At 35.9% G+C, this 72,089-nt stretch overlaps 1 protein-coding gene and 2 pseudogenes across 1 annotated transcript; all 3 read left to right on the top strand.

Moving 5' to 3' along the window:
• Positions 1-27,130: 27,130 nt before the first annotated feature.
• On the top strand, positions 27,131-35,017 carry LOC143562277 (cytochrome P450 86B1-like; annotated as a pseudogene).
• A 6,229-nt stretch (positions 35,018-41,246) lies between these two features.
• Positions 41,247-46,060, top strand: LOC143562266 (putative disease resistance RPP13-like protein 1). The gene is made up of 2 exons (XM_077050121.1): positions 41,247-45,189; positions 46,019-46,060. The coding sequence occupies exon 1, from the start codon at positions 41,247-41,249 to the stop codon at positions 45,174-45,176; it is 3,930 nt and encodes a 1,309-aa protein (XP_076906236.1). The 3' UTR covers positions 45,177-45,189; positions 46,019-46,060.
• Positions 46,061-48,852: 2,792 nt separating this feature from the next.
• On the top strand, positions 48,853-50,237 carry LOC143562276 (hydroxyproline O-galactosyltransferase HPGT3-like; annotated as a pseudogene).
• The last annotated feature ends 21,852 nt before the right edge of the window (positions 50,238-72,089 follow it).

Genomic DNA, 72,089 nt, shown 5'->3' with positions numbered 1-72,089 from the left:
ACACAATCAGCAACGATTCCATTGCAGCAACAATCAGGATACTGGAGATCTTTTCCTTCGGTATCCTCGGAGTTATCCGAACCAACGAGGCCAGGTTCCATCAACATGCAGCCTCGCTCAACCGTGCCTGCCGGCATATTCTTATCGGGATCCCCTATGACATCCTCAGAAGTGCATGTTGGAGATGACATCCCTATGCAGGCACCACCTTATCCTGGGGATACCATCAATGGAGGAATTAACCACCAAAGCTCAGGATACCAAAGACCTAACCAAGATCCTGGTAACAGTTTACTTAATTCTAATTTATACACTAACCATGGATCTGTGCAGGATAAGGGGATATCCCCCGATATAGCCAGGAAATTATAGAAAATGACAGACATGATCTCCAGTATCCCGGGGACAATCTGTCCCATAGCTGAAGTTCCGGTAGGCAGTCACAACTTTCCAGTTTCACTTGGCCCATATGCGACGTGGAGATCCCCAGGAAATTCCAAACGCCCAACATCAAACTTTATGATGGCACTACGGATCCTAAGGAGCATGTAGCTCAATACAGAGAAAGGATGGAGGTCAACCCTATCCCCGCAGAAATCAAAGAAGCCTGTCTATGTAAAGGGTTTGGTTCAACACCAACAGGGCCGGCCCTCAAATGGTTATTAAGTATTCCTTTCAATACTATCACTTCCTTTTCTCATTTAATTAACTTGTTTAATAATCAATTTTCTTGTAGTAGATCTTTTGAGAAAATGATAGGTGATTTATATATAATTGTTCAGCATAACAATGAATCCCTAAGGGATTACATAATTCGATTTAGCAGGGAAGCTTTGGAAATCCCCAACCTTGATATGGCAGCTACTGTTGAAGCCTTCAAGATGGGACTTAGGAAGGATTCTCCTTTCTACGACGACCTCGTCATGACCCCATGCAGAAATCTAGATGAACTCAGAAACAGGGCGTTGAGATACATTCGGCTGGAAGATGATAAGAAGGCTCATGGAGATTTGGTTATCCCAAAGTACGAGTCAACCAATAGGAAATCAGACTCTCCCCAAAAGTTCTTTAAGCCAAAGCCTTATTCCAAGCAGGATAATCCCAAGATCAACGTTGTGGAAGAAGACGAAGATGACAAAGAATATCCTAAAATATCCAAATATTGCTTTAAACTTGATATTGGTGGTGCAATTTGTGCCATGCAGGATTTAGGTGACAAGGCCAGATGGCCTAAGAAGAATGAGAAGCCCGGATCAAACAAAGACAAGTCAAAATGGCGTGCGTTCCATGAAGACTTTGGCCGTCGAGCAGACGATTGTATAGCACTCCGGAAGGAGATAGGGTACCTTCTTTGTAAGGGACACCTAAAGGAACTATTTGGAAGAAATAAGAACAAGAGTCAGGATCCTGTCAAGATACCTGAAAGGGCACCTTCCCCACCACCCGAAGCTAAGGTGGTATCCTTTATCTCTGGAGGATCTGACATCTGCGGGACCTCGTATTCAGCAGCCAAGAAACATTTCAGAGATAACGAAGATGGACAACGGAGAAAGACCTCTCCGTACTTCCACATTGACAACTCAAAGAATCATATCATTCGATGAGGAGGATAAATGTGACCTTGCGGATCCCAACCACGACGGTTTGGTAATCACTTTATGTATAGCTAACTGTTTTGTGCGCAGAATACTCGTTGATGGAGGAAGCTCTGTAAACATTATCCAGATGGACGCATTGAAGAAAATGGATATCTCAGAAACAGAGATTATCCCAAAATCCCCAGTTCTTGTCGGATTCAGTGGCAAAACCAAGAACACCTTGGGAGAAATCAAACTTCCAATATATATCAAGGGAACTAACTCCCTACAAAAGTTTTGCGTTATTGACTCTTTATCTTGTTGTAATGTGATTTTAGGCTGGCCCTGGGTCCACAGCATGAAGGCAGTACCCTCGACCTACCATTAGTGTGTGAAACTCCCAAGTCCTTAGGGAGTCATCAAAATTGAGAGTGATCAACAAGATGCCAAGGAATTTTATGCTTCATCAATGAAGTGGACTACAAAGCCTAATCAAGCATAGCAATTACAGCAACAACCAGGGAAGGTCCTGCAAGCAAGAGAGTAGGATGTAAAGGAAGTATCTTTGGATCCTCAGGATACTGAAGTCAAAGTATTGTTAGGATCAAGTATTCCTAAGGATATTGAGATGGAATTGATATCCTTTCTAAATAAAAGAGCTTCTACCTTCGCTTGGAAACATGAAGATATGACAGGTATATCTAAATCTATAATCACTCATAAACTTGGTATAGACAAATCTTTCAGGCCAGTACATCAAAAGCAAAGGAAGTTTGCTCCTGAGAGAAACGCTATCATACAAGAAGAGGTGTAGAAGCTGCTCAAAACTAAGATGATAAGAGAAGTCCAATATCCTAGATGTTTGGCCAATCTAGTTGTTGTCCAGAAGAAAAATGGGAAATGGAGTGTGTGTGTGGATTTCACAGACCTGAATAAGGCCTGCCCAAAATATCCATTTCCACTCCCACACATCGACTCAATGGTGGATGCAACCGCTGGCCATGAACTGCAACCTTCATGGACTCATCCTCAGGATTTCAGCAAATTCAAATGGAACTTTCGGATCAAGAAGACACAACCTTCATGACTCCTACAGGTATATACTGTTATACTGCAATGCCTTTTGGACTTAAAAATGTAGGTGCAACATACCAAAGGCTCGTTAACATGATGTTCAAAGACTAACTGGGGGACACGATGGAAGTCTACATAGATGACATGGTGGTGAAGTCAAAAAAGGCTGAGGCTCATCTCAAAGACTTGGCAACAGCATTTGATATCCTGGATGTATACAACATGAAATTGAATCCAGCCAAATGTCACTTTGGGGTCAAAGCAGGAAAATTCCTGGGATACATGGTCACCAATAGAGGAATAGAAGCAAGCCCAGAGTAGATCAAGGCTATCCTGGATATCAAATCACCAAGAAATGTCAAAGATGTCCAAAGGTTGATAGGAAGAATAGCTGCTCTCAACAGATTCATCTCAAGATCTTCAGAGAAGTGTAAGGACTTCTATGATATCCTGAGGAAGAATCAAAAGTTCGAATGGGGAGAAAAGAAAGAAAGGGCATTGGTATCCCTGAAGGAATACTTATCCTCAGCACCACTTCTAATGAAGCCAGTTCATAGTGAGCCTCTATCCCTGTACTTAGCCGTTTCTGGGAGTGCAATCAGTGCCGTCTTGGTCAAGGATCATGAAGGTCAACAACATCCAATATATTATGTAAGTAAAAGTCTACTAGATGCTGAATCCAGGTATTCTTATCTTGAAAAGTTAATTTTAGCACTTATAATGGCTTCCACTAAACTAAGGAATTACTTTGAAACTCATGCTATACATGTAAAGACTAACTATCCTATTAAAGTTGTTTTGAGGAAACCAGAAATGTCAGGTAGGATGGCAAAATGGGCTGTAAAACTTAGTGCATTCGATAACATGTATGAGCCAAGAACAGCCATCAAATCTCAAGCACTTGCCGATTTTGTGGCTGATTTTAGCCAGGATATACTTGAAGAAATTGAAAAGGAAGTTCAACAATTGAACGTCAAGGAATGTTGGACTTTGCATACTGATGATGCCTCCAACATAAGAGGAACAGGTCTAGGTATCCTGCTAAAATCGCCACAGGGGGACATAATACCTCTATCTATATCTTGTGAATTTCAGGCTACTAATAATGAGGCTGAATATGAGGCCTTAATAGCTGGTTTGCAATTAGCTTAAGATATGAAGGTCAGGTATCTTCAAGTTTACGTTGATTCTTTGTTATTAGCTAACCATTTCAATGGCTCTTATGCAGCAAATGCAAAAAACTTAGCGAAATATTTAGAAATAGTTAAGCAATTAGCTATGTGTTTCGAAACATTTGACATAGTGCAGGTACCAAGGGAAGAGAACACTGAAGCAGATGCCTTAGCAAACTTGGCATCAGCTCTCAAGGTACCAGGAGATGTCAAGACACCTATCGTGCATATCTTGACTCCAGCAACAAAGGAGAACCTCGAGATCTTAGAAACTTCAAATTCTAAGGATAATCCAGCATCTTGGACCAATCCCATAATACGGTATCTTCAGGATAACGAGATCCCAGAAGGAGAAAATCCCAGAGCATTCCGAATGAAGGTAACCCAGTTTATTATCCTAAATAATGTATTATATAGAAAATCACTTGCAGTTCCATACTTGAGATGCTTAGAATATCAAGAAGCACAAGAAGTTCTCAAAGACATAAATGAAGGCGATTGTGGAAACCACACTGGGGGCAGAGCCTTAGCATCCAAGATACTGAGGACAGGTTACTTCTGGCCAACAATGAAGAGAGATGCAATGGATTTCTCCAAAAAAATGTGATGCTTGCCAAAGACATAGCAACATATTGCATCAACCAGCTGAACTATTATATCCTATCATATCCCCATGGCCATTTATGAAATGGGGAATGGATATTGTGGGAAAGCTACCCAAGGCTCCTGGTGGGAAAGTCTTTATGCTGGCCATGACAGATTACTTCTCCAAGTGGATCGAAGCAGAGGCATTTGTTCAAGTTAAAGAAAAGGATGTGATCTCATTCATCAAACGCAATATCCTGACAAGATTTGGTATCCCGGCGGAGATTGTTTGTGACAATGACTCACAGTTCATCAGTAGCAGAACAACCAACTTTTGTGAAAGTTGGGGAATCAGGATGGTGACTTCAACTCCGGTACACCCTCAAGCTAACGGTCAAGTAAAATCTAGTAACTAGATCATCATCAACAATCTGAAGAAGAAATTGGGATCCAAGAAAGGAAAATGGGCTGAAGAACTACCATTTGTACTTTAGGCTGATAAAACCACTTCAAAAAATGCAACGGGACAAACACCTTTCTCCTTAGTGTTTGGGGCCGAAGTTGTTATCCCTACAGAGATGGTGATCCCCACAGCAAGAACCAGCATCCAAGATATTGAGTCCAACAACCAAAGCCTTGCTGAAGACTTGGATACCATTGATGAACTCAGAGATCTCGCCAGGATCAGAATGGCAGCATACCAACAAAGAATAGCCAAGTCCTACAACAAGAATATCAGGATTCGAAGATTCCAAATAGGAGACATTGTGCTAAGAAAAGCATTTCAGAATACCACTAACCCAGCAGATGGAAAGCTGGCTCCAAAGTGGGAAGGTCCTTACCTGATAAATTCGGAGGCAGGAAAAGGGGCCTACAGGTTAATCACTATGGAATGTGTTCTTATACCAAGAGCTTGGAATGCTATCCACCTCAAGGCGTATTTTTGTTAGTATACTTAACTAGTATATTAGTATCCTCAAGATGAAGGTATGTTTCCTTATCTATTCTTACATTTTTTAACTCTATTATCTTTAAATCAAATTTACTGACTTAAGCATCGGAGGGGTGTTAGCCAGGCTAACACCCACCCCTCATCAAGAGCTTAGTGTTTTGCAGTTATCCTAAGGATACGTTATATTGAAAACAGTCAGAGGCTGATCACCTCCCACATGAATATGATATCCCTGATATCCCACAAGGTTTAAAGGTCTTCACCTTTCCAACGAACGCCAGGGGCGCACGAAAATTATATCCCAAATATCTCAAAAGGTTTAAAGGTCTTCACCTTTCTAACGACGCCTGGAGCGCACGATGATTCGGGTATAGTTCAAGGCAGGCTGACCAGACCAGCTGACAATCCGTCTGTTGTTGGCTATATACCGAATCCTTAAGACAAGTGACAGACGTGTCACGCATATGGTTTATAATATTTTCATGTTATATAAGGTTTGTAACACATTGGTGTTATCTAAAGTCTTGGCATAATCATGCCTATGCGTTTGGGACCTTCCCCAGTTTTATCTCAAGTTTAGACATTTTTATGTCTCTAAAGTTAAGGCCTAGTCGCCAGTAAAAAGGCTTTATCGCCAGTTAATGGGCTTTGTCGCCAGAGTTATCTAACTTTGTTTCGACAGATCGCTAATTCTAAAAAGGTTACTAAGTTATTTTTAACTTAGCAAAATCCCAGGAGCTTGATACTTAGAAGGATCAACGGTTGGGGACATCACACGTAAGCCCATTAGATTTATAAATGATCTCCACGAAGGTACTCTTTACACTTAGTTTTTTTACTCGATTTATATTTCAAAGTATGATCTTTTGGTTTGATTGTGATAACTCACACAAGGCATAATGATTTATTGTCTTTAAGATATTTTCAAATCCTAATAAGTCTTTTGATTATGTTTGCTGAAAACATAAAAGTATTTCATGTTCAGGATATATGATCCTCAAGATATCTTGACAAAGTGTCTTAGAGATATATTTTCTAAAACTATAAATATTCAATAAAATGTTTTCAAGATATATTATCATCAACATAACTTATTTCAGAAAATTAAAGACATGTAATATTCCAACTAAAACTTATAAGTTACTAGACACGATACTTAAAGTCAAAAGATCATATCATTACTAATCATAAGTGTAGGAAATTAGAAAGGCAACACCCAGGTTTCGTCTTGAAAAGCCAAGATCCCTCCACCCGAATATTGCCAGATGTTCAAAAGTCAAGATAACATGGGCTTCGCCTTGGAAAGTCAAGATCCCTCCACCCATGTATCCTAATATCCTAAGCATACTATTGTTTAAAACAGAAGAAGTAAATTATTCAACAACCATTACAACCCAACATCAAACCACAAATAAACACATAAAAAATTGGGCTCAAGCCTTTTCTTTACCACTATCATCGCCCAATTGCACCTCGCCACCAACCGCCTTCGCCGCTCCCTTGATCGCCACATCCACAACCCTCTCCATGCCACTAGGACCAGCATCCTCCGTATCCTCGCCATTAAGCTCAGACAAAACTTTCTCTCAACCAGCCACATCCCAAAAGGAGGTGTCAACACCGGCATCTTTGGCCTCCCTGGCCATCTTAAGCCGAGACTGGAAGATGGAAATAACCGCAGACCTCTTCGCACCCTCAGTAACCTCTTGGATCTGAGCCAGACGATCCGCTTCTTGGTGAACAAGTTCCTTTTTGGCCATCGAGAGTTCCTGCTTCAACTCCTCAATTTCCTTGGTCTTCTTGTCAAGAAGGTTGGTTTTAATAGTTGCAATCTTCAGCATCTCAGCTATGCGTGTGTTGGAATCAAGAAGCTCATAATGCAGATCGTTAAAGCAGGAGGATAGTTGTTCCAAACCCTATCCAAAATGAACTTTCCTCAACATATATTATTTCAAAAATATGAGGATACTGGCAGGAGGTATACCTTGTTAAACTCTAGATTGCAGGTCAGAGAAGAATCAGATGCTTCCTGGGTTTTCCTCTTTTTGGATCCCTTGGCGTGACAGCTCTCAGGTTTTGGTAAGGAGGCAAGGGCAGCTTCTTTTTTCTTGGTACTACCAGTAGAGACCATGCTATCAATGTCATCCAAAGCAAAGGCTGAAGCAAATTTACCTACAAGTGTATAGGTCAGTATCTCTAATCTTTAAAATATTTATACTAACATTTCAATGTCTCTTACCAGACATAACGGAGCTCTCGGACGAAGATGATTCTTGGAGACCAGACTGAAAAAGAAACGTTCTCTCTTCCTCGTCTATGAGGTAGAAAGAATTTAGCTTGTTCTCAGTTTCTTTGCCATGAGGAGCGATTTCGAAGAACTTCAAGGCTGCGATAAGACAAGATAAAAGCATGTCAGTCACAAGAATAACAACATACAGTTTCAAGACAACGTATCCTACTTTTGGTCACCCAAAGGTACGGAAGGTTTTTGGGGTTCGGAAGCGAGTCTCTCCTAACAAAGAAGAGTTTCTTCTTCCATTGGTCATTTTTCTGGGTGTTTTTCAAAACTAGTGGATTCCGACCAGATCTGGTTTTGAGAAGGTATCTTGAGGAACCGTGGCTACGAAGGTCATAGACGGAGGCAAGCTCAGAAAGAGTAAGATCTAGAGCATAATCGCCAATTAGTCTCTCCAGGACAAACAATGTCCTCCAAACCATCGGCATGGTTTGGACAAAACTAAGCCCAGTTCCGATGAAAAAATCCGTGGTAAATGCTGGAAAGGGGTAAGTAAAGCCGATCTTGAATGGCAAAAAAGGAAAACAAATCCAGGTCTTAGAGACAAGATCAGATAAGACAACTGGATCGAAGGGACGGAAAACGGTTCCCAAAGGGAAGCAGCCTCGGGATTGTAAGCTCGCAATATCATTATTATTGAACGTGCATATCTCGTTCACGGGGTTGGCAAGAAGATTTTGGGAAACGAAATCCTCAATACCAGAATCATGGAGCTTCGGACTCATGATTTCCAGAATATAAAGAAGAAGAAGAAAGAGTTTACCTGGATAGAAGGAAAGACGGATAGAAATGTTATTTATCCGGGTAATTATAAGGACGGCTTAGGGTTTGGCGAGTAATCAAAACGGCTGACACGTGCATTAAAAATCCACCACGCAAGATTTGAAATTCAAAATTTAAAATTTGAAAATTTTACAGCTGTAATCTATATCGACAGCTATTAAATTTGGGGACAATTGTTAGGGCACGAATTTTCATTATCCTCAGCAAACATTATATTCAGAGCAAATCTAGGATGCGGTATCCTCCAAGGTAACAGGTATCCTAATTATGTTATACAACTAACACATTGTCTACTACTTTCTACGTTTACCAGGTCAAAGATTATTGTTGTGATCTCCTGAATACTCGCACCTGCCGTTATTAGATCGTGGTAGCAAAGGAAACGTGTTGGTTAACGGGATTAACGGCTGATTGATTTAGTCTAAGACTTTCCTTAAATATAGGGCATATTGTTAGCTATATTTTTGTATAAATAGAGCTCTATACGAATCATAACACACACTCTAGCACTCGAGAACTTACTAGTACTCGCATTCTTTGTAATCATGATCAAGTTTGAGCTCCACCATTGTAATCCCCTTTATTATTAATAAACCGGTGGTGATAGTTTTCACCGCCCGGGGTTTTTTGCTTGTTATCCTAAGGATAACGGGTTTTTTCCTCGCAACAAATCCTTGTGTTCAAGTACTTTTACGTTCATTTCATACAAGCACCTAGTCCCGATTACTAATTTGGTTATGCAATCATTGTTATTAATTTTTGACCAAAACATGTCATATTTGTAAAGATGTTGGACACTTTTCATATGAATGCCCGACAAAAATTGCAAACAGTTCCATGTTCTCATCAACTAACGAATACATGGTTATTGGAACCGATTTTCAAACATGGGACAAAGTTTGGTTTGTAAACACATGCTTAAATAATCATATGACAAGAAACAGATTATTCTTTACGAGCTTTAGGAAATCATTTGGGGTGGAAACTAAAGTGGATGAACATATTTGTATGTTCATATATGGGGGTGGCATTGTTAAAATCAATATCCATGGGAAAGAGGAATTTATTCCTAATGTTTATTATGTGCCCAGCATGGATAAAAATTTATTAAGTTTGGATCAACTTAGAGAACAAGGGTATGAGGTTACCCTAGTTGGAAGTAAATGCCAAATTAAAAAATTGAATGAAGAAAGGGCCGGTGATATGCACCTTGAAGAAACAGCAAGTAATGAAATACTTGCAGACCCAGACGGGTCAGGCTCAATTGAAGGAACAAACTTAAAACAAAGAGAAGCTGTTTTAGAGAATTATTTTGAGGCACTAGACTTGATGGCATACCAAGATAGTGAAGAAGAAGAAGTGTTTTATCCTCAAAATATATCATCGAATGATGATTGTATGAAGTTCCTAGACATGTCGCAGATTCATTCATTGATCGAGAGATTCAAAGATAGTTTTAGAGAAAACTTCTATAACTTATTAATCTGGTATCATAATATTGATTCGGTATCACATTTCAACCGACCCATTCCCCCTTATTTAAGCAATGGGAAGGAATTCGACCTCTTCGACTTATTTATGTTTATACAACTACAAGGAGTATATAAAAAAGTTACCATTAGAAATGCATGGAAACAAGTGACTGTCAATATGGGTTTTGACAATGACATGGAGGTAGAAATCAAGACATTATATCAACTCTATTTGGAGACCTTAGATTGGAGCTATGATGTGATACAAGGAAGGAAGATCCATGTTGAAGAAAACGAAGGCAAGAACGGGCCAGCTAATGTCCGGGTAAAAAGAGGAAGACTCTAAGTATAAAGAAAATAAGACCCGGCCCGCTTTTATAATTAAGGGGGGAGTGTTGAAATTAATTATAAAAGAGTTTGTTATGTAATTATGTATTTTTTGTATTATTAGTTAAGTCAAAAGAACAAGGGTCAAATATGTTAAGTTGTATATATGTGACGGTGTCAAGTTAGGGTTACAGTTATTTAACTGTCTGATCAGACGTCATGACGTTTAGAATTATTGTGTATAAATATGATTGAACAACTTTGGAATAAATCAGTTCGTTGTGTTAAAAATCTGTTGTATGTGTATATGCAATCTGCATATTTTATTTATTGTTAATCACTATTCAATAATACTTTCATCTTCAGTAATCTTTCATTCCCACTCTTAAGTAAACCTATGTTCTAAGGCTTCTTGATATCCAACAATTGGAATCAGAGCCCTTGGTTCTGTTTATACGGTCCTCTCTCAAGAAGCAAAGCAGTAAATTAAAATTGAAAAAGGAAGAAGATGGCAATGCAAAGCAATTTGAAGAAAATAAGAATTGGTTATTTTGAAATCCCTATTTCTTGCCAAGAAGAAAGCCAGAGTGATGGCAGATCAGTTTTATACTCGGACCAGAAGAAGGAACATACCTTCAAACCCAGCCTTATCTCCACAATCAAACAGGGAATGATCAATGATTTAAGAAGCATCAAGCCAGAACAAAGTAACAATCCCACTTTCTTCAAAGAGGCGAAAATTTCATATTGTAGCGGACCAGACAAGATTTGAAGAAAATTCTTGTATTGATGGACAAGGGACAGTCCATAGTTCCAACCGAGGAATGGTTGAAGATGGAAAAGATGAAGGTCATGGAAAAGGTCATGGAATTCATGATGATGGCATGACAATCGCAACACGGAAAAATGATGCAGACTCATATGTTAACTTGGAGATAACAAAAGTTAATAAAAGGCTAACCATAGGAGATGATATGTTGTTGTATAAAGATGGTAGAAGACTAACAAAGCAACAAGCAAAGAGGGCAAGAAGAAAATTCAAGGTATCCATGAAGAAACAAAAGGAGAAGGTTAAAGACGAACAAGAATTTTCAAAAGAAAAGTTTTTCATTATATGTCATATTTGTAAAGATGTTGGACACTTTTCATATGAATGCCTAACAAAAATTGCAACAGTTCCATGTTCTCGTCAACTAACGAATACATGGTTATTGGAACCTATTTTCAAACATGGGACAAAGTTTGGTTTGTAAACACATGCTTAAATAATCATATGACAGAAAATAGATTATTCTTTACGAGCTTTAAGAAATCATTTGGGGTGGAAACTAAAGTGGATGAACATATTTGTATGTTCATTTATGGAGGTGGCATTGTTAAAATCGATATCCATTGGAAAGAGGAATTTATTCCTAATGTTTAATATGTTCCCAGCATGGATAAAAATTTATTAAGTTTGGATCAACTTAAAGAACAAGGGTATGAGGTTACCCTAGTTGGAAGTAAATGCCACATTAAAAAATTGAATGAGAAAAGGGCCGGTGATATGCACCTTGAAGAAATAGCAACTAATGAAATACTTGCAGACCCAGACGGTTCAGGCATACTTGCAGACCCAGACGGGTCAGTCTTAATTGAAGGAACACACTTAAAACAAAAGGAAGTTGTTTTAGAGAATTATTTTGAGGCACTAGACTTGATGGCATACCAAGATAGTGAAGAAGAAGAAGTGTTTTATCCTCAAAATATATCATCGTATGATGATTGTATGAAGTTCCTGGACATTTTGTAGATTCATTCATTGATCGAGAGATTCTAAGATAGTTTTAGAGAAAACTTCTATGACTTATTAATCTGGTATCATAATATTGATTCGGTATCACATTTCAACTGACCCATTCCCTCTTATTTATGCAATTGAAAGGAAGTCGACCTCTTCGACGTATTTATGTTTATACAACTACAAGGAGTATATAAAAAAATTACCATTAGAAATGTCTCTAAACAAGTGATTGTCAATATGGGACAAAGTTTGGTTTGTAAACACATGCTTAAATAATCATATGACAGGAAACAGATTATTCTTTACGAGCTTTAAGAAATCATTTGGGGTGGAATCTAAAGTGGATGAACATATTTGTATGTTCATTTATGGAGGTGGCATTGTTAAAATTGATATCCATGGGAAAGAGGAATTCGTTCCTAATGTTTATTATGAGCTCAGCATGGATAGAAAATTATAAGTTTGGATCAACTTAAAGAACAAGGGTATGAGGTTACCCTAGTTGGAAGTAAGTGCCACATTAAAAAATTGAATGAAGAAAGGGCCGGTGATATGCACCTTGAAGAAACAGCAAGTAATGAAATACTTGAAGACCCAGACGGGTCAGGCTCAATTGAAGGAACAAACTTAAAACAAAGGGAAGCTGTGTTAGAGAATTATTTTGAGGCACTAGACTTGATGGCATACCAAGATAGTGAAGAAGAAGAAGTGTTTTATCCTCTAAATATATTATCGTATGACGATTGTATGAAGTTCCGGGACATGTTGCAGATTCATTCATTGATCGAGAGATTCAAAGATAGTTTTAGAGAAAACTTCTATGACTTATTAATCCGGTATCATAATATTTATTTGGTATCACATTTCAACCAACCCATTCTCATTTATTTAAGAATGGAAAGAAAGTCGACCTCTTCGACTTATTTATGTTTATACAACTACAAGGAGTATATAAAAAAGTTGCAATTAGAAATGCATGGAAACAAGTGACTGTCAATATGGGTTTTGACATTGACATGGAGGTAGAAATCAAGACATTATATCAACTCTATTTGGAGACCTTAGATTGGAGCTATGATGTGATACAAGGAAGGAAGATCCATGTTGAAGAAAATGCAGGCAAGAACGGGCCAACTGCTGTCCGGGTAAAAAGAGGAAGACTCTAAGCATAAAGAAAAGAAGACCCAGCCTGCTTTTATAATTTAGGAGGGAGTGTTGAAATTAATTATAAAAGGGTCTGTTATGTAATTATGTATTTGTTGTATTATTAGTTAAGTCAAAAGAACAGGGGTCAATTATGCTAAGTTGTATATATGTAACGGTGTCAAATTGGGGTTACAGTTATTTAACCGTCTGATCAGACGTCATGACGTTTAGAATTATTATGTATAAATATGATTTGATGTTTTGAATTGTCTCAACCCCCGCTTGTTCCTGTGTAGCGGGATTCGGGGACGAATCCCATTCTTAGGGGAGTAGACTTGTCGCGTCCGTTAATTTCCGATAAAATGTTTAATCTTCTAGTGTTGTGTACACCTTTCGGGCTTGACCCGGCATTCTCCCGAGAGTTTCTTGCCACCCTCGTAAGCTTATCATACATAAATTTTCTTACAAGTTCAACCATTAGTAAAGTGGAGGGGCCAGAATGTATATTGTTAATATATTATTTATAAAAAAAATATAACCTAAACCCTACACCCAAATCCCGATCGGCGCCCTAGAGCCCCCCCCCCCCTCTCGTTTTTCGTGCAATCAGACACCGTCCAGCCATCCAACGTTCAATTCCAGGTCGGTATTGTTGGACTCGATCTCCCCAAGACACATATCATTATTGATGTGGCTAGTACATTATGATTCAAGTCGGGTCATACCCAATAACAAGCTAGACAAACACCAATAATATTTGTTTATATATGATAAGATCATAACAAACAAATATTAACACTTGAGTTATTTGGAAAGGGGTTTCTAAATACATTGTACTTGTGAAATAAATAAATCATATGGATGATTTATACTTTGAAAGAGAGCATTCCATAGTGTTATTAAAGATGGTTAAATAACAATATGTGAATAATTGTTACCAAGCATGTTACCTATATTGTGTTATATTTATTTTGGGAAATATCACAATGTGAGTTTTATGATATAAAACTTATTTAAAGACAAAAATATATATAAAATTTGAAATGGGTGAGAGGGTGGCCGCCCCCCCCCCCCCCCTTTTTACTCTCTTACACCTTTTATTTTATATTATTATGTTTTCTTTAGTGGAGACATGCATTGGATGTGAGTGGGTGCCATGGGTGGTGCTTCCATTAACTACCTAACTCTCTTTCATTCATTCATACAATTTTTTGCAAGTAACAAAACATTCCTCTCTTCCTTTTCTCTCCCATTTTCGGCCACAAGGAAGAACATCAAGGAGGAGTTGGTTTTTCAAGTGAATCCAAGCTAAACAAAGGTGTATTGTCGGAGGCTTGGGGTATGCTAGCTTGAGGAGCTTCCATATTCAAGTTCTTGCCTTTCAATCACTCTTTCTTCACCCGGTTTTTGGTTTACTTGAAAGGTAGTTTAACATGCATGAACTTATAGTGACATGCATGTGTTTGATAGTATGTATTTCGTATATGGATCCGGGTTTGGGTTTTGCATGTATAAAATTGGTTTTATACACTATAAACAACAAGATTTAAAACATTTATCCGCTACGTTTTTGGTAAAAGTAAGGTTTTATCACTTTGATAATCTTGTTAAAACCCAACAATGGCATCAAGAGCCGCTTATACGGATGCATGCTTCATTAAACCCAAAAATTTTCGGGTTTATGGTGGGGTTTTACCATTTGGCGAAATTTTAGGGGTTTTGGTTACCCCATGGTTTTTCAAGGTTATGCTTTACATGCATGTGGTAATCTTGAAAAACTAAGTCATTTGGATGATTGATTGTGTTGTTTGGACAAAAACCCGAAACTTTCGGTTTGGTTGTTTTTTGGGCCGAAAGTTTGAGGGAAAAAGGGGAACCATATTGGTCTTGTATTATTGCACATTTGGATGTGTATTGGATGTTCATAACCTAGCCATGGCCTTGTGTTTGGTTGAATGATTGTGTCGATGTGTTTGTTTATTCAAGTGGTTGTTTGTTCATTCGATATGGTTGTAATATTTATTTGGGTTTGTAATCTATTTATTCATTCATTTGGTTTGTAATAATAAGTAGATTAGATGCATTTTTTTTTACTAGAAAAATGTATTAGGACATATTTTGTAAAAGAAGATCAAGGATAGAAGCCCAAATAAAGTTGAGACCACAATACGGGGGTGAACACTTGGAACATTTGGATGCGGGATTAAGTGGGAGTTCACCGACACAAGATTATGTCCTTTCGGGTCCCTTAAGAAAGACCTTTTTGACACACTTTTCTTCGGTCAACAAGTGTAGTCAACATTAGGAGGCTATGGTTATGAACTTGTGGTTGTATGTTTTATGCTTGCATGGTGGATTTTCTTTTGTTTGTGTTATTGTAATATGGTTTGCTAACTACTTAAAACCAACAACTGGCATAAAATTGGTTCCTTAGAAATCGTTAGATAATAAAAATTGGTTTTATTAAAGTATGATGATTTCATAATAAAATGGGTTTTATTAATAGGAATTTTGAAAATGGGTTTTTCAACTTAATACCATACATTTGAATGCATGCAAATGAAAGATACATAAAAGCTTTTCCAATCTAGAATTTAGAAAACTAAAATCCCTTTTATAAAATAAGTCGAACACCATCCTTTTATACAACACTCTAATCACTTGGGAACTCGATATGGGATAAAGGTCACCTAACCATGTTGGAGAAAACTTGGGTGTTTGAGGTGGGTTTACCATATAAGTGGGATAAAGATCACCTAACCACTTGTATATGTAAACTTACACGTGTGTATAAGTAGGACGACTTAAATTGGAAACCATGTGAATAGGGTCACCGAAGCATGGTATACAATGGTGTTGATGGGATTAAACATGCCAACTAAACATAAGATGCTTAACCGATCCCATAAAACTAGAAGTTGCAAAGGGTTGCAATTGTCAAACATTGACTACCTTGTACCTTGTTAATTTAAAGAATAGGATAAAGGTCACCTAACTACTATTTGAATGTAACGTTGGGTTCTAGATTTTAATCATTAATTGTCTAGGAGACATAAAGGGTATTAACGATTAAAATTAATTATTGATATCGAAAATACTAAAATTGAGCTTTGTTATATTTGTAGATGGCTGCAATCAACAATCCACCTAACGTTATTATTCCACCCGTTAACAACCTATCACTAAGATCTATTCTCGATAAGGATCGTCTAAACTATACCAACTTTATGGATTGGTATCGAAACTTGAGAATCGTTCTCAAGCAAGAAAAGAAATATTACGTGATAGACGAGCCTATTCCCGAAGAACCTAGCATTGACGATGCCGATAACCATAACAATTGGGTAAAGCACAATGAGGATTCCGTGCAAGTTTCTTGCCTCATGTTGGGAACTATGATTCCCGAAATTCAAAAGGATTTTGAACTTCATGGGGCATACGACATGATCACCCAACTTAAGGAAATGTTCCTTACACAAGCTAGGGTGGAACGCTTCAAAACGGTTCGAGCGCTTCATGCATGTCGTATGGAAGAAACCCAATCCGTTTCCTACTATGTGCTTAAGATGAAAAGCCACATTGATCGTCTCGAGCGCCTTAATTGCCGCGTCTCAAACGAGTTAGCCACGGATTTGATCCTAAATGGGCTAACCAAGAAATTTGAGACTTTTGTTTTGAATTATAACATGAATGGGTGGGACAAGAGCATTGGTGAGCTTCATGCAATGCTCAAGACGGCCGAGACGGGAATGGGTAAAAAGGTTTTACCCGTTCTCACGATCAATAAGGGAAGCAATAGGAAGAGGCATCACCCGGAACCTAAGGCAAAGGTTGCCAAAGGTAAGGGACAAGTCATGGCTAAGTTCAAGGGAAAGGCGAAAGCGGGACCACCCAAACCAAAAGAAAAGAAGCCAAAGGTTTGCGCGGAGGATCCGTGTTTTGGATGTGGGGAGATAGGGCATTGGATGAGGAATTGTCCAACCTATCTAAAAGAGTTGAAAGCTAAGAGGGATGAGGGGCAAACCTCGGGTACAACTTTCATGATTCATGTTGATCTTAATATTATTTCCTCTAACACATGGGTATTGGATACCGGATGTGGAACTCATATTTGCAATTTGTTGCAGGGGTTCAAAGGAAATGAAGGATTCAAGAAGGGAGATATTAGTCTCTTCATAGGCAACGGAGCAAAGGTTGTTGTCGAAGCCCGAGGGGACTACATTTTGAAGCTTCCAAATGGTTTGGGAAGTTATTTTAAATAATGTTTTGTATGCTCCTAGTTTGACTAGGAATATTATCTCCGTTTCCTTGTTAAGACAATATGGTTATGATTTTAAGTTTATGGATGATTGTATTTATGTTTTCATAAATGATGTATTTTATTTTAAAGCAATACCATCTAATGGCATTTATGAATTAGTTCATGATAACACATCTTATGATAACATGTTGTACCAATCAAGCACCAAAAGACTCAAAATGGATTTGAGTAAGACTTATCTTTGGCATTGTCGTCTTGGCCACATAAACAAAGATCGCATACATACACTTCAAAAGAATGGTCTTTTGGAAACAAGCGATGATTCATTCGATAAATGCGAGTCTTGTATGTTAGGAAAGATGACCGAGGACCCCTTTAGTGTAACAAACCAAAGGGCAAAAGACTTATTAGGTATCATACATTCGGATGTATGTGGTCCTTTTAAGGCAATGACAAGTAATGGTGAAAGATACTTCATTACCTTTATTGACGACTATAGTCATTATGGGTATGTGTACTTGTTAAGACACAAAGATGAAGCTTTTGAAATGTTCAAAATCTTCCAAAATGAAGTACAAAATCAACTCGATAAAACCATCAAAGTACTTCGTTCAGATAGAGGAGGTGAATACCTAAGTGATGCTTTCCAAGATCATCTTAGAAGTTGTGGGATCATCTCACAACTTACTCCACCGGGAACACCACAACATAATGGTGTGTCCGAGAGGAGAAATCGAACTCTATTAGATATGGTTCGATCTATGATGGCTAGAAGCACATTGCCTCTATCATTTTGGGGTTTCGCTTTTGCTCTCCGCGGCCCGTATTCTAAATATAACCCCAACCAAGAAAGTGGACAAGACACCTTTTAAAATATGGAATGGAAGGGCTCCATCATTAACATATTTAAAGGTATGGGGTTGTGAGGCTTATGTCAAGAACAACACCCAAAACAAACTTGAAAGTCGGTCCACTAAGTGTATCTTTGTAGGATATCCCAAGGACTCCATGGGATATTATTTCTACAACCCAACCGAGCAAAAAGTGTTCGTTGCTCGAAAGGCCGAGTTCTTGGAAACTAAGTTCCTTATGGAAGGTACTAGTAGAACAGTGGAACTCGAGGAGGGTCGAGAACCACAAGCCGATACACGTTTGGTTGACACTAGCAATCAACAAGAGGTTGTTGAGAATGATGAAATGGTTGATCAAAACACACTAAACGTTCGCAAATCCGGTAGAATTAGACATCCACCCGAAAGATATGGATTTTTCATGGATGGATGCTATGTGGTAGATTCGGATGAACCCACCACATACCGTGATACTATGTCACAATCCGATTGTGACAAATGGCTTGAAGCCATGAACGTAGAGATGCAATCCATGCATGACAACCAAGTATGGGATTTGGTTGTACCACCTCTTAATTCCAAACCGGTTGGAAGTAAGTGGGTTTTCAAGAAGAAAACCGATATGCATGGAAACTTGGATACTTATAAAGCAAGACTTGTAGCAAAAGGTTTCACTCAAACTCAAGGGGTTGACTATGATGAAACTTTTTCTCCCGTAGCAATGCTAAAGTCGATTAGGATATTGTTTGCCATAACTGCACATTATGACTATGAAATATGGCAAATGGATGTCAAAACCGCTTTTCTAAATGGGAATCTTGAGGAAGATGTCTATATGGTTCAACCCGAAGGTTTTGTCGATCCACAACATCCTAACAAAGTATGCAAGTTAAAGAAATCAATCTATGGATTGAAACAAGCATCTAGAAGTTGGAATCACCGTTTTGATGAAGAAGTTAAGAAATTTGGATTCATCAAAAATGGTGATGAAGCTTGTGTGTATAAGAAAGCTAGTGGGAGCATCATTACCTTCTTAGTATTGTATGTTGATGACATACTACTATTTGGGAATGACATTCCAACCATGGAAGGTGTAAAAGCATGGCTTGGAAGTTGTTTTTCCATCAAAGATCTTGGTGAAGCCGCCTATATTTTGGGAATAAAGATCTATAGGGATAGATCAAGGCGGTTGATAAGTTTAAACTAAAGTGCATACATTGACAAAATCCTGAAAAGGTTCAAGATGGAGAACTCTAAGAGAGGTTTGGTACCTATTCAAAGAGGAACGATATTAAGTGCGTCTCAATGTCCAAGCTCAAAGGAAGAGCAAGATAAAATAAATGGGATCCCATACGCATCGGCTATTGGATCCATCATGTATGCAATGGTATGCACTAGACCGGATGTGTCATGCGCTTTAAGCATGACAAGTAGATTCCAACATAATCCGGGAAGTAACCATTGGATGACGGTCAAGAGTATATTGAAATACCTTAGAAGGACTAAGGATATGTTTCTAATATACGGTTCGGGTGAGGAGGAACTCGTCGTAAAGGGTTACACGGATGCGAGTTTCCAAACCGATCGAGATGATTCTCGATCACAATCGGTGTGACATTTGAGCCAAAACAAGGTACACCTCAGTACGTATTTACCGATTAAGCAAATAAACGCCTTTTGCGTAACAAACAAACGATTAACCGGACGGGTCGGGTTATGACCCAGATATCTCGGGGGGCCATCTATAAGTGATATACGATCTATACAAGCTAAAACATTAGAAATATGGCCTTAGTTTGATAGCAAACAAGTTAAACGAAAATATGCTTGTTTAACTACCCGCTATAGATTTAAACGCGAAAGATAGTTACAAACCAAGCATTGTATCATCCGTTAAGCCGAAAAAGACTTACCAAACACTTATTTGAAATGTTTTAAGCGATCCGTGAAAATATTTTTGATTTTTACAAACATATAGTATGTTTTTATAATTTTACACAAAACTAGCCGAAAAACACTTGTTTTCGCGTTGTTTAACGCACCCGATAAGTTTTTCGCGCCAAAAACCAAACCCGAACTAAATTTGGACCGGGCTTTTCGTATTTGGGCTTGAGAAACCAGATTAATGGGCCAAATTAGGCCCAATGGAGCCCAATCTTTCTTCCGATCGGCCAGCTACATCCCACCCCCCATTTTTTTTATAAAACTTATTTCACAAGCTTGTTTATTCATTTTGGTTTATAAAAACTGATGTACAAGCAGCTGCAAGCTGAAATTCCAGAAAACCTTCAAACCCTAAGGTAAAGAGCTTAAATAAGTAGCTTTTGAACTTGTTTAACTTGTTTAATACCATAAAAACATGTCTTGGTTACTAAAATTCATTCCTAACCGTGTAAAAATCCTAAAAATGGTACATAAACATGTTTTGATCATACACATGGTAAGGAACCTGTTTTGATAGTTTTTTTGGCCATAAACACGGATTAAAGGGTTGAAACGGCATTTTTACGGTTCAAAAGTTCGTTTTTGTGCACTAGCCGAAACCCTAAGTTAAGGGTTGTTATGTTGATAAAATATTACTTGGTTTGTGATATAGGACTTGTAGCTAGCTTTCTTAGAAGCACAAGAACCTGAAAGCTTGATTAAAAAGTCGGAAACGAGCCAAACTCGCTAAGATAATGCCAAAACACTCGCTTACGGGCTATTTAGATTAAGGTTGGGATGTGCATATTGTTAGACCTTGAAATTTTTCAAGAACATCAGGGATCATGTCAATGAGTCCCTGTTCAAATTTGGTAATTTTTAGACCATTCGAGAATATTTGGCGAATTTATTACCGAATTGGGACGTTTATTTGGGAAAAATAGCTAAAATACTTCAAAAATTATGAAATTTTTCTGGGAACTCATATTTGATGTATTTTGATCACATATGAATTTTGGGATCATTTGGAGAAGTTTAAAGGTATTTTGGTTATTTGCGTTCGTGTGAATTTTTATAGCCGAATTTAGGCCGAAAAGAATAACGCACGAGCTTTTTACATTCTGAAATTGATACAGGTTGATTTGGGACATGACTTGAGCATTCAAGAATTTTTGTGGAATTTTTGGAAATTTTTTGGGGTAAACGGACGATTTTTAGGCGAAATATAGCTGATAAAATGAATTTTTATAAATTAATAAATCATTAAATAAATTCCAGAAATATTTTTATAAAAATCTACATATTTTAATTGATAAGTGACTAAATTTTCATAATTTAATGATTAACGGTTAATTAATTATGCTAATTTGAATATTAAATAAATCCAGTTTTTATAAAATCTGGCAAGTTCGCGACTAACGAATCTGCGGGAATATCAAAACACCAAGAATGATCAAAAATCATATTTTTGGACTAATTATGTGAAAACGAACTTTTCTATGAAAAACCTGGACAATCCGGATGGATTGTGCGCGTTTCTTCTTAAATCAAACTGAATAAACGGAAACGGGCCCCGTGGCTAATCCAGGACCCCAGTATGTGATCCTTCTTTATAACTTAATCATTTTATTAACCAATATATTTACCCAAGCTTATTTTCCCATAACTGTTTTCTGAACGCGTAAACGAACAACTTGGCCCAGCTGAGAAAACGGGAATCTGAGCCAAGTTCGGTTTTAAGTATTAGACATTGAACAACATCACAACCTAAGCCTATGGCCACTTTCTGGGCATTCCAACTATACCCAGATTAGTTATACAGCCCAGTTTAGTATTGAGATTATAATAATATTAAAATATTAATATTATTATAATATTGATTATAGGAACTACTGATAGCAGACCGAACAAGCCACGAGCTGATACAGTACTGAATATCTACTAAACCGTGAGTTTCATGACCCCACTTTTAAACTGTTTTACGAACTTTTGGGGTGAAAAGCATGTTTGATTACAAATACATACCTGAAACATGTACTGATGTGAATTATCTAAGTGCTAACACACGAAAGTCCCCACGATCACAGTGATTAACTTCGAGCCGGTGGCTTGTGAATAGTACTATTGGTTTGACAAACCCAAACGGAATCGGCCTGGTTGTCATGTCACATAGCGCCGTTTGCACATGACCATATTTATACAAACAGGCTATGTAGTGTTAGACATAGCTACCGGGGCATGTTGTGGGCGGAAAGGGGCCACAGTGGTTGATGAAGCGTGGGAAATGGAGGCACGCAGCACGAACAGTCCAGGCTTCACTGTAGTTTAGCATAATTACATCACATACATCATTTACATAGATACATACTTATGTCATGATTACAAGTGTTGACTTGTGAATACTCATTACTGATTTCTTGAAACTCGTGAAACTCACCAACTCTAGTAGTTGCCCCGTTTTAAACTGCTTTTCAGGCGTACCTAAATCGGAGTAATTTGGTGATCTGTTACTTACCTGAAGTGTGTGGTTGATGCTATGTGAATAAAGGCAAGGATGTTAGTAGTAAGAATGTATAGTTAATGAACTAGTTTTGTTTGTATCACCTAGACTGTAAAACAATGATAGAACAAAGAAATGTAATATATTGTAAATTAGTTTGTAATGTTTCTTTATAAACAATGTGTTGATATCAGAGGTGTCTGTTACATTCCCGTTTTACGCTTCCGCATTGTGCTAGGGCGGGGTGTGACAATCGGGATATGTTTTCGTTATGAATGGTGGAGCAGTCTCTTGGAAGAGCTCGAAACAAGATGTGGTAGCTTTGTCCACCACAGAATCGGAATACATCGCCGCCTCATTGGCAGCTCAAGAAGCTACGTGGATTAGGAAATCCATTGCTGACCTAGGGGTGGTCCGTACCATTCAGGACCCTCTAGAAATCTTTTGTGACAACGAGGGTGCGATTGCTCAAATCAAGGAACCTCGTGCTCATCAAAAGATGAGGCACATTGAGCAGAGGTTCAACTACATAAGGGATGAAGTTGAGAAAAGAAAGATATGTATTCGCAAAGTTCACACCGATCAAAACATTGCGGATCCACTCACGAAGCTCCTTGAAAGGCCAAAGCATGAAGGTCACACTTGTGCCTTAGGACTTCGATATTCTAGTGATTGGATATGATCTAATTTTGTATTTGGATATCGGAACAATTGTTATTTTCACTCATTCATATGATTATGGTTTATCATTATGACATTTTGAGTTACGTTCCATTTTAGTATGTTTAAATCCATGAATAAGTTAATTATTCTAAATGTCCGTAGTCGCTCATAATTGTGGGAACAAGTATGAAGGTAAGACTATTATGAACTTGGATTGGTAGATATTCATAAGGTATGAATATAGAGCAAAAGGTTGCTGCCAAGGTTTATAGGTATTTATGGGATATAAATATTGGACTGACCCGCTCTCAAATGTTACTACATGGAATCTTTCTGATTGATCATAAGTAAATTTGAGTAAAAGGCGAATATCATAGTATCCTCCGTCCTGAGATACATATTGGGTCTTGATATTCACCAACTATTATACTTTGACTTAGTTCTTCGCTGCTCTGAAACAAGACAGTACATAAGTCTAAGATCAGGTATAGTACAAGGTGATTGTGAGAGACGTTTGTAGTCAAGAAGGGATTTGTCCCTCTTATTCGTTGAGAGTAAGATGTCTAAGGCCTGCTAAGTTAAATCAACAGAGAATGATCACTCTATGTCTCTGGATTTGACATGACATCCGTGGCAAAAGGATAAATGATAGATTCACCTAAATCATTTCAAGTAAGTGACTTGAAGGGGATGATGTTATTGAATGGCACTTCGTCATGCGTATTAGGGGTAGTAAACCGTAGTTAGGCGGTATTTGCTACTTGCATCAATCTTCAATGTATCTTGTGCAAGTGGGAGATTGTTGGACTCGGTCTGCCCAAGACACATATCATTATTGATGTGGCTAGTACGTTATGATCCAAGTCGGGTCATACCCAATAACAAGCTAGACAAACACCAATAATATTTGATTATATATGATATGATCATAACAAACAAATATTAACACTTGAGTTATTTGGAAAGGGGTTTCTAAATACATTGTACTTGTGAAATAAATAAATCATATGGATGATTTATACTTCGAAAGAGAGCATTCCATAGTGTTATTTAAGATGGTTAAATAACAATATGTGAATAATTGTTACCAAGCATGTTACCTATATTGTGTTATATTTATTTTGGGAAATAACACAATGTGAGCTTTATGATATAAAACTTATTTAAAGACAAAAATATATATAAAATTTGAAATGGGTGAGAGGGTTCCCCCCCCCCCCTTTTACTCTCTTACACCTTTTATTTTATATTATTATGTTTTCTTTAGTGGAGACATGCATTGGATGTGAGTGGGTGCCATGGGTGGTGCTTCCATTAACATCCTAAGTCTCTTTTATTCATTCATACAATTTTTTGCAAGTAACAAAACATTCATCTCTTCCTTTCTCTCCCATTTTCGGCCACAAGGAAGAACATCAAGGAGGAGTTGGTTTTTCAAGTGAATCCTAGCTAAACAAAGGTGTATTGTCGGAGGCTTGGGGTATGCTAGCTTGAGGAGCTTCCATATTCAAGTTCTTGCCTTTCAATCACTCTTTCTTCACCCGGTTTTTGGTTTACTTGAAAAGTAGTTTAACATGCATGAACTTATAGTGACATGCATGTGTTTGATAGTATGTATTTCGTATATGAATCCGGGTTCGGGTTTTGCATGTATAAAATTGGTTTTATACACTATTTACTAACAAGATTTAAAACATTTATCCGCTGCGTTTTGGGTAAAAGTAAGGTTTTATCACTTTGATAATCTTGTTAAAACCCAACAGGTATTAGATGTCTACAACTCTTTTTCACCTTAATTCATCCTTATGGCTCGTTTATTCGTCGTTAAACGCTTGTTTTAGGTTTACCGAGTGGCTGTCCAATTGAGCAGTTCCGGGACTGTTTTGGTTGAGGTTTTTGCACCAAAATCTTCCTAGGTATGTCTAGTATAACATACTTGAAAACCATGTTCATTGGTGGTCGTTAGATTAGTCAACTAGTTGTAGTTTGATTGTTAGTGTTCGGTTGACTAGAATTGTAGTTTGATACGTTTAACGCGAGGGTTGAAGTGATTAACGACCAATTCAGCTCGAGGGAACTTGGTTTGATGTACGGGCTGTTGAAAAATCATTTTTATAAGTTATGGGGCTGAATTGGTTGTCAGTTACTCAAACGAGTCGGTACAACGCGCAATTGCGTTTATTGGATAGTTGGTGTGTTGTACTTGCGAGTTACCGACCCATTGGACTCGTGTAGCGTCGTGTGGACATGTTGGCTGTGAAATTATCATATTGGGTCCACACAGGGCTGACTTGGATGTTAATTGCCTAAACGACCCTTAAACGCGCGTGTTAGTGTCACCTAGTGCTTCCGAGGGTAAATTGGGAATTCTTTATTCCCGGGAGTATCTAAGGGTCGTTTTGGTGAATGTAAGGCCTCGGGGGCGGTTGTGATTGAGTTCGATAAGGTCGAGGCTTTAGGTAACTCGAACCATGTTAAAACGTCTCGTAGGATAAATGAGTCATCTCGATGTCATTAGTATTGATTGTATGTAAACCGACAGGAGTTTGAGTTGTGGGGCTACGTAGGGATCCTCTAGCTTGTGGTGAAATCATACCTTGTGTCAGGTGAGTTCATGATGCCCCTTTTTAACTCTTTTTACGTTTTGGGCTGGCATACACACTTAATTACAGTTTTACCCGATTTTACTCGTTAAAACAATTTAAAGATCATTGTATTGTTTTGCTAATGTTTGTGCAATTATGAAAACCCAGTGTGAGTTACATTATGTGCCTCAGGATATTTTAGACTAGTTTGGTCATAAACTCCTTAAGGTTATATACCTGGTTATGGTCTAGATTCGAGGATGTTAATAGGCTGGGTAGTAATTGAAATACGAGTAGACCTTTTTACTTAGTTCATGTATTGAACTGATTATTATATATTACCTTATGGCCCATAAGCTTACTTGTAATATGGTATATTTTGGGATGATATATATATATATATATATATATATATATATATATATATATATATATATATATATATGAATGTATGTTATCTTATATTTTGGGATCATATATATTCATTTATTTTATTATTATCCTCTCCGCTGTTTACAGCTATAACTTTGAAATAAAGTATGAATTATTGTTTATGAAAACTTGAACTCACTCAGCTCTAGCTGACTTTGTGTGTATGTTAGATCGACTTGCGGGTTAAGGAGTGGATGTTACCGCTTGGACGTGCTGGATGCTACTCGGAGTTGAAGGCATTTCTAGACGAAGACTTTAAAATAAAACAAACACTTCACTTTATATTCAGTTTTGGGATTTTATATACTTAACTTTTTCCCACTGTTTTCATTTGGTATTTTTCCGGTTTTGGGAATATTTGATGCTTATGAATTTCCGCTGTTAAATTACTCTGAACTGGTTTTAAATAAAATGAAACGTTTGGTTTTAAATTTTTGGTGAAATTGTGGATGTGATTACCAACTGTAGGATTCCCGGGATTAGGGGTCTTACATAATAAGTCTGGAATAAATCAGTTCGTTGTGTTGAAAATCTTCTGTGTATTCATATGCAATCTGCATATTTTGTTTATTGTTAATCACTATTTAATCATACTTTCATCTTCAGTAATCTTTCATTCCAACTATTAATTAAACCTATGTTCTAAGGCTTCTTGATATCCAACAATTGGTATCAGAGCCCTTGGTTCTGTTTATACGTTCCTCTATCAAGAAGCAAAGCAGTCAATTAAAATTGAAAAAGGAAGAAGATGGCGATGCAAAACAATCTGAAGAAAATAAGAATTGGTGATTTTGAAATCCCTATTTCTTGCCAAGAAGAAAGCCAGAGTGATGGAAGATCAGTTTTATACTCGGACCATAAGAAGGAACATACCTTCAAACCCAGCCTTATCTCCACATTCGAACAGGGAATGATCAATGATTTAAGAAGCATCAAGCCAGAACAAAGTAACAATCCCACTTTCATTCGAAGAGGCGAAAACTTTAATAGTGTAGCGGACCAGACAAGATTTGAAGAAAATTCTTGTATTGATGGACAAGGGACAGTCCATAGTTCCAACCGAGTAATGGTTGAAGATGGCAAAGATGAAGGACATGGAATTCGTGATGATGGCATGACAATCGCAACACGGAAAAAAGATGCAGACTCATATGCTAACTTGGATATTACAAAAGTTAATAAAAGGCTAACCATAGGAGATGATATGTTGTTGTATAAAGATGGTAGAAGACTAACAAAGCAACAAGCAAAGAGGGCAAGAAGAAAATTCAGGGTATCCATGAAGAAACAAAAGGAGAAGGTTAAAGACGAACAAGAATTTTCAAAAGATAAGTTTTCCATTATATGTCATATTTGTAAAGATGTTGGACACTTTTCATATGAATGCCCGAAAAAAATTGCAAACAGTTCCATGTTCTCATCAACTAACGAATACATGGTTATTGGAACCGATTTTCAAACATGGGACAAAGTTTGGTTTGTAAACACATGCTTAAATAATCATATGACAAGAAACAGATTATTCTTTACGAGCTTTAAGAAATCATTTGGGGTGGAAACTAAAGTGGATGAACATATTTGTATGTTCATATATGGGGGTGGCATTGTTAAAATCGATATCCATGGGAAAGAGGAATTTATTCCTAATGTTTATTATGTGCCCAGCATGGATACTAATTTATTAAGTTTGGATCAACTTAAAGAACAAGGATATGAGGTTACCCTAGTTGGAAGTAAATGCCACATTAAAAAATTGAATGAAGAAAGGGCCGGTGATATGCACCTTGAAGAAACAGCAAGTAATGAAATACTTGCAGACCCAGACGGGTCAGGCTCAATTGAAGGAACAGACTTAAAACAAAGGGAAGCTGTGTTAGAGAATTATTTTGAGGCACTAGACTTGATGGCATACCAAGATAGTGAAGAAGAAGAAGTGTTTTATCCTCAAAATATATCTTCGTATGATTATTGTATCAAGTTCTTGGACATGTTGCAGATTCATTCATTGATCGAGAGATTCAAAGATAGTTTTAGAGAAAACTTCTATGACTTATTAATCCGGTATCATAATATTTATTTGGTATCACATTTCAACCAACCCATTCTCATTTATTTAAGAATGGAAAGGAAGTCGACCTCTTCGACTTATTTATGTTTATACAACTACAAGGAGTATATAAAAAAGTTGCAATTAGAAATGCATGGAAACAAGTGACTGTCAATATGGGTTTTGACATTGACATGGAGGTAGAAATCAAGACATTATATCAACTCTATTTAGAGACCTTAGATTGGAGCTATGATGTGCCAGATGGAAGGAAGATCCACATTGAAGAAATCGAAGGCAAGAACGGGCCAGCTGCTATCCGGGTAAAAAGAGGAAGACTCTAAGCATAAAGAAAAGAAGACCCGGCCCACTTTCATAATTAAGGGGGGAGTGTTGAAATTAATTATAAAAGGGTCTGTTATGTAATTATGTATTTGTTGTATTATTAGTTAAGTCAAAAGAACATGGGTCAATTATGTTATGTTGTTTTATGTAACGGTGTCAAATTAGGGTTACAGTTATTTAACCGTCTGATCAGACGTCACGACGTTTAGAATTATTGTGTATAAATATGATTGAACAAGTCTGGAATAAATCAGTTCGTTGTGTTGAAAATCTTCTGTATGTTCATATGCAATCTCCATATTTTGTTTATTGTTAATCATTATTCAATCATACTTTCATCTTCAGTAATCTTTCATTCTCACTCTCAATTAAATTTAAGGCCCCCGAGCCTGGGTGCCCTACCTTCTCGCTGGTTGGATTTAATCATTCACATAATTCGAAAAATCAGAGTTCGCGGAATAAAAATCGTTCATACATAACATAAACATCTTGTCTTAAAATAACGTAACATAAGTTTTAAACATAAAACATAAACGGTCTTCTTCGTAGCGATGCCAGACTTCCTCTTTATGCCATGTTTCCCCATCAAGCAACTTGTCTCATTCTACTTGCCTGCGTGCATACTAAAAGTCAGCTACGCTGAGTGAGTTCTAGTTAATTAACATACATTACATTCACTCACTTCCTAATACGCGTCCGAAGATACGTATTAATACTTACCTGTCCCTCTATTATTCAAACATATATTCATACATTTATACTTCTTACTGACCACATACCGATGTTATAAAGATCTTGTCTTCACATACCTTGGATATTATAAGGTTCTAGACCCTACATACCTCGGAACTAATAAGGATCCGGTTTCCTACATACCTTGGATATCCTCAGAGTCCAGTCCCTACTTACCTTGGATATTATTAGGGTCTAGTGCCCTACATACCTCGGTTATTATTAGGGCCGCGGTGCCCTCTAACATACCATACAACTCTACCTTCGTTACATTTTCTTCCTACTTCTTCCTATCATAACTAATATAACAACTACGTGCATACTAGTTAAACAATCCATATCATTCACATTCATACGCAAACATATATCTAATATACACTTACCATTTAAGTTAAGGGTATGAATCTAAACACATCATAGTATGCACACAGCCTCGAAAACATAACAAATAAAAGGGGCTAGAACTCACCTGGATCTGGTTACGTTCATTGTTAATAGTAATTCTCTTCCTGAGTTGTGCGTGGCTAACTGTTTAATAAGTACATGTATTAATCCTCTATAAGTTAATGGGGTTAACTCTTTAGTTAAATGAGCCGACATGTATCCTTCTTATATTGCTCATATTAATTTAATATTCTTAATCCTTCTTTATTATCTTTGTTCTTATATATCTTATTCTGATTTCATTATTAGTTCATATTCTTCACGTGTTTATAAGTTAAAGTCTTTAAACGGGTTCGGGTTCGTTGGACGAGTCGGGTCTCGGGTTTGGGTCCGTTCAAGTCTCTCATCACAACCTTTATTAATACTCTAATATATATATATATAGGTTTTATTATTATTATTATTATTATTATTATATATAAGTCTTCACCCCAAACACCCCAACCCATAACCCCCCCACCCCGTCTCTTCCTTCCTCCGTCGCCGGTCGCCGCCGATCACCCAACCCACCATCATCGCTCATTCTCCAGCCACCATCGCTTTCCTACCTCCGCCTCTTCTGCTCCTTCCCTTTCTCACTCCCGCACTGCCACACCCAGCGCCGCCGCCATCCCGACATCTTCAACAAAAGACATGGAAGATCGGGTTCGCATGGCTGGAGTTCGCTTCGCACGGCCATTTCGCATCGCGTCAGGAGGGGTTCGCATAGGGGGTTCGATTGGAAGTTCACATAGGATGCGACTCAAGGTTTCGCACGGCGTGCGAATTAATGTTTTCGCATCAGTGTTTCGCATCGTCGGTTTTCACACACGGAATTCACATCGGGAATGGGTCTTCGCATAAAGGGGTTACTCAGATCTGGTTCTGGTTTAACTCCGTCGCACCGGCTTGGTAGGTTTGGGTTTGGTTCTAGGTCCGTGGGTTACCGAGCCAACCGTAGGGTTCAGGTACAAGACCCACCAAGTCCGCCGTGGTTTGGATCTGGGTTTTAACCATGGCCGAACAGTTGGCTTCGGGTTTCGTCGCCACTCAGATCCACGGACCAGTATGCGGTCCGTCTCCGGTCCTGGTTCAAGTTTCTGGCCACGGGGCTTCGGGTTTGGTTGAACCCCGTTCACACCAATTCCTTATTGTTTGTATTTTGCAATCTAATACTATTATTTGTATCATTTGTCAAGTCTCTTGTTATTGTTATTATTACTAGGTTTGATTGAAGCTCGTTTATATCGGTTCGTTATGTCGGTTAGACTCGGTTTATTTGTTAATAATCTTAACTAGAAAATGTATTGAAATGAATAGAATGTTTACCTTTTTTGGTGTGATTGAATGGATCTTGGATGAATGAACTAGATTTGGAATGTTTGGTACAGGAGGTTTGTGTGTGTATGGGTGTGATAAGGATTGGATGATGATGGTGAAATGATGATGAAAATGATAGATCTAGGGTTTTAGGGTTTAATAGGCAAACCCAAAGGCTTTTAGGCTCATAATCACCCTTAGTCCAATAACCTCTATTAGTATTATCTATACTCTTCCTATTATTTAATTAACTTAAATGCTGTCTCTCGACACGATCACTAAAATAAACTTGAAACACATTATTTATTTGTTTAGCGAAACAAGGACGTTACATTAGACCTATGTTCTAAGGTTTCTTGATATCCAACAAGCATACCTACCATTAATCCCACATCTGCAACCATGGATCTTCTTTCTAACACAGTAATCACAGCCACATTTGTTATTATTGTTCATGTCCTATACAAATACAATCAACAACAGGGAAAGAAGCATCATCCAATTCCAGGGACCATGTTTAATCAGCTTATTAACTTCAACAGGCTACATGAATACCCGCCTTGCTTGCGGTCCACACATACAAGGAATATATGTGTGAACCCCCGGATTGGCAAAAGTGAAATTGAACTAATTTTGACGTTATTTTACTAATCTCATGAAAATAATGCTAAAAGTGGAGGAAGGTTAGTCAGGAATCATATGGTGGTGTTGATAGTCGAAAGACAAAGGTACATGCACCAATCAGTCGGTGTCCCGATGGTCGAGTGTTATGTGCCTTAGTCCAAGGCTTGATGCAAAACTACTATCGAGCTGGGGATCTCACCGGAAGCAGCCTCTCTATTCCTACGGGGTAGAGGTAAGGCTGCCTACATCTTACCCTTCTCAGACTCTACCATAGCTTTGCTATTGATGGGATATACTGAGTAATATGATGATGATGATGATGATGATGATGAGTTGCATGATGACATGACTGTTCTTGCTACCAAATACAAAACTTACAGATTAATCACTCCGTTCCGCAACGAGGTTTATATATCTGATCCAGCTAATGTTGAGTACTTCCTCAAGACCAATTTTGAAAATTATGTCAAGATTTGTTTTATAGTTTATTTACTGTTTTATTTGGTTTTTCTACTTTCAGATTTACTCTGATTTAACAAATAATATAGTTGACTTTGCAAAATGCATTTGCACTTTTTTAAGTTCTGATTCAGCAAATAGGATAACAAGAAAATGATTAATTTGTCTTTATCCGACTTCTAGTATTTAAATAACTAAAACTCAATTAATCAGGTATCTTCAAGTTGAAGGGTCTAGTATGCCAATAGACAAACTTAATTAGATTTTATTTCTATTTTATTGCGTTGACACTTGACTGCTGACACCTTTGAAAATATCTTTCATTTAAGTTTTTAATTTTTATTTGAATGGCTTTATACAACTGGTTGTCTAGTACACTGAAAGGCTTACCACCTGCTCACAACACACCTTACCTAAGCTCGAAACCTAGAATAATGGTTTCTTCCTTGCTGTTATCGAATAGGGACTCCCAGGATTTAAGTTTTAATTGTTAATTTTAAGGTTTTTACTTATATTATAATTTTAGCTTTATGTGTTAGAATGTTTTGGTTTTCTTTATATTTTGGTGTAATTAGTTAACTAACCATATTCAATAATTTTTTATTAATTAAATACGGATTGGTTTCTTATCAGTGTTATTTTGAAGTTTAGAAAAACTATACACATCACAACGACATATTTGAATTTTTATTAAGCATGATATATTAAAAGTTGTAAAAGAAAAATGAAATTATAACTTAAGTAAGACCCAATAGTTTCTTAAAAACTTATGGAAATGGAAAGTTTAAAGATGTCCACATATTAACCCTATCTTATGCTTTAATGAAAACTAACTTAAACATTAAAACTAATTTTGCAGGGAGCTTATAACCATGAGATGCTACAAGATCTTCTGGGCGATGGAATATTTACAGTTGATGGGGACAAGTGGAGAGAGCAGAGGAAGGTCTCAAGTTATGAGTTTTCAACAAAAGTCTTGAGGAATTTTAGCAGTGTAATCTTCAAAAAATCAATGCAGTAAAACTCGCCCGTATATTGTCTGAATCATCTAATAAAAATCAAAGTGTTGATATAAATGTAAGTTCCTTTCAGTTAAAAACATTTGATGATTCCACAATATAACAACCTGGTTTTTTCTTTAGGACTTGTTCATGAAAGCAACATTGGATTCAATATTCAAAGTTGCTTTTGGAACTGATCTTGACAGCATGTGTGGTTCAAGTGAAGAAGGTGTTGGATTTAGTAATGCTTTTGATGATGCAAGCGCATTAACACTCAAACGCTATGTTGACATAACATGGAAAATCAAGAGATTTTTTAATATAGGATCAGAAGCTAAGTTGAAGGAAAATGTCAAAGTGGTTGATGAGTTTGTTTATAAGCTGATTCAGACCAAGACTCAACAAATGCGCAAGGGACAAGATGAGTTTCCGGTACGAGTCAAAAATACCCTTTTACTCTCTTTTCATAATAATAATGACTGAAGTATAGTTTAACTCTTGATGTCATAAAAGCTAAATGTAACTTCAAAATTGATAACTATTCTTGCATATTTTGGGAACAATTTCATAACTAGGATAAACTGGCTAATAAAATCCACATCATCTTTTATAAAATAGTTGGAATTAATATGCAACATTTTTTTGTTAATTTGAGCATGCAATTCATTGAGTTTGACCACAAATGCCAAAATGTGTTATTTGACCCTTGAACTATCAAAAGTGCAGTTGAAGAAATAAGACATTCTATCAAGATTTCTGCAAACCAACAGCACAGATCCTAAATACTTACGAGATATAATACCAAACTTCATAATTGCTGGAAAAGACACTATGACTACCGCCATGACTTGGTTCATTTACATGCTTTGCAAGCATCCCGAGATTCAAGATAAGGTTGTAGAAGAAATAAGAAAAGCAACAAACATGGGAAATGATGTCCAAAATGTTGAAGAGTTTGCAAATAGTGTGAGTGAAAGGGGCCTTAGAAAAGATGCAGTATCTTCATACAGCTTTGACAGAGTCTCTCAGACTCTTTCCTACTGTTCTGGTGGTATGCAATCTTAAACATTTATCATTTTTTCATAATTTGATTAGACCAAGCCTAACTAACTAACTATTATATGAGAAATAACAAAGGATGCAAAGATATGTTTGCGGATGATATTCTACCTGATGGTTATAATGTGAAGAAAAGGGATATTGTAGCATACCAACCATACGCAATGGGGCGAATGAAGTTCATATGGGGTGATGATGCACATGACTTCAAACCGGAAAGATGGCTTGATCAATATGGTTACTTCCAGCCACAAAGCACCTTCAAATTCACAGCTTTTCAGGTTGGTACACTACATGAAATATTTTCATTCGAATGAAACTTGAAGGGTATATTTGTCATTTTACAAAGTATATAGATTATAACTAAAGCATAATGTAATGTGTATTTTGTCCAGGTATGGTTTTGACATAATTTATTTGTTTGGTATTGAAACTACAGGCGGGACAAAGAATTTGCTTGGGTCAAGAATTCGCGTATAGGCAGATGAAGATATTTGCTTCCATTTTGTTAGGCTACTTCATATTCAAACCAAGTGATGAATGCAAAACTGCAAAGTACAAAACAATGCTTAATCTTCACATTGATGGTGGACCGAATATACATGTTACTAATAGATTCCAGTAATATTATTATTACCCTTCAACCTATGAATACCATGTACATTTTATGCTTAAGAAAGCATAACATATATTTGTAGCAGAGGCAACTATATTGCATAAAGTTATTATCCATTATGCATTCATTATTGATGTCAATTTCCTTTTTTTGTCACATATAGTATGCATCACCAATCACCATGATGTATAACGTCAACTGAGATTCACAAATGGGCCAAAGCCCCATGACCGGTCCATGGCCCAGCCCAAGAGTATAAGTCATGATTAGATCTCTGGGGTTGTTAGTTGCTATTGGGCCCAATCTTTTAATCATAAAATGTCTTCATAGATACCAGATATTCGTTGCAATCTAAAAAAGATCTTCTCCTCTGGATTTTACATAGGTTTCAGTTGATCTTCTACTGTGGATTTTAAGTAGGTTTCAAAGCAAGGGACATTCAATTTGGTGAAAACTACACTTGCATTGTTTATACTATTAGTATATAAACTAAACTTATTAATATTTATATTAGGTATAGGGGTCTTATTGTATTTAGTAGGGTTAATATGTAATTATATACTCTATAAATAGGGATGATGTCATGTTAAAGTAATCAATATAATCGAACGTGGTATTGTTATTCAAGAATTTGTGTATATCATCACTTGTTCTTATTCTATTCAATTGAATTGTCAATTGGGATTTGTTCTGTGATTGATTACCAACAGTCAGAGCCAAGGTTTTAGTCGATTTGGGAATTTTGTTTGTGGGCATTCCAGGTTTTAATCAATAAGTTGGGAATCAGTTTGTGAACAAAAGGCGAAATCTGATTGAGGCTGCGTTGATTAATTGATCAAAACAGAAGGCAAAATCCGTTGAATCAAAATTCAAAATTGAAATATGGCTGGCATTATTCGTTGTTGGTTCAGGAACGAAGGATTGTTCCTTTTAATTGATCCAACAAAAAGATTAAAGAAATCAATTAATTGTTCGTCAATTATCAAGTGACTGCAATTTGATTGGATATGCTATTTAATTAAGAACCAAATTTGTGTTCTGGTTCCCTGTTATATTGTGTGTTTTTTTCTTGATTTTTAAGAAATCATAATTGAAAATTGAAAACCCACTACATTATTGATTTGGGATATCAATTACAAAAAAGTTTTCATTGTATTCGGACATAATACGAATTGATATTTAAAGGAAACTGGTAATACACCCGGCGCTTTGCGCCGGGCTAATAGTGTAGTCTGTAAAAAAAAATAATTTCATCAACGACCAACAAATTAAAATAAATAAAACCCGCGCATTGTGGTAGCAAACTGACGTGCATTCGGTCAGTGTCGACAACAAAAACCGTGCATCATGGTCACGAACCAACTCGAATTCAGGTCCAAATACAACACATTATCCATGACGAACTCCAAAAAAACAATACTGCAATCCACGTGTTCAGGCCGCGAACTGTCGGTGTAGACGATGTCAACTTGTCAACCAATCTTGGATAAAATAATTTCCAAAAGGAAAAACAAAGTCATGTATGTGATCCACAAAAGTATGTTGGCCCTTGGATAAAATAATTTCCAAAAGGAAAAACAAAGTCATGTATTTGATCCACAAAAGCACAAAACTAATAAACAAATGCATTTAATAGATGAGCATACCAGGGACTCGAACCTGGGCAAAAGCTGCAAAGGATAACCTATCAACACATTAAAGAACCAACTTGATGCATCACAATGTTAGTTCTTTATGTCAAAAATAAATTCTAAATAGTAAAATCGAAAAATCTAAAATACCATCTGTGACACCAAAATTTGATTTTTATCTTATGTTGTTTAGAGCATTCTCATCCAACCCCTCATATTATGTGAGATGTGTTTTTATAATTTAGAGAGTGATTCAGGGTGTTGTGAGTGAATAGTTTTTATATTTTAGAAAAAATAGTGATTTTTCTCTATATTTGAAAAGTTACTGTTCATCCCCTATAAATTTTTAATATATTTTGAAAGTGGTTGTGAGTGAAGGAAAGAGAAAAGGTAATGTTAAAAGGTATAAAAAGTATTATTTAATTGAAATGGAGTGAGAAAATAAAATAAGTTTTAGTATAGAAAAAAATTCTATTTGTATACATGTGGTTTGCTGCTTCCATCCATTTGTATACAAATTTGAAACCTTTAACACTTTGAATACATATTAATTCCAATTGTATCCATTTGTATACAAGTTCCAAACGGAGTTAACCAATACCGTTAAAACCTCCCCACATGAAGGGTATTTTCGTCTATTCAAATAAAAAATAAATCCAAATTTCATATCAGACCAATTCAAAATTTTAAGCCAACTACAAAAATACATTGTTTAGTTTTTTTATTATTATTCCCAAACAACAACATTTAAACCTTATGACCTAATTTTGATTTTTAAAGATATTAGGGAAAGAGGATACATTGTATGATGAAAATGATAATGTATTTATGCTACTGTTAGTGAAAGTCCATTGTGATTACAGGTACCTAATGGTATACTATTAGTGAAAGTTCAATGTGTAAGCTTGCTCCATTTTTTCAGGTTAGTCTACTATGTAGTGTATAAAAAAACTGACATTATGCATGAAAATCTGACAATATATCCTACAATATATGATCTGCTGCAATATACATCGCAATCTGCTGCAATATATTGGTCACATTTATGTTGAAGTCAAAAATCTGAACTTAAAATTTAGGTAGATGCTTGAATGGGTAATTAGATCAATAATTCAATAGTTTGACCAAAAGGTCAAATGTTGATCATGAACATGTGAACCTCAATTATACCACATTTATGTGTTTTCAAATTGTGTTTAAATTATATCAGAATCGTCTCCTTTTTATACAAATAAATTATGTTCCATTTAAATCTTGTAAACATAGTTTGACTATTGTCAAAGTATTATAGAAAGCCAAAACTGCTATTTTCTTTGAGTTAGCCTAATTACAACATTATATGTAGGCATGTAAACGAACCGAACGAAAATGAGCATGCTCGTAGGTGTGTATTTACTTTTAGTGAAAACGAGCACTTAATCGAACAAATTTTTGTGTTCATGTACGTTCGTTTTAAAATTAAACATGTTCTTGTTCGTTTAAAAAAATGAACATATTCATGTTGTTTATGTTCTTTTAAAAATGTACGGTTTAAAGCATAAACGGTTTTATTGGAATAGACGAAAATATCCCTCATGTGGGGCAGATTTTAACGGTTTGGTTAACTTAGTTTGGAACTTGTATAAAAATGGATACAATTGGAATTAAAATGTATTCAACATGCTAAAGGTTTCGAATTTGTATACAAATGGATGGAAGCAACAAACCACAGGTATACAAACAGAATTTTTTTCTTTAGTATAATTTTTGGTTTGGAGATAGGGAGTGGAATGAGAATGCTAGAGGTTCTTGAATTTTTTCTCAAGAAGGGTTGGTCTTGTTTTAGAAAAGCAAAACAAGGAAAGGTTTTAAAGAATAGTTGGTTTGATTTGTTTGGCAACCGAAAAACCCGCGTATTGTTATCGGTGGAGACGAACAATTGGTTTTGATTTTCTTTGCAACCGAAAACCCGGATACTATTCTTGGTCGAAACGGTTGGTTTTGATTCACTTGGTGACCGATAAACCCGAACACCTATGTTTTTTTAGAGTAGTTGGTTTGAGTTGTTTAGGCAACTGAAAAACCCGTGTATTGTTGTCGGTTGAGACGAACAATTGGTTTTGATTTGCCTTAGGAAACCCGTGTACTACTCTCGGTATAAAACAGTTGGTTTTGATTCATTTTGTGACTAAAAAACCCGTAAACCGTTGTTGTTGAAACAGTTGGTTTTTAATAACCCGTGTACTACTGTAGAATTAACAATTGGTTTTGATTTGTCTTAAGTTGTAAGGCAACTGAAAAACCAGTGAACTGTTATTGTTAAAGGTTGATATCGATTTGATCCGATACTAGTAAAGTTGAATCAAAGTCGATCCGAAACTAGTAATAGTCAATTTGTCAAAATTGGGAAAGAAAACTCAGAAAATGGTTGGGTCCAAGGATAAAGAAGTTGTACGTAACTTCAAAGGAAGGAGGGACACCCATGAGTTTTCAATGTCCTATGTTAAACTCCACAAATTACACCATTTCTTCAATGTCCATGGAATTTGGGAAGCCGTCGAACCAAAAGAGGGCACCGAAGTTGATGAGAAGAAGAATAATACCGCAATTGCATTACTATACCAATCGATTCCGGAAAATATGGTATTGCAAATTGCTAATTTTACTTCGGCCAAAGAAATTTAGGACGCGTTAAAGGTTCGATATGTTGGAGTTGACAGAGTTAAAGAAGCACGTTTAGAAACACTCGAGTCAGATTTTGAGTCTCTAAAATGGGTGTTCACGAGTTGCTTGATGTTTTTGCCGGAAAAATTAGTGAGATTGCATCACAAGCGAGCAATCTTGGGCAAACTATGAATGACAAGAAACTGGTCCGAAAACTACTCAGTTCGGTGCCAGAGAAGTTCATTCAGATTGTTGCTGCGATCGAGCAGTTTGTTGATCTTGGTGCAATGCCATTCCAAGAAGCCGTTGGAAGATTGAAGGCTTTCGAGGAACGCACTAAGAAGAAAATCAAGGAGGAAGACATGCATGACAAGCTCTTGTTCTTCAAAGAAGACGAAAAGAAAAAAGCCAATGACCATAAATGTGAACGTTGTGGTCAAGAAAGTTCAAAGCATGAAAATAACGAACATGGTCAAGGCAAAAATGGGAGGTCATGGAAAAATAAAGGTGAGAAGCATGGTAATCAAAACAAAGATCACATAAGATGCTTCAATTGTAATGAACTTGGACATTTCAAACATGAATGTCCAAAAAGGGAGAAAAGAGTGGAAGCAAACCTGATTCGGGCGGAAGATGACGAATCAACGATTCTGTGATGGCAACCGGATCTTGAAGAAACGAAGACCTCACTTAAACGAAGTTTAGTTTAAGGGGGAGTATTAGTATATAAACTAAACTTATTAATATTTATATTAGGTATAGGGGTCTTATTGTAATTATTGTATTTAGTAGGGTTAATATGTAATTATATACTCTATAAATAGGGATGATGTCAGATAAATTTGTTAATGTAATCAATATAATTGAACGCAGTATTGTTATTCAAGAATTTGTGTATATCATCATCTTGTTCTTATTCTATTCAATTGAATTGTCAATTGGGATTTGTTCTATGATTGATTTCTAACATATACCACCTCCCAACAATCAAAAGTGACCTTTAAAAAAATTTATAGCTAATAAACATTCTTAGTTTCTAAGGTGACTGGTCCGGTTTTATTTTCAACCTATTGTAAACTGTAAAGCAATATGAATTTGCATTGGAATTTAAAAACCTAACGATAAGAAATGGAAATTTCATTGATTCAAAATTTCTCTAATAAAAATAAAAAAAAATGGAAATTTTATATTGGAAACAATTAATGACAAATACAACAATCATTCGCGGGGTACAAAATCTGGGTCGAACACTCGAACACAATGGGAAAATGAAAACTTGGCTTGGTCAAAAATGGGTTAGTCGTGAAGGGAAACGGATATAGTCTGCATTTTCTTTCAATTGTTGCATTCAGCCAACTTCAAATTTCTTTTTTCACAAATAAATTAACATAAGCCTACAATTATACATAAGCAAGCACAAAAGCTTCAAAGTAATAATTACGGGTAATAAGCGTCGTGGATTCGTTTATGAAATAGTTGATCACTTTTATAAATGATACACGATGAAAAAGGGGTACGCATGTGGGAGTAGATATTAATGATGAGTATGGCTAGCCCGTGATTTCGTTCTTATATGGCTATAGGGTGTATCATATATAAAAAGTAGAGATCAATGGCAAAATCTCTTTTTCTAGATGGCGTGGGGCCTTGCACTAAACACTTTCAATAAAATCTAGTAACTAGTACCATTGACAACTTCATATTATATATCTTTAATCTATAAAACGGTGAAAACAACATATACAAAAAGTTAAAAGTATTAACCTAACTCCTTATCATGTTGTTGTCAGCGATACCTACTTTTTAATTACTCCTTGAAATATGATATTAAAAATGTTGACCAGGACCATTATTGAAATCAATCATGTAAGCATACAGATATATGCTGAAATTCCTCCTATGTTGCATTCTGTCTTATCTACAACTCTATCATTCTAACAAAAATATCTTATCTACACATACCAATGGCTGAAATTGTGGCTTCAGCCCTCCTGGATGCTGTTTTTGAGAAGCTGACCTCCCTAACTTTGAATAAATTTGCTAGCTCACAGGGAACTCATTCCGAGCTGAATAAATTGGGGAGGAAATTGTCCCAGATCCGAGCTCTGCTTTATGATGCTTCTCGTAAGGAAATAAGTGATGAAGCTGTTAAACAATGGCTTAATAGTCTCCAGAATTTGGCTTACGATATCGATGATGTTCTCGACGAATTGGCAACTGAAGCTATACATCTTGAGCTAACCCAAGAATCAGGAGCAATCATTAGCAAAGTAAGGAAGCTTATCTCAACTTGTTTCACAAAGTTTTCACTAAGCCATAGATTGCATCACAAGTTAGATGATATTACCACAAAATTACAAGATCTAGAGAAGGAAAATCTTGCTCTAGGTTTGACTGTGAAAGATGAAAAACCCAAAAGTAGGAGTAGAAGTATTTGTAGAAAAACCGAGACGTCTTTGCCAGATGCATCTATTATTGTGGGTCGAGACGCTGACAAAGAGAAAATGCTAAAGAAGTTGTTTGAGAATGAACCATGTAATAAAAAAATTGGCGTCGTGCCCATAGTTGGGATGGGTGGGGTAGGCAAAACCACCCTAGCTAGACTTTTATATAACGAAACACGGGTGAAGGATCACTTCGAACTCAGGGCATGGGTTTGTGTTTCGGATGAGTTTGATATCATAAAGATAAGTGAAACCATCTATGAATCTGTGACAAGAGAAAACAAGGAGTTCAAAGATTTAAATCAGCTTCAAATGTCTCTCGTAGAGAAACTTAAGGAGAAGCGGTTTCTGCTAGTACTTGATGACGTATGGAGTGAAAACTATGATGATTGGGAAAACCTAGTTAGACCATTTTATTCTGGGGCTCGTGGAAGTAAAATTATCATGACAACTCGCAAGGAGAAATTGCTTAAAAATCTAGAATTTGACCACCTAGAGCATCTGAATAGTTTGTCGCATGATGATGCACTGTCTTTATTTTCTCAACATGCATTGTGTGTAGATAACTTTGCTTCACATCCAACCCTTAGACCACAAGGTGAAGGCATTGTCAAAAAGTGTGGCGGTTTGCCTTTGGCTTTAAAAGCACTTGGAAGGTTATTGAGGACGAAGACAGATGAAGAAGATTGGGATGATGTGTTGAATAGTGAGATATGGGATGCAGACAATGGTGATGACATTGTTCCGGCCCTTAGGCTAAGCTACCATGATCTTCCTGCATGTTTGAAGCAATTGTTTGCATATTGTTCCATGTTCCCTAAGGGCTTTGTGTTTGACAAGGAGGAGTTGGTTCTACTATGGATGGCGGAAGGGTTTTTGAGCCATTCGGCAACCAGAAAGTCAGCTGAACGCTTGGGCTATAAATATTTTGAAGAATTATTGTCAAGGTCGTTTTTCCAACCAATACCCAATGAGAAACCATTGTTTATGATGCATGACCTTTTGAATGACTTAGCCACATTTGTAGCTAAAGATTATTTTATGAGGTATGACAATCATATGGAGATGGGAAAGGAAGCTTTGGAAAAGTACCGCCATATGTCATTTATTCGTGAGAAATATGTAGCTTACCAGAAGTTTGAGGTATTCAAAAGAGCTAAAAATCTGAGAACCTTTATAGCAGTGTCTGTTGAGGCGAAAGAAAGTGTGTACTTATCTAGTAAGATTTTGGTTAACTTACTTCCTGAGTTACCATTGCTAAGGGTACTTTGTTTAAGCTATTTCTATATAACCGAAGTACCAGAGTTCATTGGTAGTTTGAAACACTTACGCTATCTTAATTTTTCTCATACTCAAATCAAAGAGTTGCCAGAAAATGTTGGTAATCTTTATAATTTACAAACATTGATTGTTTGTTGGTGTCTAAGATTAACTAAGTTGCCCAACACTTTCTTAAAGCTAAAAGGCTTAAGGCATTTTGACATGAGGAGTACTCCTCTTTTGAAAAGGATGCCCTTTGGGATTGGTGATTTGAAAAACCTACAAAGTCTCACAAACATCATAATTGGAGGAGATGGTTGCTTTTCATTAGCAGAGCTTAAAGAACTAAAGAATCTGCGTGGAAAAATGTCCATTAAGGGATTGGATAAAGTGCAAAACGCAATGCTTGCACGGGAGGCGAACTTATCGCAAAAGAGGCTTGCCGAGTTAAAGCTCGAATGGGATACTGTGTTTGATGGTTTTAGAAACACAACACTTGATTTTGAAGTTCTAAATGAGCTAAAGCCTCCTAGTGATAAGTTGAAAAGGCTTCAGATTGAGTGTTATGGGGGAATAAAGTTTCCAAATTGGTTTGGGGATCCCTTGTTTCTTCAATTGGTTCATGTGTCGCTAATTGGCTGTGGAAAGTGTTCATCTCTACCGCCACTAGGGCAGCTACCTTCACTCAAAGAGTTGTTTATTCAACAAATGGATAATGTGACATTTGTAGGTTTGGAGTTACTTGGGACTACTGGTGTTGCGTTCCCATCACTTGAAGTTCTATATATTGAAGATATGCAGAGGTGGGAGGCTTGGTCAACCAGTCATGAGGTTGTTGATGTAGTGTTTCCATGCCTTAGAGGGCTTGTTATAATCAATTGCCCTGCTTTAGGTGAAGTCTCACTTGAGGCGCTGCCTTCACTCTCGATGCTAGAAATCGTTGACTGTGATAATGGTCTGTTGAGAAGTTTGGTCCAGGCAGCTTCGCTAATCACCAAGTTACATATAGTATCAATTTCAGGTCTTACTGATGAGCTATGGAGAGGTGTAACAAAGCTTCTAAGGGCAGTTGAAGAAGTAAGAATTGACAGATGTCATGAAATAAGATATTTGCTCGAATCAAAACCAGAGGCAACTAAGGTTCTTGTGAATTTAAGGAAGTTTCAAGTATGGAATTGTGAAAGTTTTGTGAGTTTAAGTGAGAAAGAGGATAATTTTGGGAGCAACCTCCCAATATCTCTTAGAAATTTATCAATAGGTTGTTGTGAAAGTATGGAGCATTGCAGTTGTCCAAATAGCATTGAGGAATTAAGCATATATTCTTGTAGTTCAATTGCATGCATTTCCTTCCCAATAGCAGGAGGCGGGTTCAATCTCAAGTCACTCTTCATTAATAATTGTAACAAACTAATGGAAAAGATCAACATCACAAGCATGCCAATGCTCGAATTTGTAAACATAAGATGTTGGCCGAATTTGAAGTCAGTTCCTGATTTGAATAGTCTCGTTCACCTAGCCCAACTAAGGATTCACGGTTGTCCAAGTATTGAGTCATTTCATGACATCCAACTTCCTAATCTCACTCATATGGTAATAGAAAGTTGTGAAAGTATGGAGTCATTTCCCGCCCTCCATTTTCCAAAACTCACCCATTTGACGATAGAAGATTGTCAAAGCATGGAGTCATTTCCTGACATCCAACTACCGAATCTCACCTCATTAAAATATATGAAAATAAAAAATTGTCCAAATATGGATGCTTCTTTTCCTCGTGGGCGTTGGCCTCCCAAATTGTGTACACTTCATATAGGAATGTTGAAGAAGCCAATACTAGAGTGGGGGCCTCAGAATTTTCCATCTTCCCTTCACGATTTAGAGTTATTTGGTGAACATGCGCGTAATATTAGTGAACTGTCCGACCTTCTTCCTTCATCTCTTACTTCGCTCGGCATAAATGACTTTGAGAAATTGGAATCACTTTCAATGGGACTCCAACACCTCACATCCCTTCAACATCTCTCTTTCTGGAACTGTCCAAACATGATGCATCTACCAGAAATGTTGTTACCTTCACTTTTGAGTCTGAATATCAATTTGTGCCCGAATTTGGAAAAACGGACTAGGAGAACCTACTACTGGCCCCTGATCTCTCATATCCCCTGCGTCAACATAAACTACCAGCTCTTATGAAATTAATATAAAGGTACACCTCTATCTGTGTGTGCCTCTGATTTCTTTTTATCTTTGATATAGTAACGTGTATTAAAAATGATTGGCTTTTCTTTCATTCAAACAGAAAGAACCAAGCATTATCTCAGCATAAGTATGCATATACTTTGCGTCTGGATTTCTGGTTTTTAATGTGGACTACATGCTTATTAATTGCTACGATGTTGTTGGATTTGTTATACAATTTTATTATTTGTTTAACTTAAGAATGAAGAATAATATATAAAACAAGATATATAAGTATGTTGAAATCATGAATCACTTAATTACATAGGGATATGCTCTGTTTAAAAACAATTGCTGCATATGGTCTTACCGAGGCCTCCTAATATCTTGCAAAATGTGGAATTGGTATTATTATCTATATATGATCTGTTTGTTATATATATATACGTGTGTGTGTAATAGTTGCTGATAGAAATCTTAGTGATCTCTTTTTCACTAGTGAACTTAGCCATGTAATTAACATGATTTTCTAGTTTTGTTGATAAACGTAGCAGTCGAGATTCCGGTGGCTGTTTTATGTGTGATAGTTTCAAATCCTCAGTAATGGATGAGAGTTTGAAAGTGATATATTTTAATCTAAATTCTTGCATTACTCTATAGACCAAAATCATGTATAAGCTATTGGCTTTAACCTTGTGCATGGCAGGCTGTTCATTTTTTTTGTTACTGCCATCAAGATATTTACAGGCATGATGCTTGAAGTATCATTATTAGTTTTTAAAACGCTATGATACACTAGCATTAATCGGTTTAACTGATGTCATTTTTCTATTTTTTTGCTAAATTGTTGGCAACAGATGGATACAACATTTGCAACGGAATCCAGGAGCGGCCATCTATAATTTTTGAATTTCTGCTGATACATTACTATTTTAACTTTCTTTAGAGAGTCCTCTTGATATGTGTTTCACTTCTATGGTTTATTCAAATTTCATTTGGTGAATTGGTAAAGTTTGTGCTCATTAATTTTGACAGTATAAAGTTATTCAATAAATTTTTTTTTTTTTGAACGATCAACTTTTGTGGAGTTATTTTTGTAGGCAATGGTGACCCCCAGCCCCTACCAAGTTTTGTCCCCTTACAAACTGATGAATTATTAGCCGGATGGATGCAATGAACATGGAAATAGAAGATCGAAGGTCCATGATTCACAGTCGCATGGCCCGTAACATTGACGTTTCAAATTTGTATATTTCTAAAATGTTAAGATGCAAGAGTTGGCAGGTTTGTATTTGTATAGCAGTTGGAGAAGGACGCAACTTAAACTGAGCATAACTTTTGACCCGTCAAAACCTTTTATAACTTATTTAATTCACACTAAATTCATATTACAATATCTTACCAATGATTTCGTTTCAAGTTAAAAAACTTAAAGCTAAATAAAAGATGATGATAAAAGATTAAATAGTTTACCTCTTTATTTAATAGCCAAGAATGTTAAAGCTAAATGGACTTTAGGGGTAAATATTACTTTAGCTTTCTATGTGGTTTTTTCTTAATCTTTAAGGACACCTTTCTTAGAGAGGAGTGAGTATCAAGTAATGTAGAAATTGACATGTTAAAAGGAAAATTGTTAATATAGTGTTATTTTTATGGTAACAAATATATATATATATATATATATATATATATATATATATATATATAGAAAATGGTTCAAATAAGAATAAGGAGTATTCTAGGAATGATAAAAACCAATAGATTTTTGACATGTGACATTATAACCAATGGTGAAAGAATAATTCTAGAAAACTATGTCGGTTATAATAGTGAAAGAGTAATTCTAGAAAACTATGTCGGTTTTTGGAAATTTTAAATCTCAACCATTGATTAACATGATCCAATGGCTATGGTTTATGCCTAGTCTTCCTAGAAAACTACTTGTTTTTAGTATAGTATAACCCTCCCTTATATATATATATATGTATATATATATGTATGTATATATATATATATAGGGTAAGGATCCTAAGATAACCATTGGCAAATTGAGAACCATTTTGGACCACTAAAAAAAACCCTCTAAAAAATATTAAAAAAATTATAAAACAAACAAAACTGAAAATTTTAAAAAAGTAAAAAAACCAAAATTCTTATATTTCATTCCAGTTTCATTAAAAAATAAGAAAAAATTAAAAAAAAAACCTAAATTTTTTTTTCTTTTTAATTCGTATTATACATATACACATATGTATACTTTCATTTAATCTCTAGTTACGTAATATACATATATGTACATTATTATTTACTTTAAATTATACATATGTGTATAGGAAAAAACATGTGTGTATATATTATACATATATGTATAATAAAAAAAACCGATTTTTTTTCTTTTTAATTCATATTATACCTATACACATATGTATACTTTCATTTAATCTTTAGTTATGTAATGTACGCATATGTACATTATTATTTACCTTAAATTATACATATGTGTATAGGAAAAAAACATGTGTGTACATATATGTACATATTATACATATATGTATATGTATAATTTAGCTAAACCGAGAATTTTTTTTTATGTTTTTTTAGAAACCGGGATGATAAATAAAAACTTTGGTTTTTTTACTTTTTTATTTTTATGTTTTTTTTTGTTTTATAATTTTTTTTATTTTTAAGTTTTTTTTATCCAAAATAGTTCTCATACTAATCCTATATATTAATGTATAATACAGATAGACACCTTTTCACCTACGCAGTAAGATTAATTATTACCTGCCTGCCGATGGCCTTCAGACGCATACCTGGCCGGAGCATCCCAATCGCCCTTGTTCAATCCGTTCAATTGAATGGCTTTGAATTAATGATCGGTTTCAGTTTCATCATCAATAGCTATTCAATTGAGGTTCTCCATTCATCCTATATTACTAGGTTGCCGACTTCCAACAATTTGTTTTTGCTTAGTTTTTTTTTTTCATTCAATTTAGGTCTCATCTGTGTTCTGTTCTATTGAATTGCATCGGGACAGGTTAGTATCCATAAACCATTTATAATTATCATTTATGTTTTGTTCTTTCTTGTGATTGGAGCCCTAAAACAGGTCATTATCATGGTTATATGAGTTCGCATGGTTGTTAATTACTCCCTTGTAATCTATCTCTATGATTTTCTTTGCTGCTTCAGAACAAAAATCAAGTTTCTGGAAATTGAGACTCAGAAACTTAAACTTGTTTCTAGGAGTGCTAAATATGAGTAAAGGAGTGCGAAATTAATCTATTGGCTTGTTTAAGGTACCGCACGGTGCACATGAGCTCGAGCCAAGCTTTGGCTCGATTAAGTTTCCCCAGAGTATTTAATAATAATATTAACTGTATATAAATTAATTAATTAATAATAAACGAGCCGAGCCTGATCCGAGCTCAAGATTGAAAAAGCAACTCATGAGCCGAACTCGAGCTCTCATAAGTCAAAGCAAGCTGAGCCTCGTTTGCACCCTAGGGGTATTACCAGTTTCCTCTAAATGCTTGAAAGTTCAATTTTCAACGAAATTGAATTTCCCTTTTCCTTATGATATTAATAACTCATATTTTTCCTACCTTTATGGGTTGCTGATAAATTTTGTAACCACGGATTAACTGCATCAATTATGTGAAATGAGGATTTGTGCCTGGAGGAGTTTTTTTAGGGTAATTATGGGCTTAAGTTATCACATACTTTATTGAAAGTTTTCATGCTATTATGAGCCTAAATGACTTGATAATATTTTATGCTTACTAGATTATGGCAAGATGCTGAGAACCGAACGTTGCTGGCTAATTTGCTAATGTAGAATTCCGCAGAGGTTTGCTTTAAATCTATAATTGTCAAATCATCTTAGATGTAATACAAACAACAACCAAGTAGTTATGTATTTTTAACTTAAAAACCTCTTTTTTTTGTGTTTTATGGCGGAGACCAAAGGTTCTTACAGTTGAAGACAAACTCGTGGTCTTAGGATGCAAGTAATTTCTGTTTTTTTTTTACATTTTTAGAGTTACCTGCCGATATTCTAATTCTGTTTTTGTTTAATTGCTTGTTATTCAGAGATTTAGAGAGAAAAAATGTTGAAGCAGAAATGGAAATAACACTAGTAAAAAGTCAAGGCTTTCTTAAGGATAGGTTAAAACAACCTGGTATTTCTTCCAATAAGAAACTGCTTGCAGTAACTGGTGTTTATACTAGATTTGGTAGTCGGTTGAATAGAAATGTTTTCAGGGGATCTTGGATGCCAAAAGGTTAGTTGATGATTAAAAAATGTTTTAATCTTTACTTAATATTAATTTAGACTGAAGAGTATAATGATAAATGCTAATTTATTTCAGTTTTTTACAGGTGATTCTTTGAAAAAGCTTCAAAAAATAGGCATTGGTATACGCTTTATTTATTTTTATCCTTATATATACACTTATTTATACTTGCTAAAATCACATGTATGATTCTTAGGATGGTCATGAAGAAGCTGATGAAGAATTACCTAAGAAAGCAAAGTTCTTTTTTAGCACTACAGTTCAAAATTGGGATGCAGAGTTTTATGTGAAAGTGGATAACAATATTGCCCTTGAACTTGGTAAGAATATTATCATTTGTTTTTGTATTTAACATTAGATTTTGTTTTATTTATTAATCTTGTTCATCTTTTTAGAGGGGTTTATTGAACTTTTTGAAAGACGTCATGGTCAAGATTGTGTTTATATTGGATGCATGAAATCAAGTGAAGTAGTTTATGAAGAGTAAGTAGCCTTTTTACCAACCTTAAAAACTTTTCATTTCATTTATATGCGTGTGTGTGTCTTGCACACGTTTAAAGATTTGTATCCTAAGTTTTCATTGTGTCGATTGCCATGGGAAAGCCATGGTATGAACCAGATTGGTGGAAGTTCGATGATGAGAAATCGTAAGTATTTGACCTTTTGGGTTGACTTTTACCTGTATAAAAGTGAAGATGGGACCACAAACTATAAGATGTTGACTTTGTGCAAGTATTTTCAACATGCAACTGGATCATGCTTGTTACCTTTCTCCTTTTAGTATCAATAGGTCAGAAATTTGAAATGTAGTCTCCGTTGACGGTGGTTCAGTCGAAGGTTTTAAAAATACACCCGAGTCATTGGATCCATCGGTTCTTGATGAAGAAGAGGTTTACCACTTTACCGTCACCCCCCTTTAGACGATCTATCGTCTTGGAACCCTCATTCAATGTCATTGGAATTATCAGAGGTATGCAAAACTCACGGTTTTTTTTTAAATTATGTATTATAACATTATATATCATTTGTCAACAGTCCAATTTTGTTAGCTTATTGTTTGCTACTTAGTTTTCTATTGAATTCCCGTTTTGGGTGTTGCTTTTAGATATTAAAAAAAACTGAGAACCCTTAAAACGGAAGTCACTTTAGAACCAAAAGATAACCAAATGGAAAACCACAAAAGCCCTTAAACACGCCGACCGTGGTGGCGTGGTCCCAAAACTAGTCGTGGTCAAACCATGTATACCACCAGTTGTTGGCTCAACACCAAGGAGACATGAATCTTAATGCGCAACATAAATTGCAAAATATGGAAAATCCGATTCCTTCTAAGAGGCATGTGACTCCCTAGCAACGTGGAAGTTACAGTATTGCTTAAAATGTGACTCCCTAGCAACGTGGAAGTTACAGCATTGCTTAAAAAACTGATTGTTTATTATAGTATTCTTGTTAAACTAACTCTTTCTTCCATTTTTCCTTTTTTTTTTTTTTATAAAAAGCCGACTGATTCGCTCAAGATCCTTCATTAAGTTTCTATTTTTATTATCCTGTTATCTTATGTTTTTTCTTTAATCCAAAAATATGCAGGCAAACACATGATTAGTGGCTACATCTCATAATAGAAATGAGTTGGTGAAAATAAGACATGATTTTTCATCTCCGTTCTTCACTACCAAATTAATAAATAAAACTGAGAACCCTTATAACGGAAGTCGCAACTTTAGAGCCAAAAGATAACCAAATAGAAAACCACAAAAGCCCTTAAACAAGCCGACCGTGGTGGCGTGGTCCCAAAACCAGTAGTGGTCAAACCATGTATATCACCAGTTGTTGGCTCAACACCAAGGAGACGTATGAATCTGAACGCGCAACATAAATTGCAAAATATGGAAAATTCGATTCCTTCTAAGAGGCATGTGACTCCCTAGCAACGTGGAAGTTACTGTATTGCTTAAAAAACTGACTGTTTATTATAGTATTGTTGTTAAACTAACTCTTTCTTCCTTTTTTCCTTTTTTTTTTATAAAAAGCTGACTGATTCGCTCAAGATCCTTCATTAAGTTTCTATTTTTATTATCCTGTTATCCTATGTTTTTTGTTTAATCCAAAAATATGCAGGCAAACACATGATTAGTGGCTACATATCATAATAGAAATGAGTTAGTGAAAATAAGACATGATTTTTCATCTCCGTTCTTAACTACCAAATTAATAAATAAAGCTAAGAACCCTTATAACGGAAGTCGCAACTTTAAAGCCAAAAGATAACCAAATGGAAAACCACAAAAGCCCTTAAACATGCCGACCGTGGTGGCGTGGTCCCAAAACCAGTCATGGTCAAACCATGTATACCACCGGTTGTTGGCTCAACACCAAGGAGACATATGAATCTTAATGCTCAACATAAATTGCAAAATATGGAAAATCCGATTCCTTCTAAGTGGCATGTGACTCCCTAGCAACGTGGAAGTTACAGTATTGCTTAAAATGTGACTCCCTAGTAACGTGGAAGTTACAGTATTGCTTAAAAAACTGATTGTTTATTATAGTATTCTTGTTAAACTAACTCTTTCTTTCTTTTTTCCTTTTTTTTTATAAAAAGCTGACTGATTCGCTCAAGATCCTTCATTAAGTTTCTATTTTTATTATCCTGTTATCCTATGTTTTTTCTTTAATCCAAAAATATGCAGGCAAACACATGATTAGTGGCTACATCTCACAATAGAAATGAGTTGGTGAAAATAAGACATGATTTTTCATCTCCGTTCTTCACTACCAAATTAATAAATAAAACTGAGAACCCTTATAACGGAAGTCGCAACTTTAGAGCCAAAAGATAACCAAATGGAAAACCACAAAAGCCCTTAAACACGCCGACCGTGGTGGCGTGGTCCCAAAACCAGTCATGGTCAAACCATGTATACCACCAGTTGTTGGCTCAACACCAAGGAGACATATGAATCTTAATGCGCAACATAAATTGCAAAATATGGAAAATCCGATTCCTTCTAAGAGGCATGTGACTCCCTAGCAACGTGGAAGTTACAGTATTGCTTAAAAAACTGATTGTTTATTATAGTATTCTTGTTAAACTAACTCTTTCTTCATTTTTTTCCTTTTTTTTTATAAAAAGCTGACTGATTCGCTCAAGATCCTTCATTAAGTTTCTATTTTTATTATCCTGTTATCCTATGTTTTTTCTTTAATCCAAAAATATGCAGGCAAACACATGATTAGTGGCTACATCTCATAATAGAAATGAGTTGGTGAAAATAAGACATGATTTTTCATCTCCGTTCTTCACTACCAAATTAATAAATAAAACTGAGAACCCTTATAACGGAAGTCGCAACTTTAGAGCCAAAAGATAACCAAATGGAAAACCACAAAAGCCCTTAAACACGCCGACCGTGGTGGCGTGGTCCCAAAACCAGTCGTGGTCACACCATGTATACCACCAGTTGTTGGCTCAACACCAAGGAGACGTATGAATCTGAACGCGCAACATAAATTGCAAAATATGGAAAATTCGATTCCTTCTAAGAGGCATGTGACTCCCTAGCAACGTGGAAGTTACTGTATTGCTTAAAAAACTGACTGTTTACTATAGTATTGTTGTTAAACTAACTCTTTCTTCCTTTTTTCCTTTTTTTTGTTTTATAAAAAAGCCGACTGATTCGCTCAAGATCCTTCATTAAGTTTCTATTTTTATTATCCTGTTATCCTATGTTTTTTCTTTAATCCAAAAATATGCAGGCAAACATATGATTAGTGGCTACATCTCATAATAGAAATGAGTTAGTGAAAATAAGACATGATTTTTCATCTCTGTTCTTCACTACCAAATTAATAAATAAAACTGAGAACTCTTATAACGGAAGTCGCACCTTTAGAGCCAAAAGATAACCAAATGGAAAACCACAAAAGCCCTTAAACACGCCGACCGTGGTGGCGTGGTCCCAAAACCAGTCCTGGTCAAACCATGTATACCACCAGTTGTTGGCTCAACACGTTGAGACGTATGAATCTGAATGTGCAACATAAATTGCAAAATATGGAAAATCCGATTCCTTCTAAGAGGTATGTGACTCCCTAGCAACGTGGAAGTTACTGTATTGCTTAAAAAACTGACTGTTTATTATAGTATTCTTGTTAAACTAACTCTTTCTTCCTTTTTTCCTTTTTTTTTATAAAAAGCTGACTGATTCGCTCAAGATCCTTCATTAAGTTTCTATTTTTATTATCCTGTTATCCTATGTTTTTTCTTTAATCCAAAAATATGCAGGCAAACACATGATTAGTGTTGATACATGTTTTGTACATCTCGATCTTTATCAGGACTTTAGTGTAATAGGTTAAAAATATAGGGGTTATAATGTAAATATGGTAAAACATGCAATTCGCTCTAATGTAAGTTACATTCGTTACCCTTTAACGAATGTAACACATTCGTATTAAATGTAAGCTCATTCGTTAACCTAGATTAACGAATGAGATAACAAATGAGGGCTTTTCGTTATCATTAAAGTATTAACGAATAAGTTTGTTTATTCGTTAAAGTAATTGTAACGAATAGAGTCACCGTCTATATATACCCTGTAATCTATTTTAAAGTAACAGTTCTGGTTATCCTTGATTCTCTCTCGTTATTCTGTCCATTTGTCCTCTCAACACACATACTACACACACTAAAGTAATCCTAGCCTAATCGTATTCATACTTAACAAGATCATCATTGTAATCACAAGATCTAGATCCGATTATGCTCTCTTAAGTGGTATCAGAGACTTGGATCTGATCTTCGATGATTCTCATGGTATTAGTTGTATAATTGATCATGTATTGGATTCATATCATGACGAATTGATTCAAATTGAAGTTTAATGGATTCATAGTGAAACAGAGAATCATATTTCATGGAATATTGAACTGTTCTAAGTGTAGTGATTCGTTATTAAGGTATTAAGGAATGAGAATTGGAGGTTTGAGCTTAATCTGAGTTTGAATTGAGGTTTGATAAGTCGATTGATGTTTGAATTGTGTTCGGATTGGTATGAATCTGGATTGAGTAATTGACAAGTTTGATGAGTTGTGAGTTCGGACAAGATTAGTGAGGTTCGGATTTGGTTTATGAACAGATTGATAAAAGTTTAGGGTGAATACGTAAGATTTGGACGGATTTTGAAGTTTGGATTGAGTTTCAGACCTGATGAAGATTTGCATACTCATTCGTTACGATGAAGACTGATTCGTTAAGACATAACGGCTCATTTGTTAAGTCTAACTGCCCATTAGTTAAACCTAACGGTTCATTCGTTAGCCATTCGCTAGTCAAATCACTCGCTAAATCTGATTCCTTATTCGTTTCAACCTAATTCGTTATTCACATTCGTCATTCCTAATTCGTCTATTCTCATTCGCTATCCACTTTCGTTTCATTTCTTAACGAATATTGATCCATTCGTTAATCAGTTCATTCGTGAAAATCATTAACGAATATCATTCATTCGTTAATCTTTGCAATACACATTCGTTACTGTTTCCTTCATTCGTGTGAACAGTAGTCCATAAGTTTTAAACATTGACAATTTTGGTCCTTGAAATTTAAAAATTGTCTAATCATGGCGTCACAAAACGTTTCTTACTATGCATTAGCATCTCAGAATGCTTTGATGCAACAAATGCTAACAATGGACAATGAAATTGGCACTCACAACAAATGTCCCAAATTGTTAAAACTTTCAGATTTTGCTCGTTGGGAACCGAGGTTTCGTGCTCACTTGGGATTCGTTCATCCAAGTAGCATACGATTTCTCGATGATGTGTATGCGGCACCTCTGGTAGGCAATGATAATATGGGTTGGACTCCTAAGGAATTTAAGGATTATGAAACTCAAGAGTTGAAAGATTTTGAGAGTGAAACTAAAGCTTATTCAACTCTCACTATGGCATTACCTGAACAAATTTTTCATCAATACAGTACCATTAAGATATGTGCTTCATTGTTCACAACTTTGAAAACAAGAAGTTTGGGGAACACTCTCGAGAGTAAAAAGACTCTTGTAAAATTTCAATGTAGAAATTTTATCTTGATGAAAAATGAGACGGTTGAAGAAATGATTAACCGATTTAGTCATTTGATTGTTTAGATGTCAAGTGTCAATCTTGAGCCAACTGAAACAGATAAGATTGATACACTAAACAATGCCTTGCCTCCTTCATATTCGACTTTCCTGTTTGTATTGAAAGAAAATGGTTTCTTTCGAAACACCGAGCTTACAGCTGTACAATTCATCAATAATATTGAGGAAAGAGAGTTTGATATCAAATGTCAAAACTCATTGAAGGAAAATCAAAACCAGCATTCCTCAAATCAAAATCCTTCACTCTATGGGGGTGCTATGCCAGCAAATCATTCTTTAAGTTCTGTACCAATTAATGCTTTCTTTGCACAAGCTCAAGAAGAAACTCCTAGGTAAACTGTCTTCCTAATGTATGCTTTATGGCCAATGGAGCCAATGCAAGCACAAATGCTCCAGCTTCAAGTCTGCCTAAAGTAAATTTGCAAGAAGCTGAACAACAGTTTGCATTCTTGTGTGCTTTCATGACTTCATATGAACAGCTTGTTGGAAGCAAGATAGCCACAAGTGAACTAACAGATAAAGACTATGATCAAATCGACCCGGATGATCTTGAGTTAATGGATCTCAAGTGGAACATGGCTATGATTGTTAGAAAAGTCAAGAGATTCATGCAGCGAACTGGGAAAGATCTTCCTACTTTGAATAAAAGGGTGGGATTTGATAAACTGAATGTGAAATGTTACAATTGCGGAGACTTTGGCCATTTTGCCAAAGAATATGATAAGCCAAGAAAAGAATATCCTGGGCCACGCAATTCAGATAGATCTTCAGGAAAGAATTCATCTGGTGGGGATAAAAGTAAGACGACTTCAGCGGGTGGTTAACAAGATAAGTCTCCAGTAACTCAAGCTCTGGTGGTTAATGAAGCTGTTGATTCGTTTCAACGTTTGTTGGGGAATCAAGCTAATATGGCGATTGTTGAACCAGTGGAGAAATTCGAAGATGCTAGCAATGAGAACATATCTGAGGAAAGTTATTCATCTGACTCTGAGACTGATACTGATCGAAGTTCATCATCTCAAACCGAATCAATTCCTGATCAAGTTGAATCTTATGCATGTATGCCTAAGATTGATGAGGTATGTCCTAAACCTCAAATTAATGAATCTGAATCCTCAACTGAAATGATTGAGTGTGCTGAATGTGCTGTACTCAAAGCCAAACTTGAAACAGCTTTAAATTAGAACAATACTCTCACTAAAGATCTCACTTTATGATCGATGAATGCTACAAACAGAAATCAAAATTACTAGAACAGTCAACTCTTAAAATTCAAAAACCGTCTGAAAGCAATCATGATCTTAAAGCTAAGATTCAGTGTAAGATTATTGTTGTTGATCAACATTTTAAGGAGATTCTTCAACTCCGAACCTGTATTTCTAATCTAGAAAATGAAGTAATAGAACTTAAAAATAAGCTTGGAAAATTTAGAAATTCATCATTTCTTTTGAATGAAATCATTGAAGTTAACCATTTACATAAGAAAAATGGAAAAACAGGTTTGGGATATGTCGAGATTCCTCCTCCTTTTAAGGGAGATTAATGTAGCATTCCCGATGTGGAAAAATGCTCAAATATGCCTACTGTTAAATATGAGGATGTTGATTCAACCAAAAATACTCAAGAACCAATTCATATCAAAAGTAACACCGTTTTTACTAAAAATGAATTGGATGGTTCAATCGAGGAGTTAACTGAACCAGGTTTGAATATTTTGAGCAAGCGGTTTATGGCTCAAAGTCGTCGGGAGGTTCAGTGAAAAGGTCCAATGTAATTTCTAACTCGAAGAAATCAGATAAGCCGACTGTCACTGATGAGGATTTGATGAAATTTGTCAATCCTCAGTCTGTTTCTTCGACTGGGAAAGTTTTTAAATTGAAGGGTTTGTCCAAAATGTTTTTAGACAAAGAAGTTTCATTGAACCTTCTTAAACCTGAAATGATTGAAAGTGTATATCAGGATGACACTTCGAAAGTTACCGAACTTGAACAACAATTTAACAAATCAAATTCTAAACATGTTCAAGAAAAGACAAAGAGCACCACATTTAAACCCATAAAATTTGTTAAATCATCTGGGTTGGAGAATTCATCTAACTCTACCAACCTAGAATTTTTCCAAAGTAAAAAGGGGATTTACATCTGCTGGTACTAAGAAAGTGTCGTTTGAAGAATCAAAATCTCAACCTGTAATTGACAGCCAAACTAGTGGTTCACTACATAAGTCTTTAAACTCACGTTTATGTTTTAAGTGTGGAGAACCGGGACATGTTGCTAAAAATGTAGAGCAAAGTTTGATGAGATCAAAGTATCATCGAATTGTAAGACTGAACTGAATGTAAAACCAAAAGAAAAACAAATTGATGAAAGTGTTATAATGTATTCGAATATTAATCCGAAGAAAATTGTTCGGGTTGATTCGGATAATGTAACAAACAAATGTATTGACCGTGCGCGGGAATTATACGTGACGGGTACTTAAAGAAAAAAAACAAGAAATCAGTCACCTATTCTCAAGTACCGAATCTGAGTGTTAAATTATCCTTTTCTCCGAAAGTATCCAAGGGAGAGGCCAAGAATGAGGCTTGGGCTGTCTTTTTGAACTAATCATTTACTTGTTTGTGCAGAGTTCATCCAGGTCCGGGTCTACACACAAATGGATTTTGGATAGTGGATGTTCTAGGCATATTACTGGCAACCTCAATCTTCTGAAGAATGTTAAAGATATTCAAGGGGGTTATGTTGCGTTTGCTGGTAACAACGGGGGAATGATTACGAAGGAGGGAGAAGTGTCAAACGGGATAAAGACGTTTGAAAGAGTAAATTATTGTGAGAAGGTGGATCATAATCTGCTAAGTGTTTCGCAGATATATGATAAAAAGTTTACCACCATTTTCACAGACAAGAAATGTATTATCCTTCAACCAGGAAATACAATTCCTGAAGATATGGTTGTTATGAAATCACCTCGATCAAATGATATTTATGTACTGGACATGAGTAATGATGTATCTGTTTCGCCCTCAGCTACTTGTTTCGTGTCTAAAGCTACTGAAAAGGACTCTATCCTTTGGCATCGACGTATGGGACACATTCACATACGAAAGATGAACTTTCTTATTTCAAACGATTTGGTGGATGGTGTGTCCCTTAAGAATTTCAAGTTCAATGATCATTGCGTCGCGTGCAAGAAGGGGAAACAAAAGAAGAAATCACATCCTAGCAAGTCACTCAACACGATTGTTACACAACTGGAACGACTTCATATGGATCTCTTCGGTCCAGTGAATCGTGCCAGTATTGATGGAGATTTTTACTGCTTGGTAGTGACTGATGATTTCTCACGCTACTCATGGGTGTTATTTATGGGATTGAAAGATCAGACACCTATCTTAATTCAGAATCTGATTACGAATCAAATCACTTTACAAACTGAAAGTGAGACGAATTCGTAGTGACAACGGTACTGAATTTAGGAATAATGTATTGGATTTCTTCTGCATACAGAAAGGAAAACATCAGGAATTCAGTGCACCTTATGCTCCTCAACAGAATGGTGTATCTGAAAGATAGAATCGTACACTGATTGAAGCTGCAAGAACGATGCTCGCTGATTCAAAGCTACCCGTTCAGTTCTAGAACGAAGCTGTGAACATATCATGTTATACTCTGAATCGTGTACTAACAGTAAAGAAGCTTAAGAAGACGAGTTACAAGCTTCTGAACAATCGTAAACCGAACTTAAAGTATTTGGAACCGTTCGGGTGTCCATGTACTGTTTTGAAGAGAGAGGCTGGCAAGTTTGATGAAAAAGCCTTTGAAGGGTATTTCTTGGGATACAATTCTCCTAAGAAACGGATCTTCAATATCTCTTCGGGTTGTGTAGAAGAATGGTATCACGTTGACTGCCAAAGTTATACCACTCCGCCAACTGGTACGGGTTCCGACTGGATGTTTGATTACGACGGCTTATTTAATTCATTTACGTCAGTGGTTGAAGAAGTATCTGAAGATCTCATTAAATCTTATTTGGAAGAACAATGTCTTCCGAATTCAAGGTTTTCTTCGGTTAATGTAAATGACTCTCTTAACGTATTAGAGACATCGAATGATGTTTCTGAATCTTCCGATGAAGCTGATTTTTTGATTCATCATCAGGACCATTAGAGGAAGCTATAGACACAAATGAGCCTATTCTAATTGATGATGATTCTCCAACTGTCTCTTTAGACACGGCTGAGGAAAATGTCACCAATCTGGGTGATAATGTATCTGTACCTGTCAATCCTTCCTTAAGGATTCATTCTAATCATCCGCAGGAACAGATAATTGGTGATGTGAACGATGGGGTTCGTACAAGACACCAATTAGCTAATATATGTGATGATCAAGTTGATGGTAATGTATCTCCTACCGAGGATTCGATAGTTTGTGCTTATTCGGATTTGCACTCTTCGGGTATCCTTAGTATTGCAAAATACACCTGCTTCCTATCACAGATAGAACCAACAAGTGTCTTAATGGCACTCAAGGAACCGTCTTGGGTTGAAGCTATGCAGGAGGAGCTGCAACAGTTTGTTCGATTGGGTGTATGGGACTTAATTGATAAACCCGATCGCGTGAAAAAGGCGATTCCAACTAAATGGGTTTTTAAGTGCAAAAAGGACGACCGCGAGGTAATCGTGAGAAATATGGCACGATTGGTTGTTCTTGGGTATAATCAACAAGAAGGCATAGACTACATTGAAGTATATGCTCCGGTGGCACGACTGGAGGCTATACGTATCTTTCTTGCCTATGCAGCCTATAAAAATTTTAAGGTTTATCAAATGGACGTGAAATCGGCATTCTTGAACGGAGCTATTCATGAGGAAGTATATGTGAAGCAGCCTCCCGGTTTTGAGAATCCAGACTTTCCAGAGCGTGTTTACCGTTTAAACAAGGCTCTTTATGGTCTACACCAGGCCTCGAGAGCCTGGTACAGCACATTGGCTGACCATCTGATAGAAAGTGGATTCACGAGAGGGACTGTGGATTGTACTTTATTTTATAAGAACGTGGGTGATAATTTGCTCCTTGTCCAAATCTATGTGGACGACATAATTTTTGGTTCGACAAACGACAGCTTGTGTAAAGATTTTGAAAAGACTATGCAAACCAAATTCGAGATGACCTCGATGGGGGAGATGAACTTTTTCTTAGGATTGCAAGTTCACCATTCTGATTCCGGGATTTTTATCCATCAGACCAAATACGTGAACGATGTCTTGAACCGATTCAAGATATCCGAAGGCAAAATTCCTTCGACACCTCTTCCTGTGGGTCACAATTTATCACCGGATGAATTGGAGGATACCGTAGATCTAACCCTATATCGAGCTATGATCGGATCTCTCATGTATTTGACTGCTTCGCGACCTGATATTATGTTTGCTGTTTTTGTGTGCTAGGTACCAATCGAGTCCCCGAGTGACTCACCTGGCGGCAGTAAAGCGCATCTTACATTATCTGAGGGGAAATCCAGACATCGGGTTATGGTACCCCAAAGACGATAAGTTCGATCTCACCGCTTTCACTGATTTGGACTACGGAGGATGCAAAATCAACTTCAAGTCTACAACAGCAGGATGTCAATTTTTAGGAAACCGGCTTGTTTCCTAGCAATGTAAGAAGCAGACAACGGTCTCAACTTCAACAGCCGAAGCGGAGTATGTGGCGGCCTCGAGTTGCTGCTCGCAGATTCTCTGGATGCAGCAACACTTGCGGGATTACGGTTTGAAGTTTCTTACTACTCCCATTTATATAGATAATTCTGCTGCAATTTCAATCACCAAAAATCCGGTTCACCATTCGAAAACCAAACATATTGAAAACCGTTATCAGTTTATACGTGATTGTTTTGAAAAGAAATTAATTTCAATTGATAAAATTCACACGGATTTTCAAAAGTCTGATCTTTATACCAATGCGTTTAACAAAACACGTTTTCAATATTTGTTGGGTATAAATGGTTTAAAAACTTTGAAAGATGTTCAAAAGCTTGGTTAAATCAATTTATTTCTTGTTTCTTGTTTTAGTTCAGTTTTTTTGTTGTTTTTAGGGGGAGAAAATATAAAATCCAAAAATATTGTGTTTTCAGTATGTACAAAGAAATTTAAAATCTCCAAAAACATTCAAATATTGAAAAATTTAAAAACATTGAAAAATGCTCCTCAAAATGAGTTTTGAAGCAAAAAAAAAGGGAAAATGATAGTACATTGACGAGATTGATCTACTACATGAATAAACTAGATTAAAAATTACCGTAAGGCCAGCAATATGATATGCAAAGATAGGCTTGACAGACTATATAGGAGCTGATAAGATATAAAGATAATGAATGCCAAACCTAGTGGAATTACATTTTGAAAGATTGATACTATATCTGATTTAAAGAAAAATCAAAATGATTACTGTGTGTGCATGCTTTCATTTTTGAAGAAAATTCTGCTTTGTTTTTATTTATTTTGCAAAGAAATTCAACTTTATTTTTTTCTTTATTTTTATTCAAATATTGGATCCTCTCCTGCGCGATAAGATTATCCGACCTGAGGGTTAATATTTGAGTATTCTGCTTTATTTTCTTGGTGTTTCGTACAAGCCTTGGACCTTCTCCGCGTATACTATAAGCACAAATGTGTGAAAGTCATGTATCGAACTAGGGGTTAAGGCCTGTGCAACTTCAACTTATTTTTATCTTTTTATTTTGTTGAAATAGAACCTTATCTGCGTGTAGTAATACCGATCTTAAGGGAAAATTATGACATTCTGCTTTATTTTCCTTTTATTATTTTTGCACGAGTCACAGTTAATCAAAATTTAGAAAATCAAAGAAAAACGTACATGTGAAATTCACTGTATAAGAGATAGAAATGTTATATCTGATTGATGGGGTCCACATATGATTTCATGCCTAATTGAACCAAATTAAAGTATATCATAAAGTTTCCAACAAGTCTGTAAAAAGTTTAAGAGGACAATTATATCAGCAATCATCGCTGGGTTATGTGTATAATAATCATCGAAATTGAAGTGTTACTTAGTGACATTGTCGTCAATATGATTCCCTGCTCAACTCACAAAAATATGTACTGCTTTCATAGTATAGTTGTTTTCTGTTTTTAGTTATTTGTCAATTGAAATTTTCTAAAAATCCAAAAAGATTTTTCTTTCTTTTTCAATTCTATTTTAGTTTCGATTTACCAAGCTGGCGAATACATCAAAAGAAAAAGAAGAATTTGATCCCCAAAAGTTTAATTTAATCGTGCTTAATGTATTTACAACAGGTATCAGTTGTAATTTAATGTAAAAATCCGTTTAAGTTAAACATTACCGATCAGAGGTTGATCGGGTATTTTAATGTATGCAATTAAAACCTAAAATGGTTTTAATTGATTATTTAATTCATTGTTAAAACCCTAATTGGTTTTAATGATTATTTAATTCCTTAATGAGATTGATTCTCATTCGCTAAGGAAATTTGTTATTCGTTAAATGGTTTAACGAATGTTCGTTATTTAAACATAACGAATAAGTTTTTTTATTCGTTATATCTTCATTCGCTTCCGTTGTGCGTAACGAATGGAAGACATTCGTGTGACCATTAATGAATGGAATGAATTAATGTATCATTCGTTAAGAGTTTAACGAATGACACTTTTATTCGTTAGAAATGTTAACGAATAACGTATATTCGTTAAAGTTTAAACGAATGTGAATTCTATTCGTTTAAAATCTTGATGAATAAGGATCATAAGTTAACGAATGAGGCCATTCATTAATTCAAAATTTGAACGAATGACCTCGGGGTGTGCGTGAAGTCTGAGGGTTTATAATCCCAAGGTCAGACGAATGGGATCTCATTCGCCTGTTCCTATTTTCTCTTCTTCTAAGAAACCTCTTGAAAATTTTTCTCAGAAAATTTAGCTTACATATTTGATCCATTGATTGATATCATTGTATTCTACAGGTAATGAATAGATCAGACATATAAGATTTGTGACATTTCATTGAGCTTTACTGGGTTAATTGATTGGTTTAATAACCGATTATAAACCAAACACTTTACAACTTAAACTCATTCATTGATAAAACTTTAGGATCGATGATCAAAGCTTAACATATTAAACCGATTTCCGATCATTGTAGTTGAGTTTAATTGTTAAAAGTAATAGAAGTATTGGACTCGGTCTGCCCAAGACACATATTATGATTAATGTGGCTAGTACGTTATGATCCAAGTCGGGTCATACCCAATAACAAGCTAGACAAACACCGATTATATTTGTTTATATATGATATGATCATAAGTAAATAAATATTGACACTTATGTTATTTGGAAAGAGTTTCTAAATACAATGTACTTGTGAAATGAATAAAACATATGGATGATTTATATTTTGAGAGAGAACATTACATAATGTTATTTAAGATGGTTAAATAACAATATGTAACACTTATCAATTTGCACGTTGCTTGAAAAATGTTATGTTATAATTCTATGAAATGAAAATACATAACATAATAAGTTTTACATTTTAAAACTTGTTTCAAAAATATATATATATATATAAATTGAAATGGGCATGAGGGTGGCCGCCCCCCCCCCCTCTCTTTCTCTACTCAATTTTTATATTATTATTTTCAAGTGAGTGGAGACATGCAAATGTTGTGATTGGCACTTTGGGTGATGCCTTTGAATGACCACAACATCTCTCTTTCATTTTTCATTACACATTTTTTTGCAAGTAATAAAAAACACTCTCACTCTCTTCCTTTCTCTTCCAATTTTGGCAAAAGGAGAAGAAGAACAAGGAGGTGTTTTGCAAGTAATAAGTTTTACATTTTAAAACTTGTTTAAAATATATATATATATATATATAAATTGAAATGGGCATGAGGGTGGCCGCACCCCCCCTCTCTTTCTCTACTCAATTTTTATATTATTATTTTCAAGTGAGTGGAGACATGCAAATGTTGTGATTGGCACTTTGGGTGGTGCATTTGAATGACCACAACATCTCTCTTTTATTTTTCATTACACATTTTTTTGCAAGTAATAAAAAACACTCTCACTCTCTTCCTTTCTCTTCCAATTTTGGCAAAAGGAGAAGAAGAACAAGGAGGTGTTTTTCAAGTGCTAAAATCCTAGCTAAAGGTGTGTTGTTGGAGCTTGGGGTATACTAGCTTGAGGAACTACCTATTGAAGTTCTTGCCTACTTTTCACCATCTCCTTCATACTTCTTTGGTTTACTTAAAAGGAAGTTTAACATGCATGAACTTATAGTGACATGCATGTGTTTGATAGTATGTATTTCGTATTTGGATCTGGGTTTGGGTTTTGCATGTATAAAATTGGTTTTATTCACTATGAACTAACAAGATTTAAATCTTTTATCCACAGCGTTTTTCATAAAATTGGAGTTTTATGACTTTGATAATCTTGTTAAAACCCAACAAGAAGATCAAAGGTTACAGCGATGACCATCGTTCTTGACTTTAATTAGTCAAAGTTAAGTTGATTTTGACCTATGATAAGTCAATGGGTGTAATTTATGCAGATTCGTTGGTTATATAACGAATGACTTATCAGATTCGTTAGTCATATAACGAATGATCTCTTTAGATTCATTGAATGTTGACGAATGTCTATCTTATTCGCTAAGATAGCGAATAGATAGATTCACATATAACGAATAAGTGATTAGTCAAAATCAAAAATGATTGATTCGTTATGTTAACGAATGATTTAATGTATTACATGATTTGTTATTTGTAACGAATTAAAGATAATGTCTCATTTGTTATGAAATAGACATTCGTTAATGTGTTTGAATATTATATTAATATTTTTGTTTATGTAAACAGAAATGGCTGACGAAAACGTTCAAAATCATGTTCCTAAGTCAAACCCGCAGATAATCCAGTACCTAAACAAGCTTTGATGATGCTGTCGTGGAACAAAAGTCATAACATCTGTGCTTATCTTGAGCCGAATTTTGAAGACTCTCCGATATTCGAGGGTATGATTAGCTTTCTGACATGCTCAAGAATTTACAAGGCTATTTCGACTCGTACGGTGGTTTATCAGACGATAATCAGAGAATTTTGGAATACTACTAGATTTAATGAGACAGAAAATTAGATTGAGGCAGTGATTCAGAATAAACGAGTAGTGATTGATGTTGGGGTAATCCAAGATTCGTTGGATTTCATGATACGATCGATGACAGGTGCGAGTTTGATACAGAGTTGATACGTGGATTATTTGGACTTGCAAAGTATAATGGGGATTTGGGAAGATTTATGTATAAAAAAGCAAACTTGTGTGAACAATACAAGTATTTGCTTCATGTATTGATTCATTGTCTCGGTGGACGCAAGGGTGGATTTGACGAGTGCCGAGTAATGCTCCAGTCTGCTTTTGTTGCTCTTGTTTTGAATAAACCATTCAATTTCTCATAATTGGTTTATTATCATCTGAAAGATAAGATTTTGAGCCGTCATAAATTTTTAATGTATCCTCGATTTCTGCAAATGATGATCAATGATCTGTTGCCAGATTTGGAGAAAGATCAAGATGACGTTATGAAGCATGACCACATGAATGAAGAGACGATGAGACGTTTGAGATTTTATAGAGGCAGAGTTTGGCAGATCGACCAAAGTTTAAACGATTGATTGGTCATTTAACGTATATTGATTATGTCGCACCACCTAATGATCGTTGGGCTCATGACGACTCCGATTCCGAACGTGAAGGTGGTGATGGTGGAAATGATGATGATGGTGGTGGTGATGGTGGTCCAGGACACAAGCTGCTTTAAGTTATGAGCAAAAACGTAAACGTAAAGGGAAAGAACCGATGGTGGAGAAGAGTGATAAAGTAAAGAAGCAACATGTTAGACGTGGGTCAGGAATTGAGATTCCGAGTCAACCGTTTGTTCGTTCTACTCCTCCTGTATCTATTTCAGACTATATTCCCACATCTCCTATGCCTCCATAGATTCCAAGGTCACCTACTCCGGTTCATATGCTAGTATCTCCGGTACCTCCATCTATGACATTGATTACTACTGCACGACCAGATCCTATATTTAGTGATATTCTTCAGACTGTTTTGGCACGTATCCTACACCGCAGCCTACTACTCCTACTACTCCTGCTACTCCTACACAGTTGCCGAGACCTGAGCATTCGTTTATGACATTTACTCGTCCTCAGGGTCGGTTGCAACCAGTTCATCCTAATTTTTTCAGCTTAAATCTTCAGACTCAATGGTTTCATATGATGTATCTGTTGCACCTTCAACAGACTCAAATGCAAGCTGATAGAGCGGCCCATGAGCTAGCACAAAGAAATTTGTTGCGACATATTCAGTTCACTCAACGTGAAAACAAGGAACTTAGAGCCCTTGTTGCTTCTCAGGGGGAGAGATTGGATAAACAGGATGAGATCATTCTTCAGTTGACTTGTAAAGAAGATGAGTTGAAGAAATTAAAGAACGATGAAGATGATCAAGATGGTACAGGTGGTGGGGTGGATCAGCAACCGGGCGGCAGTTCTACACCGTTGGCAGGTAATAAGACTGATGCGAGTGCTGGTGGTGGATCTGGAGATAGTCAGTTGCAGATTGTGCCATACAAGGATTACATGAGAGCTAAACCGATTGATGTCATTCCAGCAAACATGATTTTATTTGTGGGATGAATGGAATAGTGTATAGTATGGTGAATGCGGACGAGATCGAAGAAGGTGAATTTGTTGATCATTCATTAACAAAAGAACAAATTGCCTTGCTTCTGGATCTAAATGAAGAAGAGGTGGATGTGTTGGGAAAGAGTGTAGACGTGGATGTTGAAATTGAGGAAATTACTAACACAGGCATTCCACACAGGAATGTGCCTGATTTTGATGAGGTAGAGGCTGAAGACGTTACTGCTGAGGAGTACCCTAAGTTCTACTCCGACAACAAAGACGACTCAGGTATTCCGTTCTTTACTATAGAACATTTTGATGCGGCAGAACGTCGTTTACGGGAAGAGATAGATAAGTGGAATAAAACTGCAGAGACCAGTCATTCATCAGCGACAAAGAAAAAGCGCAAACGTGCTTTGGATGGTATGTTCGAGCATAATGTGAAGAAGATGAACAAGATGATCGAGACCTTTCGCTATCATGAACGGGAGGAAGTCAAATTAGCAAAGGCTCGAGCATCGGCATACCAAATGAAGAAGTACAAGCCTATGTAAAAGGTGATTTGGTGTCATGGCAGTTTGATTCTGAACTTAAAGTATACATCGTGAAATGGGAATACAGTATTTATTATTTCAAGCGACCACACGATATCTTATCTATGCCTAGATGGGATGTGAGAACACTAGCCAACAGACCGTTCGTGAATCGAGGTGATGATCAATGGGCTGGATGGTTCTATAAGCAGTTATTGCATGAAACCCGTTTCGGTTTCAAGTTTTTCAAGCCACAGGTGCCTACTCATAAGTACATTGATGAGATTGATACACGCACAGGCTGGAGAAAGATGATATTGCAAGTAAAACCGCCAAAGACAATGAAGAGGGCTCCAATGAAGACATTTCCTTATAGTCTGTTCACCTCGTTTAATTATTGGTACTACGACAATCATACAGGTGAAGCGGTTATTGTATTCAGCCATGGTTCAAACACGAAGACAATACGTGTGATTGATCCAATGTGGCTGGTTAACTTATCTGAGTCTGACAATGATGCGTATTTACAAATCAGATCAGGTTTGCTAACGTATGTGACTACAAGCTTGCTATGCAGTTTCAGAAAGTCGTTCGAGTTTGTTACGCATACAAGATTCACAGTTGTGTTGACTGGAAGACCAAGATGTTCCAGTGATGAAAGATAAAGAGCTCGAGATGAGGGGGAGTTTGTTGATACATGTTTTGTACGTCTCGATCTTTATCAGGACTTTAGTGTAATAGGTTAAAAGTATAGGGGTTATAATGTAAATATGGTAAAACATGCCATTCGCTCTAATGTAAGTTACATTCGTTACCCTGTAACGAATGTAACACATTCGTATTAAATGTAAGCTCATTCGTTAACCTAGATTGACGAATGAGATAACGAATGACGGCTTTTTGTTATCATTAAAGTATTAACGAATAAGTTTGTTTATTCGTTAAAGTAATTGTAACGAATGACCTATTCGTTAACTTTATCTTAACGAATAGAGTCATCGTCAATATATACCCTGTAATCTATTTTAAAGTAACAGTTCTGATTATCCTTGATTCTCTCTCGTTACTCTGTCCATTTGTCCTCTCAACACACATACTACACACACTAAAGTAATCCTAACCTAATCCTATTCATACTTAACACGATCATCGTTGTAATCACAAGATCTAGATCCGATTATGCTCTCTCAATTAGTGGCTGCATCTCATAATAGAAATGAGTTAGTGAAAATAAGACATGATTTTTCATCTCTGTTCTTCACTACCAAATGAATAAATGTGTCAAAATTGGATCTTGTGTTACTGGTGACGCTTACTGAATGTTTTTTTTATTACACAATTTTTTTGCCCATTGAAAAAACAAACTGATTACTATGAAGTGGCAAGTAAACGGGCAACAAGTTGCGCCGCAACACCCTTTTGGATAGCGAAACCAATCCTACTAAAAACAAAGTTTGAGGTCTTAGTGGTTGAAGAATGCACCGCCCGTGGAACCCGGCTTAAAATGATAATGTGGTAAGGTTTAGGCGTTAAAAATGAGGATTTATTCCATTATTATGAATTAAATCATATTATTTCAAGTCTAAAAAGCTTTTGTTTGTTGAATTTTGAGTTTGTAGCCCTAGCCATCAACTATTTCAATCTTCAAGAAAGTTCTTTTTTTATTTTTATATTTGATACAATGTTATAAAAAAACATTTGACTGAATCTGATTATACTATTAAAAAGGAAAGACCACAATACACTTCTTATTTGTGCTATATATCTTCTTGACGCAAATCTGTCTTTAACGACTATAAATTCGGCTATAAAAAATTGAACCCTAACGACCGAATCCCCGTCGCGTCTCTGCCATAACATGCACTTTCTTTTTAAATTTCTTACTTGGACACATACTTAAAATATGCTTATATACATACATGTATTAAAAACATATGCATCGGTTTCTTACATGTTTTTTTTTCTACATTATGGGTCATGGATGTCTCTCGACTTGGCTTGATCCGCTTTCATTCTTATTAAATCTTTAAATTTAACACATAAAAAATTATCCAAACATGTATGCATTTGACGGGCTCCTTTGCAAAGCGTGGGTAATATAACACTTTTACTTAGTTTTGCTATAAATAGAGATTATGGTATTGTAAACTAAATAATAACAAAGTATTTATAACTTCTTCGGTTCGTGAATTGACCCAACAACAAATACATCATCGCTAACACTCTCATACAACCCTATGGTGTTCCGCCGCAATGCGTGGGCACTCCCACTAGTGTATATATATATATAAACGAAAACCCAAAAATCCTATGTGTCGCGGTGTGGTCGCTCACCCCTTTTATGGAAGCCACCATATTTTTTAATTTTTAAATGGAGGCCTCTCATTGATTTAACCCAAATTTATGGGTATGGGTATTACCAAAACCAGATAACTCTTAAACGGGTTATAACATCTCATTAAATTAAAACTTAATCTTACCAATTATTTGATATGAAAATCCTACAAAATAGAAATATACTAAAATTTAATATCCAATTTAAAAAGAAAATTATATTATTTATAATTAATAAACAATTTTATAGTAAAAAACATAAGCGGGTCCTGGGTCACCAAATCCAGATAGCTTTTAAACGGGTTATAACATATCATTTATTTATGAAACCCTTTCATCATCAAACCCTAAGTATATTATTAACTTTCTTACAATAAAGAAAATTAAAATCCAAAAAATAAATATTAAAAAACAAAAAATATAAAACAACCATTCTCTCAAGCCATCAGATTACTTTATTTGTAAATGAAGGTTTCTCACGCATTTGACCCGAATTCACGGGTAAAGGTCTCACCAAACCCAGATAGGTCTTAAACGGGTTATAACATCTCATTATATTAAAAAAATAATCTCATCAAATATTTGATATGAAAATGCTATAAAATGGGAATATACTAAAAATTAATATCCTATTTTATTTTAAAAAAAGATAATATTTATAATTAAGAAACAATTTTATAATAAAGAAAATAAACGGGTAATGGGTATCACCAAACCCAGATAGCTTTTAAACCAGATTATAACATATCATTTATTTGTGAAACCATTTTATCATCAAACCTCAAGTATATTAATTATTAATTTTCTTACAATAAATAAAATTAAAATCTAAATATACATATATAAATATTAAAAATGAATAATGTAAAACAACCCCCGTATACGGGGATAAAATCTAGTAATATACATACATACATATATATATAAATGAAAATCCTAAAATCCTATGTGTCGCGATGTAGTCGCTCCCCTCTTTTATGGAAGCCACCAGATTGCTTAATTTTTAAATTGAGGTCTCTCATTGATTTAACCTAAATTCATGGTATGGGTCTTACCAAAACCACATAGCTCTTAAACGGGTTATAACATCTCATTAAATTAAAAATTAATCTTACCAATTATTTGATATGAAAATCCTATAAAATTGGGATAAACTAAAATTTAATATCCAATTTAAAAAGAAAATTATATTATTTATAATTAATAAATAATTTTATAGTAAAAAACATAAGCGGGTCATGGGTCACCAAATCCAATAGCTTTTAAACGGGTTATAACATATCATTTATTTATAAAACCCTTTCATCATCAAATCTAGGGGCGCAGCTTTAGAGGGACCGGGGGTGGCCCTGGTCATTGCCGTTTTCTCCATTAATAGGGTAAATTTCGCGATTTTTCCCGAAAATTTTTATAGGTATTAAGCGCGGTCACTGCCAAATTACTTTTCCACAGAGCTACCGATCAGCACCAATTTTTTTTAAATATAATACCCTATCGTTTGATTTTTTTTATAAAACCTCACGATTTTTATAAACAAATGCTATAAAAATTGTAAAAAACTTAGTTTTTAATAGCACCCAAACTTGGAGGGGCTTGTTGTAAATTGTTAGATAACATAACTTTAAAGAAAAAACAAAAAACAAACGGGAATTTTAACAAAAGGATCGGCCTCACCTGCTGCTCCTTTCTGCCTTCTATTTTGTCTGAGTTCGCCAATCGCCACCGCCCACCGACCCACCGTCCGAGCTCATCCACCGCCGCCGCTCATCCGCCACCGCAAGGTAATACTTTATCTGCTCTTCTTTTATGTTATTGTGTTGTTAAATTAATGAATATAAAATTAGGATTTGTAATTGTGAATTGGGGATTTAGGGAAATTAGTCAATT

This window comes from Bidens hawaiensis, unplaced genomic scaffold (assembly GCF_021521415.1).
Source record: "Bidens hawaiensis isolate Kalapana, Puna unplaced genomic scaffold, B.hawaiensis_p1.1 tig00020922_1, whole genome shotgun sequence".
Taxonomy (NCBI): Eukaryota; Viridiplantae; Streptophyta; class Magnoliopsida; order Asterales; family Asteraceae; genus Bidens; species Bidens hawaiensis.
Note: the sequence above shows the minus strand (reverse complement) of the source record. Positions and strands in the feature narration are given on the sequence as shown.

What these genes read in the sequence shown, in the direction of transcription:
- LOC143562266 (XM_077050121.1), top strand. Translation starts at nt 41,247, where the DNA reads ATGGCTGAAATTGTGGCTTCAGCCCTCCTGGATGCTGTTTTTGAGAAG.